The sequence below is a fragment of the Hemiscyllium ocellatum genome, chromosome 3 (assembly GCF_020745735.1).
Source record: "Hemiscyllium ocellatum isolate sHemOce1 chromosome 3, sHemOce1.pat.X.cur, whole genome shotgun sequence".
Lineage (NCBI taxonomy): Eukaryota > Metazoa > Chordata > Chondrichthyes > Orectolobiformes > Hemiscylliidae > Hemiscyllium > Hemiscyllium ocellatum.
The window spans coordinates 130,078,315-130,150,403 of record NC_083403.1 but is presented as its reverse complement, the minus strand read 5'-3'; the positions used below and the strand labels follow the sequence as shown (position 1 = coordinate 130,150,403).

Genomic DNA, 72,089 nt, shown 5'->3' with positions numbered 1-72,089 from the left:
TAGGTAATAGACTGATAATGCTATTAATTTTCTACATGATATCTTACCACAAACATTCACAGCAATTTCATCTCCTGGCAAACAGCCAATGGCCACAACAGGTTAATGTGAGTGACACTGTCAAATGTTCACAGATGCTGCCAGATCCCCTGAGTATTTTCAGCAAGTCTGCTTTATCGTTTTAGCTGAAATGTTTTCAAGCTAGCTTAACAAGCGGAATGCACAGATCAGCACTGGACAGTTAAAAAACATAACACAGACAGAAACATAAATCGCTGGAGAACCTCAGCAGGTCTGGCAACATCAATGGAGAGAAGACAGAGTTCACATTTTAAGTTCAGTGATCCTTTATCAGAACTGAATTGGACTGGTCACTGGACTTGAAATGTTAGCTGTTTTTGCTCACAGATGCTGCCAGACCTTCTGAGTATCTCCAGTAACTTTTGTTTTTGTTTCAGCATCCTTTGTTTTATTTCAGTTAAAGACAGGTATTGCGATGTCTTTTACTAGTGTGATTATTATCAAACTTGTTTTTTGATTGTGGAATGAATCAAATTGGAAAACTAATACTAATCAAACATGCAGAATAATTGATTTGTATTTCACAAACAAGGAAGGAATAAAGCATTAATAAAAAACATTCTCTAATGTATATTGTGTGACGCTTATTTTCATTCGATGACCTGTAAGGACCTTCCCTCAACACGGTGAGAATCTTAAACTCATTCTTGTGATTTTTGAGCAGTTGGTTCCACACAATGATGTCACTGCCACCTTCAATTACCATCTCAAGCTTTACAACATTACAGAATGTTTTCTCATGAACATTATTCACCAAAAAAAAGTACCATAACTTGTACTGATCAAAATATCATTTTGCCCCAGTTCAACAAATGATACTCAATTACCAATTATTTCTGAAAATATTAAGTCTCCATCAACTACATATGTTGTTTTCACTCAAGGATGTTAATTTTGACTCTGGATCAGGCTATATTACAGGTGATACTCATTCAACTGCTCAAAATATATCTTTCCAGATTCCCCATCATATTAACCCAAAGTCAAATAACCCAGAAGTGAACCAAAACTAATGAAGATAACATTCAACACTTAGTTTTTAATGGAGAAAAGCAAAAGTCTAAAGGGATATACAACATTAGGACCATTTTACCATTTACTATTTTAGTTCCCCATTCTGCAAGTTCTCCTCCAAGCCATTTTCCATCCTGATTTGGAAATATATCACTGTTCCTTCTCAGGTTTTGGGTCAAAATCCTGCAAGTTCCTCTCTAATGGCATTTTAAGACTGCAATGGTTTAAGAAGGCATCACCTTTACAAGGGCAACTAGGATGGACAATAAAAAGTGGTTCAGCCACTGATGCCCCATATCCCACAGTGCATTTGTGGATTTTTTAAAAATTATCTTCAAATTTTACAATAGCATTAAAATTTTCCTTCCAGATAAAAACTTTATCTCACCTTAAAGTGACATGAATGAATTGTTCTAAGTTACAACAGGTTGGCAACATTGATTCAGGCAAAACTTTCAGCACTGTAAAATTCACAAACCAGGGACACAAATTAAAAAGTTACAAGTAACAATATGAGCCCCATGTAACATTTTCATAGGATAATAAATACTTGTGAACAATGTTACTAAGAAAGGCCATTGAAATTAATAATGTAAACACATTCAAGAGGAAAAGAACTGTTTCTCGGGAGAAGATTGAGGGAAATGATAAGAAGGTAGATAAGAAATATTTAAAACTCAGCAACTTTCTCCTGAAAGTTACTTTGTTCATTAATTCTTTCAGAAAGTCCTGTTCATGCAATAATTGAGTTGTGAAGTTACAGATAATTACTATATATTTTTAAATTGCGTTGTCACCACTGTTGAATATAAATAACAGTACAAATTAAAAATCATTATGTTTGGTTTTGGCAATTTAACATAACAGAATGAAAATTAATATTTAAGAAAAGTTGTACTCTATTAACAAGACGGGTGGTGATTTAGTTATTTGTGGGAATCCAATATTCACACTTATATGTACATTATAGTCTGGAGGTATGAATCAGGATGAGAAATGCTCCAATTTTCATTCCATCACATGGTTGACAAGCAACCTTTTATCCTCTTATTGCCTGCTACAATCCTGTGTGGAAGGATTAATGAGTTGCTGCTCAACCTGATTGCCTGTGCTATGAACTCACCTTCCTTCATTATCAAGTCTTGTCCTGGATCATGCTTCCAACCTGGAGCTTCTGACTCAGCGGCAGAGGCACTATCTCCTGCACCACCAGACCTCCCTTAATATGAAAGGAACACAGAAGTGAGATTGCTGGCTGTTACATCACCATTGCAAAGCTCAGGATGTATAGGTTTATGTTAATGAGCTGGTGCTCACAGGAAGTGATGCTTCAATGAGGATGTAGAGTTGAAGGAATGGAGTAATGTGTCAGAAATCTCCCAGCTTCTGCAGACTGTAGATGGGTCAGTAAAGCCTGGATTCTACAGTACAAAGATATTGAATGAAATACTGGTACCACTATCAAGTAAATGCTGCTGTTATTCAGGAAATTGTTTCTAGTGACAGAACATTTGTGAACGCTTTATAGAATTCCCAATTTCATCTCTTTCATTGTGGAGAGTTTAACAAAGCAAGACAAAAATATCTTGATGGCATCCTTAGATGATTTACTGGTATCATTGACAAAAGCCTAGAAGCAAGCCTTTTCTTTATTCATTTGTGGGATGTGGACATCATTGGCTGGGCCAGAATTTATTACTGGTCACTATTTGCCATTCAGAAGGTAGGGGTGAGCTGCCTTCTTGAACTACTCCAGTCCACCTGCTGTGGCTTGACCCAAAAGCCTTTAGGGAAGGAATTCCAGGATTTTGACCCAACAACAATGAAAGAACAGTGACATATTTCCAAGTCAGGATAGTGAGTGGTTTGGAGGGGAACCTGAAGGTAATGGTGTTTCCATGTTTCTGCTGCACTTGTCCTTCTAAATGTACCTTGTAGATGATGGCTCCTTTTTGGAGTCAGGTGGTGAGTAACTGGTTGCCATATCCCAAGCCTCTGATCTGTTCACATTGCCACTGTAATTATGTTGTGAATCCAGTTGTGTTTCTAGTCAATGATAATCCCCAGGATGTTGATAATGGGGGTTTTGGTGATGGTAACACCAGTGAATGTCAAGGGGTGGTGATTAGGTTGTGCCTTATTAGAGATGGTCATTGCCTGGCATTTGTGTAATGCAAATTTTACTTATTACTTGTCACTTGTCAGCCCAAGCGTGGATATTGTCCAGATCTTGTTGCATTTGGACATGGACTGCTTCAGTCTCTGAGGTGCTGAGCATTGTGCAATCATTGACAAACATCCTCACTTCTGATTTGATGAGGGAGGGAAGGTCATTGATGAAGTAGCTGAGGGTGGTTGGGCCTAGGACACTACCCTGAGGAACTCCTAGAGAAATGTCCTGGAGCTGAGATAACTGACCTCCAACAGCCACAACCATCTTCTTATTGTCAGGTATGACTCCAACCAGCAGAGAGTTTGGCACCCAGTACCCATTGATTCCAGTTTTGCTAGGGATCCTTGATGAACTGCCAGCCTCTGCCACCTGAATGACCTTGTCCTCACCCTCAACTACTTCTCCTTTAACTCCTCTCATTTTTTTTTTCAGATCAAAGGAGCGGCCATGGGTACCCACATGGGCCCCAGTTACGCCTTTCTCTTTGTGGGGTACATGGAACATTCCTTATTCCAGTTGTATTCCAGCCCTCACCCACAACTCTTTATTTGGGATATTAGTTATCATTTGTGCTGTGTTCTTCTCTTGTCCAGAATTGGAAATAATTATCAATTTTGTTTCCAATTTCCACAATGTTCTCACCTTCACTAGTCCATCTTTGACTGCCTACGCCTTCCTTGACATCTCTGTTTGCCACATTATCCACAACAAATGCACTGACTCCCACAGTTACTTTGGCAGCACACCCTCGCACCCTGCTTCCTGTAAAGACTCTATTCCATTCTCTCAGTTCCTTCGTCTCCATCACACCTGTTCTGATAAGGCAACTTCAACAAGGGTGCCTCCAAAATGCCCATCTTCTTCCTCAATGGAGGAATTCACAGACAGAGCCTGCAGCCAGGTTGGAACCATCTCTCACAATTCAGCCCTTATCCCCTCTCTTCTCTTCCAAAATAGTAATAGGGTTGTCCTTGTCCTCACCTAACATCCCACCAGCATCCATATCCAGAGATCATTAGCCACCATTTCCATCACCTCCAGCAGAATGCCTCCACAAGACACATATTCCCCTCCCCACCTCCACCCTGGTCCACTCCTCCTTCACTCCCAACATCCCCCTCACAGCCCTACGGCATTTTACCCAGCAAGAAGGTGTAACATCTGCCCACTTACTTACTTCCTCTCCAGTATCCAGGGGCCCAAGTACACCTTCCAGTCCTTTACCTGCATTTCACACAATCTAGTCTACTGCATTCGCTGCTCACAATGTGGTCTCCTCTACAATGGGGAAACAAAATGTAGACCGGTTGGCCGCTTCACAGAATATCTGCATTCTATCTGCAAAAACGACCATGAGTTCAGGTTGTAAGCCATTTCAACACACCTGACCAACATCTCTGTCACAGTCTGGCTGCAGTGCTCCAGCAAAGGTCAACACAAGCTAGAAGCACAGCATCTCATTTTCCATTTGGGAACTCCACAGCCTTCTGGACTCAATATGGAGTCCAACAACTTTAGGGCTTGCCGTACCTTCTCCCATGTCCTTACCTGAACCCTTACACACCATGACGTGTTATCACATAGCCTGCTATTATACACAACCCATTGTTAACCACTAATAGTCACCATTATTAGCTATTCATTCTCCCAGGCAGACCATTATCCACTCCTTTGTCTGTCCAACCATTTTCCCACTCTTAGGGCTCTATCTCCACCTATTGTTTACTCCTTTCCCCACTCTCTCCACCCTATCTTCTGCATAAAAAATAATGTTTTTCCAGCTACCATTTGTTCTGAGGAAGGGTCACTGGACCAGAAAACATTAACTCTGATTTCACCCCACAGATGCTGCCAGACCAGCTGAGCTTTTCCAGCAATTTCTATTTTTGTTTCTGATTTTCAGCATCTGCAGTTCTTTCAGTTTTTACACAGACAGATGTCCCTATCTTTGCAATAGGGGGAGTGAGTGACTGTGGAGCAGGGGAAATAGAATTACATAGAAACATTTAGAAAATGTAAGAAAGACTTGCTAATCAAGATATTTTGATTAATATACACAAAGAAAATTGATAGATGAAAAAAAAACCTACAGCGAAAGAGTTCAGTTTTGATAAATTCCAAACTGGCTTAACATCAGGAAGAATATAGAACATGATTAATATCGATAAATATCCCTAAAATAATTTGGTGATCAGTGTAAAAATTAGATTGCTTTAATCAAAGCTGTTGTTCATTGGCTTTCTGCATGTCCTCTTTGTTGTAATCATGTGGAACATAAAGTCAACACTGTTCTGTGTAAGTTTAATTTAAATTTTAAAATTGAATCGAGTATATCGTTCATTCTTGTTTTTTTTGGCTTACTTGAATGAGAGTCTAACAAAACAGAATGGAGTTAACATCTGGCTGTTTTCACTTCAGTCAGAGTAAAGTTCACTCACTCTACCTGGGGAAACATTTGAGTCCCTCTGTGCTACATTAAGTGGAAGTAATTTGCTTCTACTGTAGGGTTGGAATTCACCGACTGAAAACAAAGATCATCAAGTACATGGCAAACCTTTAGAGCAAAGTTATGGCTCATCGCGTCGATTCAAGGAAAGGTTCTGTAAATGCTTCTACTCCCAGTGCAACTGAACTTTCAACAGAAAGGGCAAGGTCAAATTGAAAATGGAAATATATAGAAAAAATCAAATTCGACTTTTCGTAAAATGTGATTGAGTTACCACTGCCTTCTTTGAACATAATTTACTTGTTCATTGGTAAACCAAATGATTTAATATTTATTTTGTGACTTCAATTTGCAAAAAAGTAGGGTCGTATCACCAAATTTCAGCTTCCAAAGAGAAAGAGACAGAGAGAGAGAGAGAGAGAGTAAAACAGACACCAACAAGATAATACTTCCAAGTGTAAGAGTTTAGAGTCATGAATCACTACCTCAGCTGTCATGCAAAGTTGGAAAAGGACAATGAGGCACAGAGTTTTAAAAAAATGGAACTAGCATCCAGAGATAAAAGGAAGTTTTTAATATGACAGAGTGATATTTGCATTTCATTTTAACGTGAGGGGAAAAAAATCCAAAATGTTTTTCAAATGAATTAAAGTAACTCATTCTAAAATTCTCTATAAAGGAAGATTATTAATCTGTCAAATGGAAAGCTTCCAGTCGTGATAATTCCTTTTGATTAATCTGAAACTTATCATGAATGTTGACAGACTTGATGACTTATAAAGCAGATGAAATGAGTAAGTTTTGTTTAATTCCACTGAAGCTCAATGAAGGCCTCCATTAAATTCTACAATAACACAGTGCAGGGGTTTTAGATTCAAGTGAGTCAAATATTATTATAGATTCTTAAAATAGCTCTCACATGCTTTGAAACGATTATTAGTGTCAACAGGAAATAATTTTAAATGAGTATGAATTTTAAGAAAAATAAAGTCAATACTTTAATTCCCTTTCAGAGGGGACTTCTGAAATATTTCCCAGAAAGAAAACTTTTGAATGATGTATGCAGCAAATTCTTGAAGCAAATCTACTTAGTGACCATAGAGTAGTCAAGATTCTATGCTTAAGGAGGTTCTCCTTTCTCCTGAAAGTATCACAAATATAAAGACAATCAATATTACATGGCTTGACAGAGTTCCACATTTCAAATGCTATGAACACACACAAATTCATGCAGCCTCACTTTTAACTTGTGAATAATGTAGTACAGCCAGATCTTGAGCACATAACTTGTAAAATGTTAGTACCGTACAAGCAACCACACTGATCTCTTGGTATATTTTGCAGCGTACATATTCTAGAAAGGTCAGCAATAAAATCATGACACTACTCTGAGTGACAAATAGCAACACTCCAGGCCCTAATGACGACTCAATATAAAGATAATAATTCACTGAAGGGTCACCACTGAGGACTATCTAAAATAGTCAAACAAGTATGAAATAATACCTTGGGTCAGCAAGTTCCTAAGGTCGGCAACTTCCCACAGGAAATAGGAGGCACATTGAAGGACCCTTGAAGAGACCAGAATGGACAAAGTGAATTTCAATGCTTATATACATAGTACAGTTTTATATTATAGGTTTCACCAGAGGTTCAGTTCTCTGCTTGAGTTGGGCATTTGTTGTGATATTTGGTACTCAATGTCACATGATAAACTTGCTGTGCATTGCTTTGTATTCATTTGTTTTTGAAGCAGAGTGAGTCTGAGTTGCCCATAAAAGTTTTAATTCCCCTTTATTGATGCTGTAAAGCAGATTCCACACATAAATGTTTCAGCATTACATCACCTTACAACTAAAAAGTGCGTGCAACTGTAGAATTGGAAACTAGAATGCTGCATATGGAGAGAAAGAAAGATAGACAGATGTAAAACTATTAGTAAAACCTTCAATATTTTGCAATTCCAGTCAAACTTGAGCTGCTCAGTCATGAAATCTGTCACTTACAGTTCCCATCTTAGATACATCATTGGGGGGAGTGACAGAAATAGGACCCCAACTGCCATTTTAAAATGATAGATGGGTGGACCTGTTGATGGCCAGAATAATTTATTTTATTTAATTTGCTTTTGTGAAACCAGAAGGAAGATTGATCCTTCGAATTTTACAAAGGGTCTGCAAGTTGCTGCCAGCCTGACTTTACAAAGTCTCAACACCACGTGGCCCCTCCACCAAATTCACAATGCAATTCTATTCAATTACCTACATTGCAATCATTGGGATTACAGTGCAAGATAGCAGATGATGACATATCCCTCCCAGATCGTCTCGACGCTTTCTATGCTCACTTACAGCAGAGTTTTGGCGGAGAGGTAACACATATTCCTACAAGTCCTGATGAACCTACCCCAACAGGCACTGCATCAGAGATCAGATCAGTTTTCCTTCATGTGAATCCAAGGAAAGCAATGGGACCAAACAGGGTCCACTCAGAGCATGCGCAGATCACCTGGCAGAGGTCTTCTCAGATATCTTCAAACTCTCCCTGCAGCAGGCCCCTGTGCATGCCTGTTTCAAGAGAGCCAACATCATCCCTGTGCCTAAGAAGGCTCATGCAGTATGTCTCAATGACTACCGCCCAGTGGCCCTAACTTCGGTGGTCATGAAGTGCTTTGAAAGTCTGGTCATGGCATTAATCAACTCCAGCCTCCCCGCTACTCTTGACCCACTTCAATTTGCCTATCAGACCAACAGATCCATGTCAGATGCCATTTCACTTGCCCTTCATTCCTCTCTAGAACATCTTGATGCTAAGAACAGCTACGTAAGAATCCTACTCATTGACTACAGTTCAGCCTTCAACACCATTATCCCCTTGAGATTGATTACTAAACTTAATGATCTTGACTAAGCCCCACTCTCTGCAACTGGATCCTCTGTTTCCTGACCCACAGGCCACAATCAGTGAAGATTGGGGACAAAGTTTCATCCTCACTTACACTCAACACTAGAGCCCCCCCCCCCCAAAGTGTGCATACTGTGCCCCCTACTGTACTCACTGTATATCCATGACTGCGTCACCAAATACCAGACTAATGCCATTTACAAGTTCGCTGATGACACCATCATAGTCGGTCGAATCTCAGATGGTGATGAAACGGACTACAGAAGGGAGGTGGAAGGCCTGGAAAAATGATGCACTGAGAACAACCGAGCTCTCAATGCCGGTAAAACCAAAGAACTCATTATTGACTTTCGGCGGGATGTTACTCATGCCCCCCTACAAATTAACAGCACAGAGGTGGAACGAGTGGCAAGTGTCAAGCTCCTGGGAGTGGTCATCCACAAGAAGCTTTCTTGCACTCTTCCTGTGGATGCACTGGCTACAAAGGCCCAACAATGTCTCTTCTTCCTCAGGCCACTGAGGAAATTTGGCATGATGGCAAATACCCTTGTCAACTTTTATAGGTGCGCCATCGAGAGCATTCTGTCTGAATGTATCACTACCTGGTATGGCAACTGTACCATTCTAGATTGGAGACGGTTACAGAGAGTGGTGAACTCGGACCGGACAATCACAAAGGCAGGTCCTCCTATCTGCAAAATCCATTTACCAAGCCCACTGTCAAGGAAAGGCCGCTAGCATTCTCAAAGAGTCATCCCACCCTGGCAATGTTTTTCTACAACCTCTACCATCGGGGAGAAGGCACAGAAGCCTGAACACACACACCAGCCGGTTTCATAGCAGTTTCTACCCTACTGTTGTTAGAACACTGAATGGACTCACAAACTGTTAACATTCGCCTGTACGTGTGTTTTTGTTTTTGCCGCTGTTTGCCTATTATTCACTTACCTATGCTACTTAATTATATGATCTGCACGTACTGCTCGCAAGACAAGGCTTTTCACTGTGCCTCGGTACACTTGACAATAAATTCAATTCAGTTCAATTCAACTGGGATCTAAACATTTGATTGGGGTTGCTAACAGAAAGTTAAACCATCCAACAAGATTTTGCTGAACGTAGTGAAATATCTTTTACTCCAAGCAATTCAGTCATTTGACTAAAATGAATAAAAGTTCTAATGCTGACAGTTCAAGAGTGACTGTTAAAACACATCAGGAAGAGAGAATAATTTCCCCCTTCTAATTTGCTTAGGTGAATTCTTGTTCCAAATAACCAAACAAAATGTGAGCTTATCGTGAGAGGTTAAAATAATCTGCAATGTTTGTTTTGAAACATGACAAATCCAAACCACATATTGAATTTTAAAAATGTAACCAAGCCAATTGTTGACAATATCAATGGAAAATCATTGTTCCGATAAGCCATCTGAGCTCATGACCCTCCTGTTTTCAGGTTAATTTGGAAGCTCAAAATGAACAAGGCAATTGACATTTGACTAGTGATAAATGCATGTTATAATTATAACTTTATAAAATTTACTACATACTGGTGATGTGTAGTGAAAGCTTAGAAGCTATCATTTAATGAAGCCCTTCTTCATCAATTGAATGCTACTACATGATTTAATAATTGCTTTCATTTTGAACAGTGGAGATCAGAGATACTTACAAGTTATCCATAAAAGGTGCCCTTGTTGATGCTCCTCCTGTATGCAAGTTCCATATCAGTTGTCAATAATTACTCAAATGCAACACGTGAATTGCAATTATTTAGTCTTATTTCAATAACATCAATTTAAAGTCACCATGCAGAATCTGGACCTCATTGAGCCAGTGGAACAGTCCTTGGTTGGTCATAAGCTGCTGTACTTCATAATTCTTTTATCTCCTAAGCCCCTTTTAATTTTGTGTAAAACTGTTGGGCATTAGAGGCATAGATTTCATAATCCCGATTGCTGCAGCAGCCATTTCATTGGACCACAGCAGCTACAGAAGATCTAAAAGGTAATGGTTTCGGATGAATGGACAGGTCAGTGAGGACAGTAAAAGAAATCCAAATAGAAACAAAAAGTAGTGATGGGCAAGAAAAATATGGATCCAAAAGAAAAGTCCCATGGGAAAGTAATCAAGTGCATGGAATTTTCACAACCGTTAGATTTCTAGCAAAGTTGAGCATTTCTGAGGCACCCCCTTCAGAATCCACTCATTATACATGGGCAGGTACACTGAGTACCTCGAAAGTTAGAGAACAGATGGGTAAAAAATTTCAAATGTCTAATGAAAAGGCTCTCTTTTGGCCAACCATAAATGTCATGTACAAGTTCTTCTTATTGTTAGGCTAATACAAAAATACTTAGGGTGTGCAAATGAATATGAAGCAGAACATAATGAACTCATAGCAAACTGTGGTCCATCGCCTTAGCTTACAAGATCTGGAATTTTACACACTCCAAGAATATCTTTCATTGAGCAATTGCTTCTCTGGAAGTGTGATCCCGCAGTTACTTGACATCTGGAGTAGATGCACTATGACACTGAACGTCTTACTTCTGTATTCAAAGATGTCTATCCTAAGACATTTCCATGGTTGAGACAAAAAGTAAAGCACCACCTGTTCTCTTGTCAAATAAAAGCTAAAATATTGTCGAAGCTGGAGATCTGAAATTTAAAACAATGCTGGACAACTGAGCAGATCCAGGAGCATTCAGAGTGAAGAAACAGAGCTAATGGTTTGAGTCCAACTACTCTTCTTTAGAACTGAAGGGGTGAATGATGGTCTTTATATTGTTGACAATGGGGGAGGAGTGAGTTAAACTGCAAATGAGAGTACCCAGAGGAAAAAGGTAAAGCAAGTGTTAATGGAATTAGAGGAGGGACATACTTGTGGATGTGAGGAATGTTGGATCAGCCATGATCCTATTGAAAGGTTGAACAGCCTACTCCCGTTCTTATTTCTGATTGGTCTAATCATACTGGGTGTCAATGGTGTCAGAGTCAGAGTTGTTGAATTATACAGCATAGGAATAGACCCTTTGGTCCAACTCGTCCATGCCGACCAGATATTCCAACCTACTCTATTCCCATTAGCTAGCACTTGGCCCATATCCCTCTAAACCCAATTCATGTACCCATCTAGAAGCCTTTTAAATGCTGTAATTGGATCAGCCTCCACCATTTCCTCTAGCAGCTCATTCCATACACACGCCATCCTCTGCATGAAAAAGCTTCCTCTTATGTTTCTTTTAAATCTTTCCCCCTCACCCTAAACCTATAACCTCTAGTTCTGGACACCCCCACCCCAGGGAAAAGACTTTGTCTATTTATCCTATCCACATCCCTCATGATTTTATAAACCTCTAGAAAACCTCCGACACTCCATGACGGAAAGTAGGTCTGCTTTGATCAGAGCAAACTTACACAAGCAAGACATTCGGGAGCAGTTGGGAAGGGAGTGTAATCGAAAAGGATGATAGCATTCATACTCCCAAGTTGTTGATGTTAATTATTAGGCCTTAAAGCAGTATAGTATCTCAGTGGAAATTGAGCTGTAGTTCCTCTAGGTTGCTGGTGGTTTGTTGGCGCATTGTACCAGGTCTAGGATAAAGTGTTAGCATGAGAGCAAGATGATTAGTAAAGCAAAGCAAATGGAGCATATTTTTAAATGGACAGAGCTGTTATGTTACACACTTGGTTTCATCAATGTTGAGACAAGCACAACAAATGTGAGCTTCAGAAGTATAGTTAATACGTTTGTTGATGACATCAAAATTGGAGGTGTAGTGAACAGCGAAGAAGGTTACCTCAGCTTACAAAGGGATTTTCATCAGATGGGCCAATGGGCTGAGAAGTGACAGATGGAGTTTAATTTAGATAAATGTGAGGTGCTGCATTTTGGGAAAGCAAATCTTAGCAGGATTATACACTTAATGGTAAGGTCCTAGGGAGTTTAGCTGAACAAAGAGACCTTGGAGTGCAGGTTCATAGCTCCTTGAAAGTGGAGTCGCAGGTAGATAGGATAGTGAAGAAGGTGTTTGGTATGCTTTCCTTTATTGGTCAGAGTATTGAAGATAGGAGTGGGAGATCATGTTGCGGTTGTGCAGGACATTGGTTAGGCCACTGTTGGAATATTGCATGCAATTCTGGTCTCCTTCCTATCAGAAAGATGTTGTGAAACTTGAAAGGGTTCAGAAAGATTTACAAGGATGTTGCCAGAGTTGGAGGATTTGAGCTGTAGGGAGAGGTTGATTAGACTGGGGATGCTTTCCCTGGAGGGTCGAAGATGGAGGGGTGATCTTATAAAGGTTTATAAAATCATGAGGGGCATGGATAGGGTAAATAGACAAGGTCTTTTCCCTGGGTTAGGGGAGTCCAGAACTAGAGGGCATAGGTTTAAGGCAAGAGGGAAAAGGTATAAAAGAGCCCTAAGGGTCAACTTTTTCATGCAGAGGGTGGTGAATCTGCTGCCAGAGGAAATGGTGGAGACTGGTACAATTACAACATTTAAAAGGCATTTGGATGGGTATATGGATAGGAAGGGTTTGAAGGGATATGGGCCGGGTGCTGGCAAGTGGGACTAGATTGGGATATCTGGTCAGTATGGATGAGTTGGACAAAAAGGTCTGCTCCTGTGTTAAACAGCTCTATGACTCTAAGGTTTTAAATGTTCTCCCATCTCAAGACCATTAACAGAACAAATAATCATCTGATATCACCCCATCCAATGACATCAAGAGATCTGGCTATGAAATAAAATATAATACTTTGGCTCAACATTTTGTTGAGTCCCAGAGGTACTTAGTGAAATGGTTGTATTATTTCAGAACTCCTGGAACAACCGTACTAATCATAAATTGAGTAAATAAGTTACACTGAGTTGACCTTTCTGCTGTCAGTGCAGCCTGACAATAGTGTTATAATCACAGCTATATTGGCCATCCTTTGAACATGGCGTTCCTCTAAGCACTGGTCACACTGCCCGCCTCCACGCACCCCCTCCCCGGATCCCTCTGTCACTTCTCCATGCCTCGAACCCCACTCCACAATCCACATCCTCACTGCCTCACCCTTGAGTGGTCCTGGCCATTTTGCAAGCTGTCATTCTCCCTCCCTCATACCACAGAGTTCAACATGAAAACCATTGACCTTAAAGACAAATGCACAAAGCTGATTGGTGCACTCAGCCTTTAAGTGATTGTGACCTGTTGTCCACAACATTCCCCTGCATTATTGATTTAATTTTGAAGGGATTTTTTTAAAAAAACGTGTTAGGTTATGAGTAAATGTACAACAAATATGTACTTGTGCATTGGACTCTTGTGGTAGAAAAAGCATTGCTGACTTTATCTCTACTTTTAAACCTGCTATCAGAAATTGAAATTTCATCCTGCATGCCATATTTACTGCTCTTGTAAAATCTATAAATTCTCTGACTCCCCATGCCCAAAATGTTTCCGGTAACAGGGAACAATATAACCAAAGACCACCAAAACAAGATAATCAATTCAGGAGAAATGCTTTAATCCAAAAGGTGGCAAACATGTGACTTTTCTGCTTCAGGGAATGGTCCAAGTGGACAACACAGATTTATTCAGGAAAAGCTAAACAGTTAAATGAGGAAGAAGGAAACAAATGGCTACAGTGGTCGGTAAGTCCAGGCAGGAATGGAGCACAAACAACAGCATGGTCTAATGGAACTGAATACCTGGTTTCTGTTCCATATGTTCCATATAATCTCATATAAATATTCCTGTCACTAAGGTGCCTGAAATAGTGTGATGACTGGCTGTCCCAAACATATGCCACTTCTGCATATCACATTGTCAAACTTACATTGGTGCTATGGTAGCCATGGACTAGAATGAAATGTCTGGACCAGAAACAAAGTGAAATGTCTACTTTACTTAAAGGATCGTATGTACACGTTAAAAGCAATGGACCATCCAAAAATTTAGATTACTGCTCTCTGAATAACAGTAATATTTACCAATTTTTGATAATTATGCAATTTATTGATTACCTTGGATTTTCCAGACACATTATACACTAAGATGTTAAGATGTTAGAATGTTTATTGAATGAGTGTTGAACTTGGCACCTCCAAATGTAACAATTATTCTTTATCGTGACATGAGGAAATGCTTCTCACTTCATTCATACACCAACCCAGTTTAACCAGAGCACTTTTCAATATTGTAAGACAAATGTTTCAAAATTAAACATGAAAATTGCAATGTAGTCTACTCACAACAAGCAACAATTTGTGCTTATATAGTCTTTTCAGGGAGATTAAACATTCCAAGGCACTTCTAAGGAATGTTAACAAAATTTGATACTGAACCAACTGCTGAGATATTAGAAAACATAAGCAAATGTTTGATCAAACATGTAGGTTTTAAGGCAGGGAGTGATAATTTTTTTATCCATTTGTTGTGGTCTTCTGCAGATAGTTCAATATCTATTGTCCCTCCTTGACTGCTCTCATGAAGAAATTAGCTAGCCAAGAGTCATTGAATCTTAGAGATATACAGCAAGGAAACAGACTTTTTGGTCCAACTCTTTCATGCTGACCATTTATCTTAAATAAATCTAGTCCCATTTGCCATCATTTGGCCCATATCCCTCTAAACCCTTTCTATTCATATACCCATCCAGATACCTTTTAAATGTTGTAATTGTACTAGCGTCTACCACTTCCTCTGGCAGCTCATTCCATACATATACAACTTTCTATGTAAAAACGTTGCTCCTCAGGCCCTTTTTAAATCTTTCCCCTCTCACCTTAAACCAATGCTCTCTAGATCTGGACTCCCCCACTCTGGAGAAAAGATGTGGTCTATTTACCATATCCATGCCTCTTATAATTTTATAACCCTCTGTTAGGTCACCCTTCAGCCTCTGATACTCCAGAGAAAATAGTTCCAGTCTATTCAGCCTCTTCTTATAGCTCAAATCCTCCAACCCTGCCAACATCTTTATGGATCTTTTCTGAACCCATTCAAGTTTCACAACATCCTTCCTATAACAGGGAGACCAGAATTGCATGCAGTATTCTAATACTGGCTTAACCCATGTCCTGTACATCTTCAATATGACCTCCCAACTCCTATACTCAATACACTGACCAATAAAAGAAAGCATACTAAACATCTTCTTCACTCTCCTATCTACCAGCGACTCTACTTTCAAGGAACTCTGAACCTGTACTCCAAGGTCTCTTTGTTCAGCAGCACTTCCCAGGATTTTACCATAAAGTGTATAAGTCCTGTCCTGATTTACCTTTCCAAAATGCAGGACTTCACATTTATTTAAGTTAAACTCCATCCGCCACTCCTCGGCCCGTTGGTCCATCTGATCAAGATCCTGTTGTAATGTGAGGTAACCTTCGTTGCTGTCCACTACACCTCCAATTTTGGTGTCATCTGCACACTTACTAACCATACCTCCTATGTTCACATCCAAATCATTTATATAAATGATGAAAAGTAGTGACTGAAATGAAGAGGAATTTCTTCTCTCAGAAGGTTGAGTGTCGGTGGAACTCCTTGTCGTAGATAGCTATGGGGCAGAGTCCCTGTGTATATTTAAGGCTGAGATGGATAGATTCTGGATCAGTAGAAGAATTAAAGGTGACAGAGAAATGGCAGGAAAATGGGTCTGAGCAATACTGGATTAGCCATGATCCTATTCAATAGCAGAGCAGGCTCCAGGACCAAACAGACTACTCCTATAGAATAATTCAATACCATTATTGAATGGGGGTCCAGGTCTTATGGTCTGAAAAGCCAATATAGTATTAAAAGAAGGCTCTAAGCTGATGCACAACTGTAGAGCTATACAACAGGGTTACCTACATGGAAAAATGTATAATCCATCTGCAAATTAATGGATATATACTTAACATCTTTAAAGTTGATGAAGTGGAATATAAGTTAAACAGTTAAACTGTTTGACTCCTTTGTTGCTCATTCTCTAAGTATTTCTCAACAATATTCAATAAACTTTTCTATTATAAAATCAAAATTTAATTTCAGTCATAGAAAAGTTCAGCATTGAGTTAGGTAGAGGCTTTCTTGTTCCACAATGGAGGCAATCTACCTGCAGTGGAAATGTGGTTACACATTCTGTGACAAAAAAAAATTAAATTTTCCAGAGGAAGTGGTAATATGCTTACTCAGAATACTCTCCTCCCTCACATCTCTAAGTTACAAATGAGCAACTTCAAACCTATTAATCTAGTTTTCAAAAGGAGGAGGAGGAAATTCCAATTTCCTAAATCAGAAGACATATATTGTGAAGGCTTAATAATGATATTACTAATAATTATTTCATTAAAAACAAATCATACACCTACACTTGTTAGATGATTATATTTCTTTAGCAACTTGTGAATTAACTATACAAGTTGAAAGAAACCATCCTTCAGTTCCAAAGAAGAATCATTGAACTTCAAGTGTTAATGCTGTTTCTCTCAACAGACCTGTGGAGTTTCTCCAGCATTTTCTTCATAACAGTGGAGATCTCTTGGAGTTCAATGTTTTATTATAAAATTGGTATTGGAGGAAACACACTATTAGAAATTTGTTGTCAAAAGACATTGTTGAAAAGTATAGCCACGAGCATGCAGTTCAACCAATCATTGTAAATATGGTTTTTGTTGAGATAACTATCAAACACTAGCCTTCGAGGCTTTTAAATTGAAATAAAGATATATAATAGACAAAGATAAAAACAAAGAAACAGAATGCTGGAAATGCACAGCAGCATCTGTGAAGAAGAGAAACGATTAATGTTTCAAGTTGATCACTCTTGATCAGAAGAGAAATGTATTTTAAAAAGCATTTCACAGCCGCCAGACATCTCAAAGAGCTTCAAAGAGCATTTCTGAAGTGTAATACTTGTTTAAGTGTCATGGGGTAATGTGCTGGAAAGCAAACACATTATTTCCAGAGTTGTAATAAAAGTTAAAGTTAACAAGTACATAAACTTCCCCAAAATACATAATTTTCAAACTCAGGTTCACAGAAAGCACAGGTCAGATTTCTGTACTTAATTAGGAATACTAATTATTACAATAGTCTCGAGCTACAGGTAAACATTTCGGAACATTTGGCATAAAACTCTACTGGTTAAATCATTTGCTCCTTTATAAACTCCAATTTATGCACACACACAAAAGAAAATCATGGGAATTATGGATGGAGGGAAAACTGGGAAAGCATTCAGCTGTTTCTATTCATAGGGTCGGTTAGGATAGTTCTTGAGCTTCTTTCTCCAGATGCTTTCACTGGTTTCAAGGAGTCACAGATTGACTGCCTCACAATTACAAAAGCTCTGATTTATTAGTTGAACTCACAACGGCAGGAAGGAAGATCAAACAACTTAAAGTTGTTTCTACTCCTGACAACAGAGAGTGCTCCAGACTTAGTGAGATTAGATGGCCACCCATCATTCTGTTCATAGCCTCAAGCTATTCAGCTGAGGAACAATCAAATCATTGGCAGGCAGAAGATTGTTGTCATTGATAACTTGTCACTCGTCCACAGACCCATCAGCAACTCACTGCTGGTCGAATCTCTATTTGTACATATCCTTGGCTTCAGCTTGTCTGCACATTCTCAAACTGCTCCTGGAACCAGTTGTGTAAAACAATGCTTATAATCAGTAACTAAAACAGAAATTGCTGGAAAATCTCAGCAGGTCTGGCAGCATCTGTGGAGAGAAATCAGAGTTAGTGTTTCTGGTCCAGTGACCCTGCTTCAGAATGTTCCAATCAGAATCATACTGCTTGCTTTCAAAGAAGAAAAAAAACAAAGCAATAATCCTTCAGAAATCCTAAGTTTTTCAGAGAGTCTTAGGGTCATTTTCAAATCAGTTCTTTTTTCATTTCAGATTCCAAAACTGCAGAGAAATAAAACAAGACACTGTCATTACATACTGCGGTATGTAATTGAAAAATAGTGTGTTAGGAAATACATCAGTAAAAGTGGCTACATTTTAACAAAAAGAAAGCCAATTAAGGAAGGGAAAAGCAGCAGTTGCAAGGCGGTCAAAAATTCAAGTGAATTTTTCAGAATCTAAAAGGGAGGCATTGAATATAAAAGCATTAAAAAGAAACAATGCTCGAATTTAAGGTATCAACCTATATTGACTTCCAGTTTAAAATTCAAATCATTTCAAATCCTTCCTTGGCATTCCAAATCCAAATCATTCCTCCAAAACATCCAGTAACTCACACATCCCCAACTGTATATTACTCCATTACATATGCCAAGAACCCCAAGTTGTGAAATTCCATTTAGAAGTCAAAGTTTAATTAATCTATCTCTAAAGACCTGCATATCAGACTAAACAACCAGGCCTCTTCAGTGAGTAGTTAAGAGACAGTCATAGCCATGTGACGCTTGATTCAGACTGTGTAAGAACTATAGCTTTTGTACTTTGAAAAATAAGTGCAAAAACCTCAACCGCTTTGTTAATGATAATCAAACAGTCCTTTGGTTACCAACGGTATCTGCTTTTATTTCATGAGGTTTTTTCCAAAAATGTTCATTTAACATTTTACCCAGATTATTAGTCAGGACCTCTAATCCAGTACCATTACCACAACTCTACCATATAATGAGTAATCATTTCTAGATTTTCATAGAATCCCTACAGTGTGGAAACAAGCCCTTCAGACCAACAGGTCCACAGTGACCCTCTGAGGAGTAACCTACACAGATCCATTCCCCTACATTTACCTCTGAGTAATGCACCTAACTTACACATCCCTGAACACAATGGGCAAATTAGCACAGCCAATTCATCAAACCTATATATCTTTGGATTGTGGGAGGAAACCAGAGGAGACCTGCGCAGACATGGGGAGAATGTGCAAACTCCACACAGTCACCTGAGGCTGGAATCGAACTCTGGGTCCCTGGTATGTGATGCAACAGTGCTAACCACTGAGCCACCATGCTACTTTGTTTATGAAAAGACAGCGCAGTGAATGGACCAATTAGATTTCCATTTGCAAGATCAAGTTCAAAGTACTTGTACAGAGTTCTTGTCTGGACACTTAGGTTCTTCATATCAAATGCATGGCCATTACTTTGATTTTAGGTACAATTTAACTGGTGTCTTACAGAAATATTTACCATGAGCAGAATTTTCTTTTTATTTGAGACTAAGCGTGGAGTCAGACCAGACAGCAGGAAGGACTTCCACTTGGGGTAGGGAAGTTTCTCATGTGATTCCATTCTTTTCATCTCGTTGGTGAGTGAATTGCTGAATTTTAATGGGAGGTAAGTAGGCAGGAAGTCCAGGAGGTTCCAAGTTCCAACATCTGGATGCTATATTTGAAAGACACCTCATACGCATTCTCTCCAACTAGATAGTTGGACACATTGAATTCCCCTCAGTCACTCCCTCTCTACAACCAGAATCAACTTTCAATCCCTGCTCATCACACCCCCCGAGATGTTTCAGATGAACCAACAGACAGCCCTCATGTTTCAGTCACACCTCCCTTGGTGTTTTCAACAGGGTGGCTGTGAGGGAAATGAGCTACCTTATCCCATGGGCAGCGAAGAGCCAGCATCACCAAGGTACCAGAGATCAAGGAGGTACTAGAGATCAAGGAGGCAATGGATGTCAGTTCCAATGGGAACCAGAGGAGGAACTGAAGCCACTGCTACAAGAGGACATATGATTCTTCTATACAGCACCAGGCATAACCCCAATAGGACTTTGTGCCTCTCTCAGTCAGCATGGCAAGTTTGCCACTACACAGGACTGTCCCATACATGACTGGTGCCAGGCATCGCCACCACATGTTTCATGTGTATTCAATGCCTGTTACATCATCGTACCTGCTTGTGTTGCACTACATAGAATCCCTACTGTATGGAAGCAGATCATTTGGCCCATCGAGTTCACACCAACCCTCCAAGGAGCATCGCACCCAAGCATACCCCCTACCCTATCCCTATAACCTTGCATTTCCCATGGCTAATCCACCTAGCTTGTATATCTTTAGACAGTGGGAGGAAACCAGAGCATCTGGAAGAAAGAGACACACATAGGATAGAATATACAGACCTTACACAGACAATCCCCCAAGGGTGGAGTCGAAGCCAGGCCCCTGGCACTTTGAGGCAGCAATGCTAACCGCTGAGCCACTGTGCCGCCCATAACACCAAAAGTGGTACTGTTACTCAGCTCGGCTAGGGTTCACACTTCAAACATTTAAGCAAAAGAGCAACACAACTCAGCCTCATACACAGACCTCCAGCTCATTACCCTTTAACCACAACCAGGAGAACCTACACAACTTCAGGTTCTCACCTGGTTGACTTTCCCCATACCATGTTCTTCTTATAATTATCACACATGGACAGTCACAACTCTGGGGAGATACACCTCTATCTATACCTAACAACACAGAGTGTTGAGGAACCCTTGTGAATATCTCAGTGCTCCTTCGGCAGAGGAGGAACATGCATAACCGGTGCAAGTGTATGAAGCTCTGAGGTGGGGGGGCGGTGGGTAGGTGAAGAGGTGCCATACATATGGGTTACCTCTACCTTTAAGGAGTAGGCTGCCAAGCAGAGTGACCAGGCCTGCCCTGGAGGGGAGATTAGATTGGTCGAACCATCCAGTGAGAAATCCTCCAAGGAGTTACTACCAGCTATCCATCAAGTAGCAACATGTCAATCAAGCTGAGGGTAAGGCTGGGGTTTTATGATGTTAAAAGAATTGTCACCATCAGACCCCAGAAACAGAAGAAATGACCAGATGAGGAAGAATCCCAGTGGCCTGAGGTCTATCTTTCCCAGTCACAGACAGCACACTCCATTCAATGACATCATGATTGTCCTAATTTTTAACCTTGAATCTACATTCCTACCTCCCTGATAGGTGAAGGCTTATCTGCCTCTGTCTTAAAACTACTTGAAGACTTTGCTTCCACCATATTTGCAGGAAGAGATGACTCAAAAGAAATTCTCCTAATGTCTTAAATGGGAGGCACAGAATTCTCCCATTGGCACCCATGAGTCAGTGCTGGAGATGACACAGATGGGACGAAGGTCCAGGGCACTTGGGAGCCATGTAGAATGTAAAGAGAGTGCGATCTCCTTGCGTATTTGATACACACCTGCAGTCACAAACAAGCTGAATAAGATGAGAATGGAATTCCCTCCTGTCCAGGAATCTGGCTGAAAGATGACTGGAAGTTTTGCTGTCAATGGCTCATCGGACCAGGGAAATTCTAGACATGCCTGCAAATCGAACAGCCCTGGCCCTTTCACTGGCTGTGCCCACACAGTACACTAGAAAAACTTCACTGATTCTGGTAAAGAACTCGGTGAACACCAATGTACTTGAGGGTTGCAGATACAACACACATACCAGTATTGCCTTCAAAGGATCCAAGGAACCTCAGTGCTGAGGTGTTTTCAGTACCACTGGCAAAGAGTTGTCTCCCAAGCTGAACAATTGCAAATCTGTCTGCAGGACGATGCAGAAGTAGGAGACAGGTTCTCAAGCTATCATCCACTCATCTGCTGGAACACATTCTGTACACCTTCTCATGAACCAGTGTCATTGACATCACTGGAAAAAAAGAGATTCTCCAGAAAGGTTTTAAACAGTTAGGTGCTAAAATTAAAAAGCAGAGCCTCATGGGTATTCATTCTTGGAATAGCATCCAGCAAACTGACAATGGATAAATGAAGGCAAAAAGTTAAATGCATGAGTCAAAAATTGTGTTGGTAAAATGGGTTTCAGTTCATTGAGTATTGGTACCAGTATTGGTACTGAGGTAGAGAGAGCTATCTTAGTGGGATGGGCTTCATGTAATCCATATCAGGATCAATGTCCTAGAGAATCAAATAACTACGGCAGTAGACTGGGCTTTATTCTAGTTTGAGGAGAGTGGGTTATCAAAGAGGGGAAGCATAGATTTACAGAGCAAAAACAGTATACTGGTTGTTCTGCTGTAACACACGTTTCCTCAAAGGGAATTTGCTGTAACACAATTGAAGAACTGGGGATGCCATTTGTAAAGCGGGAACTTTTAAAATTACATCACCAACACTTTAAGCATTATTTCTTAAGTGCAATCTTTCTGTAATGCGGGGTTGCACAGAAACGCAACCATCATGTGAGAAATTGGAATGTACAGCACCATACAGGCCCTTCAGCTCTTGATGTTGTGCTGACCTTTTATCCTACTCTAAGATCAGACTAACTTACATACCCTTCATTGTACTTATCTTCCACGTGCTTATCCAAGAGTCACTTAAATGTCCCTAATGTATCTGACTCTACTACCACTCCTGGCAGTGCATTCCACACATCCATCTCTCTCTGACACTACCTCTGACATACCCCCCTAAACCTTCCTCCAATTACCTTAAAATTATGCCCTCTGTCATGGCAAAAAAGCTCTGGCTATCCACGCCTCTCAACATCTTGTACACTCTGTCAGGTCACCTCTCATCCTTCTTCACTCCGATGAAAAAAATCCAAGCTCCCTCAAATTTTCTTCATAAGAAATGCCCTCCAGTCCACGTAGCACCCTGGTTAATCTCCTCTGCAATCTCTCTAAAGCTTCTACATCCTTCCTGTAATGAGGTGACCAGAACTGAACACAACATTCTAAGTAAATGTTTCCATCTGGTTTTAAACTAGGGACCTTCCACATGTTAGGCAAATATGATAACCACTACACTACAGAAACTAAATAACTGACTGCAGTAGCAATACAGGGCAATTATTTGGAAATGATACTCAGAGTGGGAGAAAAAGGGACAGTATACACACAGAAAATAAACAATTAAGTAGGGTCATGGGATATGACGTGATTAAACAGGCAAAATGAACGGCTTTAACCTTGAATATACAATAAATGAGTTCATAGTATTAATAAACTTAATGGTGTGATTTTATCACCGTTATAGAGACATGGTGACAAAGAAAACAAAGTTAGAAACTAAATATTCAGAAGTATGTGACTATTCGTAAGGTCAGGTAGGAAAGGGTAGCTTTGTTCATACATAGAGTCATACAACACAGAAACAGACCCTTGGGCCAACCAGTCCATGCCTAACATAATCCCAGGGAGAAAGTGAGGACTGCAGATGCTGGAGATCAGAGCTGAAAATGTGTTGCTGGAAAGCGCAGCAGGTCAGGCAGCATCCAAGGAGCAGAGGAATCGACGTTTCGGGCATGAGCCCTTCTTCAGAATCATAATCCCAAACCAAAGTAGTCCCACGTGCCTGCTCCTGGCCCACATCCCTTCTAATCTTTCCCACTCATGCATCTATCCAAATGTCTTTTAAACATTGTAATTGCACCACCACTTCCTCAGGAAGTTCAACCCACAGACAAACCATCCTCTGTGTAAAAAATTTGCCTCATGTCTTTTTTAAATCTCTTTCCTTGAAAATGTGTCCCCTAGTCTTGAAATTTCCCATATTAGGCAAAAGACAACTACCATCAACTCTGCCTCTACCTCTCCATATTTTATAATCTGCAACAGGTCACCTCTCAACCTCCTGTGCTTCAGTAAAAACAGTCCCATTTCCAGCCTGTCTTTATAACTCAAACCTTCCATACTTACAATATTCTAGTTAATTCCTTCTGAACCCTCTCCAGGTTGATAATATCCTTCTTGTAACTGTGTCACCAGAATGGACACAGTGTTCCAGAAGAGGCCTCACCAACGTCCTGTACAACCTCAATAGAACATCCCAACTCCTATATTCAAAAGACTTACCGATGAGGGCAAGTATATAAAATGCCTTTTTAACCACCCTGTCTATATATGATGCTAACTTTAAAGAATTATATACCTGCACCTTAGGTCCCTCTGTTCTACAAAATTACAGCAGGCCCTACCATTAATTGTATAAACCCTACCATTGCTAGTAAGAATACATCTTGGATTAGAAGACATGGAATACGTAAGAGATATAGTGAGAAATAACAAGGAGAAGACAACACTGGGAGTAGTCCATAGTTCCCTAACAGGGGTTTTACGACAGGATAGAAAATAAATGAGGAGATTATAGAGGTTTATAAAATCATGAGGCATATAGATAAGGTGAATGGCAGGTGTTTATTTCCCCCTGAGGATGGGATTTTCAAGATTAGGGGGCATATTTTAAGGTGAGACAAGAGGGATGACTTTTTTTAAAAACACAGAGTGGTTGGTGTGTCAAATGAACTTTCTGAGGAAGTGGTGGATGCAGGTACAGTTATGATGTTTAAAAGACATTTGGATATGTTCATGAAAAGAAATATTTGGAAGGATATTAGCCACAAGCAGGCAGGTGGGAATAGTTTAATTGGGATTATGATCAGCACGGACTGGTTGGATCAATGGTCTGTTTCCATGCTATATGGAGGGCATGTAAGAAAAAGACAGTACCTTAATAATGGGTGACTAGGGCTTATGCTCGAAACGTCGAATTCTCTATTCCTGAGATGCTGACTGGCCTGCTGTGCTTTGACCAGCAACACATTTGCAGCTGTGATCTCCAGCATCTGCAGACCTCATTTTTGACTCTAATGTTCATACAGATTTGCAAAGTTAAATTGGCAGAGATAGACAAGAAGAATTCATAGAGTGTAATCAAGACTTATCCCTCGAATAACATGTTCTGGATCTAACCAGGGTCAGGATTTTTTGGAATTGGTAATGTGCAATGATATAGGTTTAATAAATGACCTGGGTAAAGGTTTCACCAAAATAGAATATCCATGATATGGTAGAGTTCACCATGGAGTTTGGGAGGGAGAAACTTGTCAGAAACACTGCACTAAATTGAAATAAGGATAATTACAAAGGAATGAATGCAAAACTGTCTGGAATGAACTGAGAGAAGAGTTTAACACCAAAGACAGTTGAGGAACAATGATAAATGGTTAATAATTCACAGCTCACAACAAAGATGTATCCTAGTGAGGAAGGGGATAAGCCAACTTTGGTTAAACAGAGAAGTTAAGGAAAGCAGTAAATTGAAAGAAAAAAAAAACAAACAATGTAGTAAAGATTAGTTATAAGCCAGATCTCCCAAAAAAAAGAGAGATGAACCAATAATAAAGAGGAAGAAAATAAAATAGTGAATAAATGCATGTCACATCAAGATGAATGACAAGAACTTCTTTAAATAGATAAGAGAGAGGCCAAAGTGAACATAGACCATGTAGAGAATGAGGTTGGGCAAATTATTAGGAGGCAGGAAATGGCAGAGGAGTTGAATAAATACTTTGATCAGCCTTTGCAGGGGAAGACACTAAAGTCTTCAAAAATTATTAAATAATCAAGAGGCAATAAATACTAACACAAGATTTAAAAAAAACTAGGAAAAATAATGGAGCTAAACATGGTAAGTCCCTGGATCTGATGTGATGGGTGCTGGATTATTAAAGTGAATAGCTACAGAGATACTGGTACTGATCTTCCAAGAATCCTTAGAATCTAGATGATTGAAAAATTGCCAATGTAACACCTTTATTCAAAAATGGAAGGAGACAACAAAACAAAAGCTAGCTAAAGACCAGTTGGGGAAATGTTGGTATCTGTTACAAAGACAGCATTTAGGAATATATATGGTCAGACTCAGCATGACTCCATAAAGGGGAAATCATATCCAAAGAAAAGTATTAGATATCTTTCAGGTAACAAACTGAATCTATTAAGAGGAATTAGTGGACATAATCTATCTGGGTTTCCAGAAGGCACTTGAAAAGTTATCACAAGTTAGGATACTTCTTAAGAACCCATCTTGTGTTAGGCTGTTGTAAGACCATAAGACATAGGAGTGATAGTAAGGCCATGCGGCCCATCGGGTACACTCCGTCATTCAATCATGGCTGATGGGCATTTCAACTCCACTTACCCACACTGTCCCCATAGCTCTTAATTCATTGAGGAATCAAGAATTTATCAATCTGATTATACATTATTAACATTGATAGAGGATTGGCAAGCTAATAGAAGATAGGGAGTAGGGATAATAGAGCAGGGAGGGTGATATTTTCACCCCTCCTGATGCTGCTGTGTGCAAGGGATGTCTTTTTTTGTGTGTTACTTTGTGCTCATTACTAAAAGAATGGAAATGATTGCTGTGCATCATCTATGTAACAGTCTGACAACATTACAAAATGTGCAGCCTACAAAATAGTTTAATTACCGGTCCTTAGCTTGCATATGAATGGGCCTCCAAGTTATATCGCACAATGCATACACTGGAAACCCTACCCGAACCACCACTGACATCATTCGGCATCATCATCATCATCATCAAGGGCAAATAAATGACAAGACACAGTTGGGAACTGATGATCACCTTTGCCTCAACTGTGCAGTTAGTTTCTCCCTTCTGTGCTGACAACTTGATCTATTGCTCAACCACTCAAGTTTTCTTCCCTTCATATTTGGATTGCATTAATTAAGTGTGTTTTCACTGAGCACTAATATGTGTCAACAGATCGGTGGCCCCTACTTTTTGCATTGTGTAGTCACAGTCAGTATTTTGTAAAACACAGCTGGGAAAAATGTTTGTGGGAAACTGCTGCCCCTTTTGTCATTTTCTCTCTTCTTCTCCTCTCTATTTCTCAGCACACTGTCTGCTCCCCCCACCACAATGTTTGATGGCCTTCTCTGTTGTGTTGTCTCTCTTAGTCCATGTGTTAGTAAGTTTTGAAAAGACATGCTGTAATACAGTGATTATATCGTGAGGTTACATGCTGAGGGTCCAAGCATCTCATACTCTACCTGGCTGAAAACTGCCTAAAGCATGGTATACTAGTGAAAGCCTGCTGCTCTGTTTTAACCTATTAACTTATTAAAAGTTTTGCTGTCTCAGGTCAACTACTCTGGAGGCAAACCAACAGAGGTGGTGGCCATTAACAAAATCACCACCAAAGTCAGGCATTTAGAACACAAATTGAAGACCAGTGTAAAACAGCTTTGGACATCAAAGCATTCAGAAGCTCAGTGGTTTCGGAGTACTGGCAGAACTGTTTGTTTAAAATTCAGCTTCATTTGATACACAAAAAAAATTCTAAAAGGAGTCCCTTTACCGAAAACCAAAGAAGGCTGAAGTTACAAGTAAAACTAAAACTAAAAAATGGAAACAGTGAGTGCTCTTTTAAACTGAAATCCAATAGCTTGCTGTATCCATTTTAACAAAAAATAGTTAAAATGGTCCCGATGGTAAAATCCAAAGCATTAAATCAGCTTTTTTTTAAAAAGAAAAAAAGAAATTAGTTTCTTACATTATGATGGCTGACCTGGATCAGTTCTGGCATTTTATTTTTCTTAATTGGAGTGAAGTAGAAAGATGGGCTCACATGCATAAACACACAGACAGAAACCTGCAACAATAAGCCTATGTTTATTAAAACAACAGTTTTAGTAAGGGGCTAAGGCCAGTACACAATAAATTAAATATGCAGCATTTCATGTGACATGGTGCACAACTGTTCAAGATCACCAGCCTTCAAGATCCTTTAAAAAACCCACCAACAGCAGTGGAGCACAGCACCCTACATGCCTCAGCATTAGTTTAATGTCCCCAAGGCATATCCTTCACCTTCAAAAATAAAGAGCTTCTCCAAAGGACAATGTAAGCAATGTCAGTATAACTCAGATGGTCTGTGCCATTGGTGATAGGCTACATAAGAAATATACATGTGATCCTGATATCAATAAACAATCAGAATTTGAATGACTACAGTGGTTGGTCAGCAGCTTATCTTGCAACTTATTACCAGAGTTTATCTTTCGGTACCAACTAAACGCACCCTTCTATGGTATGTTTCAACAGTGGAACTATACAGCAAAAAGAAGCATATTGTTCATTTTAATATTGTGAATTAACAGGCTATTTTTCTGTCACCACAAATTCCTTGTTTTAGCCCACCTTCAAGATCTGCTACAACACCTGATTTCCTACTCTTCAAGCAAGCTCCCTGGGCAAGTTTTGCCTGTGTCAGTAAAAGAGACAGGCACATTCAGACATTGTAGCCAGAGTACAGGTGTTTCTGAGCTGCTAAAGCACCTACTTGATCCACTTCACAAAAGTTCGAGACTAGTTGCTCTGCATTTGCCTCTGCCCACATAAAAAGCAATGACCAGACAGTGAACTTCAGTTATCAGAATTCAAAATGGCGTACCCAGTAGAGGAACTGAACACAACATGATTGTTAATAAGGTGACTATTATTGATACATGCCTTCTGGTCGGCAGTTCAATTTTGGCACGGCAAGTAACAGTCTGCACGAAGTCTGCAGATAAACCACAAGAAGGCGGCAAAGTAATAGCATCAGATCTTATGTAAAGTGATCATTATCACTAACTCACTACATCAAGAATGTAATTCACATTTTAAGATTTTAGCAGACAGAATGATTTCAAACTCCAAGTAAGCTTTTAACTTTGCAATATGCTTTATTTGGCTCAGGACATGAGCAGTCCAGACAACTGCAAAGTCAAGATTTTCAGGCTGGCTTCTTCATCCTAAAAAGTGGAACCCAATCAAAACGGAGATAGGGAGAAACAATTCCAGGCACTGTTCCATCCCCTTTAATGGAAATGGAGACTTGCAGGACGGAAATTTGTTCATGATTCCACATTCAGTAAAATATTCCAATTATCTAAGTGACAAAAGCATTGCAATTGCGCAGAACTGAGAGGCTTTGTTTGAGACGAGATCTCCTCAGTTCTTTGGACAGGTTATTTTACAGTGCACTGAATGTTGCTCCACTTTATTAAATTTCATTACCAAGAAGCATTCAATAATTACATTTTGGCAACTTGTTCTTTAAATGTGTACAACTTTAGATTTTGAGAAGTCTGCAACAGTGAAAACCATGGTATGTGGAAACCATATTTTTTTATATATAAAAAAGAAATACAAAAATAGAAATGGAGGAAAACATGTGGTAAACAGCAAGTGCTTGGTCAAGATATAGGAGCAACGGTAGCATTTGTTTATTTATAATGGCTACAGAGCCACAGAAAGCATACATATTGCACATGACAGGAAATCTGAGCTGATGCAAGGACACAGAAAATGTGCATGATAGGAATCAGTCATACTCCCTAAAAGGAAAGCTGTACTAAACAGTTCACTGGCACTATTTCTTGAATTTCATTCTAGTTAATCTCAACCTAAATACTGAAGATTTATATTGTCATTTGACATTGAATTGTCTGACATTAACATTAATTAGAAAATCTAACATTAAAACTAAAACAAAGCCTGTGTTACTGACAGTGAGCTTATATTTTGAGGTTGAAGAGTGTGGTCAGATCTCATCATAACCAAAAACAGCATAAGCTCACTTTAAAACTCACACCCTAGCAACTAATGTATCCAAAGCAAGCCGTGTAAACAAACCATTATCCTATAGTAAACATGCTTTCTCCTCAACGAATATAATAAGCATTTGGTCTGGATCAATGCACATTTATGCCAACAGCAAGCTTTGACAAGGTTAAAGCCTGGTAAATTCTCATTCTCATTTTCAAATCCTTCTATGACCACGCATCTCTCTCTCTTTAATTTCCTTCAGTGCCTTAACCATCTGCAATATTTGCACATAACTCATTCGGACCTCTTGAGCATCCCCCCTCAATTTTAGTTGCTCCACTACTTGGGGTGATACTTTCAGCTACCTGGGCTCCAGGTTTTACAATACTACCATCCCCTCCAAAACCTCTCCTTTCCTCCAAGCAATCAGTTAAGAGCCTACTTCTTTGACCAGCTTTTTGTCAAATCATCCAATACCATCTATGGTTCAGCATCCTTCTTCATGAAAAATGTTCTTTAAATAATTTGCAGCATTTTATTTTAAGGTGTTCCGTATAAACACAAGTTTTTGAGAGAAAAAAAACACATCTTTATATATAGATAAAAGGAATTTGACTAGCCCTAGTAAAATCAAAAATTTCTATTCAAATGACAAATCAAGCTTGTTTTGGCAAGTTGGCAGTGATACCCATAAGTTTTGACACATTAATGGTACAACACTCCATTCCAGAGTCAAATGTCATATTTTGATTCTTATGTTGGAAAAGATTAGTCCCTATAAACTTGTCCCAGTTGATTGAAATTCTGTTTGATAAATTTTGCACTGTCCAGTTTACCACTCCAGTAGGCCAGCATGTGTACTTAGATAAACATATCTAGATTGCCTCATGAAGTACACTATCATAGGAAATATTGCAGTGCTCAAAATGCAGTAGACCTATTTGAACTGAAATCAACTGAAGGGCTTTTGCCCAAAATGTAGATTTTCTACCCCTCGGATGCTGCCTGACCTGTTGTGCTTTTCCAGCACCACACTCTCAATTCCAATCTCCACCATCTGCAGTACTCACTTTAGCCCATTTGAACTGAAACCTGAAGTCCAATATTGAAGACTGGTGATTTCTGAGATCTTTTACTTTGTAAAGTTGTTGTTACTCTTAGCCCTATCAAATGATACTCATATGGATCCTAGAAGCGGATATAATGTTGAAACAGGAGCTAAACTATTCAGAAGCAGTGTCAGAGGACAATTCTTCAATTATAGAAATCTCGAACTCTTTCCTCAGCCTCTCCTTCAACCATGCCTCCCTCTCTTCTCAATAGCCACTGTAACTATGTCATCTGAAAATTTAGAGATTTATATCAATTTTTCTCAGCAACTGTATTTAGGGTATGGAACCAAAGCATAAGACCATAGGAGCAGAAATTAGGCCATTCCACCCCATCAAGTCTGCTCCGCCATTCAATCACGGGCATGTCACAGTGGCATAGTGATTAGCACTGCTGCCTCACAGCGCCAGTGTCCGGGGTTCAATTCCCACCTCAGGCACTGTCGGTGTGGAGTTTGCACATTCTCCCAGTGTCTGCGTGGGTTTCCTCTGGGTGCTCTGGTTTCCTCCCACAGTCCAAAAAAAAATGTGCAGTTTAGTTGAATGGGCCATGCTAAATTGCCCGAGGGGGTAAATGTAGGAGAATAGTCTGAGTGAGTTGCTCTTCAGAGGGTCAGTGTGGACATGTTGCGCCGAAGGCATGTTTCCACACTAAGTAATCTAATAAGTTTCCTACTTTCTCCCTGTAACCTTTGATTCCCTTGACAATCAAGAACTTATCTATCTTAGTTTTAATTATACCCAATGACCTGGCCTCCACAGCCTTCTATGGCAATGAATTCTATAGATTTACCACTCTCTGGCTGAAGAAGTTTCTCAGTATTTTTGTTCCAAAAGATATTCCCTTTACTCCAAGGCTGTGCCGTCTGGTCCTAGTCTCTCCTAACAATGGAAACATCTTCCCAACATATACTCTGTCCAGGCCATTCAGTATTTTGTATGCTTCAATTTGATCCCCCCAAATCCTTCTAAACTCCATTGAGTATAAACCCAGAGTCCTCAAACATTCCTCATAAGTTATGCTTTTCATTCCTGGGACCAGTCTCATGAATCTCCACTGAACATGCTCCAGGGTCAGTACAGTCTTCCTGAGATATGGGGCCCAAAACTGCGCACAATACTCCAAACATGCAGCAGGTAGACTGAGCCAAGATACAGATCAGGCATGATGTAGCCAAAAAGTGAAACAAGTTTAGATGTAACCTTCCATGCTTTAAAACACTGAAATCCATGGCAGATTTAACTTAAAAAAAATTCTCTTGATCTGATGATCATTTATCCCATGGCACTGCTGGACAAAGTATGGGAATACACACACTATGGATATTTTTAATATTGATGAAGTTCTACAGAACTAGAAGAAATAAATATCATCCTTTTATATTTAATTCGTCCTAGATAATTATAGACCCATTAGCTTGATGTTAATAGCAGATAAAATAGTTGAACTTAATGTTGGAGGATGCAAGAGGACATATGTAGCAATAACTTGAGCAAAAGCAAAACCGATTTAAAAAGGAAAACCAGAACTAATAATTCACAACCTGCACAAAATTAATAAATAATTGCATTCATACAAGTTTCTCTTCAATGCCTCAAACAAAAGGACAAGTGCACTAAGTAAACCAAGTTATGCACCAAGTTTGGGGTGGCACAGTGGCTCAGTGGTTAGAACAGCTGTCTCACAGCATCAGTTGATGTATGGAGTTTGCCCATTCTCCCCGTATCTGCGTGGGTTTCCTCCCATAATTCAAAGATGTGCAGGTCAGGTGAATTGACCATGCTAAATTGCTCATAGTGTTAGGCGCGTTAGTCTGGGGTAAATGCAGGGGAATGAGTCTGGCTGGATTACTCTTTGGAGGGTCAGTATGGATGAGTTGGGCCGAATGGCCTGTTTCCATACTATACGGAATCAAATCTAAACTGTGTTTGTTCATCGTGGCAGAGAACAACATTAAAAATAACAGACTCTCAACAATTTTAAGAGGTTATGCTAAGGCCCAACAATTAACCAATTAGATTACACTTGGAATGCCTTCAGTTTTGAGCATCATACCAAAGAACCAAAGGACTTCACTGGCATTTCAACAGGAAACTCAAATAGTGGTCTACAAAAAATGTCGAGGTACTGTGATAACGCGAAGGCAAGAGCGATACAAAGAAATGCAGGCAAATCAATCAAGTGGGAAAGAAAATGGCAGATAGTGTATATGCCGGAATGTGATTACTACAATGGATAGCTGGAATGGAAAAAGTAGAACAATTCTAAATGGTGAAGGAGAAGTAGATGCTTGTATTCAGAAGGATATTCATTTCTTAAAGCTCAAATCAAAGTTGACATGCAGATATAGTAAACAATAGTTAAAGGAAAATGATATTAGACTGTATTGCAAGGTGGTTGAAGTATGGGTATGCTGCAACTATATCGAGTTTTGAGGAGATCACATCTGCGTACATTGTGGAATTTTGTTTGGTACCACAGAAAGAATATACTTGCCTTTGAAGGATTATAAAAGCAAAATTCTCTGGATTGATTTTTTTTGGATTGGAGGGCAGTCCTATGGGAATAAATGTATATATTCTGCGATTTAAGAGGATGAGAGGACATCATTGATAATATGGAAGAGTTTGAAGAGGCTTGTCAAGGTAGATGCTGTAACATTATTTGGCCTGGCTGGGCAGGCTAAAACTAGGGTTCATAATGGTGACAGAGAAATGTCTTCACTCAAGACGGCTTCAAACCTTTGGAATTCACCACTTTTGGGCTATAAATGATCACACTATTCAAGACTGAGAAAATAAACTCTGGAGGAATCAAAAGATATGGGTACAAAGATTTGGGGTGGCACGGTGGCACAGTGGTTAGCACTGCTGCCTCACAGCGCCAGGGACCTGGGTTCAATTCCCGCCTCAGGCGACTGACTGTGTGGAGTTTGCACATTCTCCCCGTGTCTGCGTGGGTTTCCTCCGGGTGCTCCGGTTTCCTCCCACAGTCCAAAGATGTGCAGGTCAGGTGAATTGGCCATGCTAAATTGCCCGTAGTGTTAGGTAAGGGGTATATGTAGGAGTATGGGTGGGTTGCGCTTCGGCGGGTCGGTGTGGGCTTGTTGGGCCGAAGGGCCTGTTTCCACACTGTAAGTAATCTAATCTAAAGGGAGAGTTCAGTACTCCTCAGAATTCAGAATGAATACCCATGTGGAAATGAAAAAGTAGTAAGTGGAGAATGGTGACACAAGGAATTGGTTAATTCAGTTATATGCTTGACCAATTCCATTCCTTAAGTGTCACTGAATCAAACTCTTGAAACTCCCTCACTTTGTGGGTCAGGCTGTGCTGAATGGACTGCAGAGGTTCAAGGCACCTTATAAAGGAGAACAGGGGAACGGGCACTAAACGTGGCAGCAGTGCCCGCATCTCAGGAATGACTTAATTAAGTTAGCCAGGTGAGGCAAACAGATGCAAGAGCTCATCATTGTGTCTGCTGGGAGGGAGAAGAGTGTGAATACCAGGGTGTGGGGAAAGATCACCAGGAGTGGGGGGAAGGAAGTTGGCTCTATTCAACTGACAAGCAGCTTCTGAACCTTCATTTCATATTCTTCATTGCTGATTCAAATTAATGTTCCTATAGCAACAGTGACGATGTGCACTGTTCCTCAATTACTGAACTAGGTTAATAAGTGCCCTGCTATTGTTCATTGGGAGAGAACAAAATTACATCAGTCCCTTTGTTCATCGCAAAAAGAACTGATGCCCAATACCGAACTCAGCTGGGAAATTTGAGACTGTCAGAATCTGAAAAACCAACGCATGACTCCTTGGTATTTTCAAAGCCCTTCCCTTTAACAAGGGGATATACGAAACACTGTTGTAAGCGTGAGACCGTCCAACATTTAAAATAACACTGGTCCATATGCCAAATTGGATTTTTGCCTGGAATGTCCCAGCTCAAAATGTATCAAACAGCAATTTCAAAAATGCGGAGGTTCAACATGCATGGCATTACCTTCCAGCAAACCAGTCACTGATTGATAGTTAATGTAGCTATGTCAGCAATTTACTTGGCGAGGGACAGTAGTTATCTACGATCTCAAACATCACTGATCATGGAGAGAACAACTCCTCGGAACAACTGAAAGCCAATTTAGTTATTTAACGTCACACTGAGAAACATGATACAAGCTGGAGAGACAACTGCACTCAATGCTACTGGTTACCACCCTATCAATTTGTTAGGCTAATCCTTCCCATCACATTCCGTTCAGAGTGCGGCCCTCCTGATGAAGGGCTTATACCTGAAATGTCGATTCTCCTGCTCCTCAGATGCTGCCCGAATGGCTGTGCTTTTCCAGCACCACAGTCTTGACTCTGATCTCTAGCATCTGCAGTCCTCACTTTCTCCTATCACACTTAGTTCAGGTTGGTCGTACACAGAGTGCACTGTATTTTGTAAAGAAATACACGTGCTGTGTAAACCACAGTCGTGCACGCTACTAAGCCAAACATTACTGAGGCTGTACATCATCTATAAAGCCAAATTTCTGCTCATCTTCACAAAAGGCACACATGCTGCAATGGGTGTGTTTAATTTGGAGATCTTGCTGGTTTTGAACAAAATATATATTGTTGAATTAGAGGTTCCATGATCTGGAATGCATAGATTTTTAGTCTGAACACTGATGACAATGAAGTTAAAAATGGTTATTGTGAAAACCCAAAAAAAGGCACAAAGACCTACCCACATCAGTATGTGATTGTTAAGCTGAAAGAGCTACACACCACTCACTAATGCACTTTAAAAATAAGTTTCGGAACTCTAAAAAACAAAATTTTGTTTTTAAATAAGCAGGGAGATCACTGGATTGCCATCTCACATAAATGACATGTCTAGCAATTTCTTTTTAGAATCATAAAATACTACTGGCAGGTTCCGTTAAGGCCAACTTCAGTGCTAAGTTAAAAATCACACAACACCAGATTATAGTCCAACAGGTTTATTTGGAAGCACTAGCTTTTGGAGCGGATATACTCCACAACCATTTGATGAAGGAGCAGCGTTCCGAAAGCTAGTGCTTCCAAATAAACCTGTTGTACTATACCCTGGTGTTGTATGAGTTTTAACTTTGTCCACCCCAGTCCAACACCAGCACCTCCAAATCATAACTTCAGTACGACATTTTTTCAATTTTAAATTCAGAGGAACATTGATTATCTAGCATTCGATTTTCTGAATTTCAAATTATCCAAATAAGATCACAAGGTCCCGATGTTAAGATAAACTGTGTTATCCCACATTCAATTATCTGAACATTCGATTATCCAAACAAAATACTCCCCATCCATGTCTTTCGGATAATTGAGGTTCCTTTGTAAACGGTGGCTGTGCCTTAAATTTTATTCCCTACTTTCAGCACCGGGAAAGAATTTTCCTAAAATGCACCAAAGTCACACAGATGCCCTTGTGACCGGTGGTGTAAATCAGTTTTCCAGCAGCTGGTGGTGAAAACAGAGCAAAGCAATACAGTGGAGGGATCAATACTCATTCCTGCAGCAACGTTCCAGAACCAGGTCAGACTGGTGAGATGGCAGTGCGGATTCCCACAACCTCCCACCTCCTTTGCCTTAAAAGCAACCAAGCATTAGATAATGATTTGGATACATCCAGTTCATTAAAAGTGGCAATTATGGGGTTCATATAGAGATTTTCTAATGCCAAAGTTAGGAAATTGATAGGATTTTTAATTTATGTTCACATAATGTGGAAGTGCCAGTTTTGGATTGGAGTGGACAAGATCAGAAGTCACATGACACCAGATTACAGTCGTACAAGCTTATTTAAAATCGCAAGCTTTCGGAGCACTGAAATAGTCATTGGACTACAACCTAGTGTCATGTGATTTCTGACCTACATACACAAACTATATCCTACCGGATTGATAATTTGATTCATAAACCTTGATCTTCCACAACCTTAAGACACAGATATTAACATGGGCATTCAACGGTTTTCCAATAGTCTGAATGTACTACTTCAATCAGGGTTGGTTCTCATCAAAAGTCACAATAGAGGAACAAAACTGTGGATATTTTATGTTTTATGACAGTTAAATACTTCACCTCCCAGCAACAAGCAGGTGCTGATGCTGGTTTGACCAGGAGTGCTAAGTTTCAGAATTCAAAAAGAAACAAATTTCATAAGGAAGACATCTCAAATACATTTTATGCAAAGAGTATATTAGGATAATACATAGATTGTATAGCGAAGCTTAAAAGGTGACTTCAAAAGGAGTAACAGATATAAGCAATTGATCAAACTGGAGAAACACCGTTTTGGAGCAGTTGAATAAGACAAAATGTAAAAGAAACAACATTGACACAGTTGGTATAATGCAAGATCTGGGTCTACTTGAAATTTACAAAGGCTCACTTAAATGGTGTATTTCATAACCAGTGGACATCCCAAAGCAATTTACAACCAACCAAGTACTTCTGAAATACAAGCACTATTGTAGTTCTAAAGTAGTGCCAATGGACTCAAAACATTAACTGTTTTCTCTCTATCGATGCTGCCAGGCCTGCTGAGATCCTCAAGCAATTTCTGTTTTTGTGTCACCACTGGAGCATGCCAGTCTGCTCACAGCATTCTGACACAAATCTCTGCATGAATGAACTGGTACAGATCAACAAATGTTTAAAAAAATTGAAATTCTTTATAAGTCCCCAAAGTAACACCACAAATATTGGATGGCCATATGCATGCTGTCTTTGCCCAAATTTGCCACTGTTTCTTCAGAAAGAAATATTTAATGCCAAATTGTCTTAATATCTCACCCCAACCCTCCCAAAAACAGAGTTGGAATCATTCAAATTGGTTCCACGTTTTAGTCATAACAGAATAAAATCATGTGTATGATAGTTTAGAAAAAAAAAGCATCAGTTAGTTGTGCAATTCACAATTTATTTACTGAAGGAGAAGATCAGGACAAAACATCAAACCAAATACAATACAAACACCAGAGGCAGTAAAACCCACCATGCAGTCTCCTCTGTTCCCCTTCCACTTTACACTGAAACAAAAAGACGAGTAGTCCCTCTCAACACAGCACCATCCACAGAGTGAATAGGAATTCACTCCCTTTTTTAATCGTGATTTTTTTGAGAAATTTTAAATTAAAACTTGGCAAATCAGCTGCAGCTTTCCCCACATCCCTACCCCACCCACCCCATGAGAACTTTAACTAACCATCCTCTTTGTGTTCTGAATTGGCATATACAAGCTCTCCTGAAACGCAGGCAATAGCATCCATAAGCCAAATAGGTCAAGTAGCTGTACGTACATGCAACAGACTATAAAAGCACAAATTCAAGTTAACAGATACGTACTACAGAGTCCACATATACCTACCCAAGAACATGACCATTTCACAGAACTGGTACAGGCAGTAATCAAACAATCAAGGTACTGGAGACAACACAGGGAAAAAAAAAGGTATGCAAGGTAAGAAATTTCTAATATATAGCAATTTGAAAGCAGAAAAAGTAATTTGATAAGTTAAAATTAAAAAGTACAACTTATTCAGGGTTTGAGATACATACTGCACACAGATTTGTCTGTGCTCAATCATTTTACAAATAGAATCCATAAAATGTGCTTGCATGGAATAGAATTTGTCATTAAAAAGTCATATTTATACTTTATTTAATCAAGGGCAATAAAACCAGTCAATTACTAAACAATTAATCAAATTATTTTGCTGAACCATACAACCAAGTTTAATCTGAATGCCTAATGCCTCCACAACTAATTCAAAAGGAAGTTGTGCAAATGAACAACTAATGCTTCATGCATGCAGTCAAACTGCACCAGGTTCATTACAAAAGGGAGCCTACAAAACAAGTAGATTCAAAACAATGGCAGATATTCGTGGTCAGTCAGTCCAGGCACCATAAATATTTTCAGACACTGGCTAGGGTGCCTGGTGGAAGCAGAACCTTCAAAAGTATGAAGGAAATAAAAATTAGGAACAATTGCCATTTGTTCCTGTTATTTTTCCAGGCCATTTACTTTTAATGCAAAAGTATACTTTATTTTTTAGAAAACTGCATTGTCAGGAACAGACTGAATATTCCAGGACTTCATTTCAGAATTAACCTGTATAGCACTAAGCCATAAAACAGAACTAACCATTTTGTCATTCACTTGTGTGCTAACTCAAAGCTTATTTATATTGCAATATGACGGATTTGAGAGTGCTTATTATTTGCACAACTATTCCTTTTAATTCTTACACATATAAGAAGTCCTGTGTTTGTTTGTAACAGGGCAAGGTAGGCAAGTAGTCTGAGGGCGGCACAGTGGCACAGTGGTTAGCACTGCTGTCTCACAGCACCTGAGACCCGGGTTCAATTCCTGACTCAGGCGACTGACTGTGTGGAGTTTGCATGTTCTCCCCGTGTCTGCGTGGGTTTCCTCCGGGTGCTCCGGTTTCCTCCCACAGTCCAAAGATGTGCGGGTCAGGTGAGTTGGCCATGCTAAAATTGCCCGTAGTGTTAGGTAAAGGGTAAATGTAGGGGTATGGGTGGGTGGTGGGTCGGTGTGGACTTGTTGGGCCGAAGGGCCTGTTTCCACACTGTAATGGTGTAATGTAATCTAGTCTAATTAAATATACAATCTCACAAATCTCACAAATATTGCAAACAATGCAACAGATCACAGAGCTGAAAGTAGCTAGATGTATTCACAAAGTCTTTCTTTCAAGAACAAGGAGCTACTACTTCATACTTATAACACTGACAATATATTTCAAACCATTTCAGCAAGAATGCGGGCACTTTTCAAAGAAAAAAAAGGAATAATTTAATTGGTTTCAAGAAGATTAGGTTAAAAAAAAAATCTGGGATATGATCGTTCAACTTAACTGCCATCCATTTACACCACCAAGCTGCAACAGAGATAGGACCGATGACCAGTGGAAAAAAAAGGTAAAATACAAAATACATCTTAACACTGTTTTAGAATACTGAAGTCCAAAATAAACAAACTACCAAATCTGTAAAGATTGTACTATTGGTAATATTGGGTAATACACATTTTCTCTGCATTAATACAATGGTTCCAGTAGATATATTTCAAACCCTGAATGTTTGCCAATAAGGACTTCCCTTCCAGCGAAATTACATGACATTTCATTTCAATAGCTCCTGCCAATCAGCACTGAAGTACTGTACACACAACAGATGAGTTATTCCCTCTTAGGGAACAGAGCACTAAAAATGCTCTGCTTCTGACAATATTAAGTTTATTCAGAAAGAAAAAAAATACACAAGATAATGAAAGTAGCTACATATAAACACAAGCATTTCCTTTAGCACCCGCATTTTATGTCGGTGTGTGTGCACCTAATTCTTTTTTAATGAAACACATTGAATAAAATGTTTAAACATCAGAAACAAATTTAGGAGACTCTTATAGGAGGATTGTACGTTCCCTGAATAATGAGAGAAGGAAAATAATTAACAGTGCGATGCCAATGTGTTACATTGTGTCGAGGCTAATTAAAGTTTCTATTTGTGATTTGTAACCATCATAAAATGAGTGATGAACTGCACAATTATGCATGTGTGCAGTATTCAGCCCTCTCTGTGGCTCCATGAGATGAGAAGCTGCAACATTTTACACTGCCTTTTCCTCCCAAATCAATCTAACTTGATAGCAGAACCACCCAATTTGTTGTGCTACATGTCAACCCTGAAATATCTCACTCTTCTCAGTCATTTTAAGTCACTGTACATCTGCACCATTTTTGCTTCCAAGCTAGGTCGATTCGAGGTACCATTTATCAGTTCTGGAAGGATTCTACGTGGTGGGTACCAGCTGTTAGTATCTTCTCAACAACACTCAAACTGTGAGCAAACTCAGTTGAAAAAGGGGTCCAAGTCAACATCCATATTCACATCAGGTACCAACTGATCAGCTGCTTCTTTTTCGTTAGCACCATATCCGGAACTAGAAGCTGCAAAATCAGAGGCAAACCAGGGATGGTCCAAGATTTCCCGGGATGTCAGCCTCTCCAAAGGCTCACGACGCAAAATGCTACGGATAAGGCATTTAGCCCGTGGGGAAAGAGTTTCTGGAATGTTAAACTGGCCACGTCGAATCTTGCTGAAGAGTGAACTTGGTTCCACATCATGAAACGGATACCGTCCAACCAGCATCGTGTATAGCATTACACCAAGACTCCAAACATCAGCTGCCTTACCAGAGTAGCTGCCATTGGTGTTAAGGATCTCGGGGCTCACATACGCTGGACATCCATGCTTGTCAGAGAGTGCATCAACTTCGCCATTCAAGATATAAGCATCCTCCAAACTTTCCAACTTCACTTGCGTCCTACAAAAGAAAAGCATCACATCTTGTCAAGCAAATGACTTGAAATTCAAAGAAACAAAGCATTCCAAAAATTATAAATGACTTTAACATCTATCTGGAACTTTCACATGGTGTAACAAATGGGTGTACATGTAAACCTTGAATATGGCAGACTTGACATTTCTGCATTTCACATTAACACAGCTACTGTTAGATATTATCCAATTTACAGTCGACTAGATATGCACAGCGTTAAGAAAGTGAAAGAATCAAATACCAATACTACTGTCTTAAGAGCAAGGAACATTCATTATTACAGTAACAAGAACTGAAATCTCTCCATCCCATTTTAAAAGCTATGGGCTTAACAGCAGGACTTTTAACCAGAAAAGCCATGAAATGGAAATTCAATGACTATAACATTTCTTCTGGATCCTGATACGTCCAATCCCAAATTTGAAAATAGGTCATAGACTTCCTCCTGCCATCCACCACAAAATCCAGGCTCAGGAATAGAAAAGGAGGACATGGATCAAATATGTTTTTCCAGTGCTTGCAATATACCACACAATTGTGCAGAGTTATACAGGCAGGCATTGCGGGTCAGCCTCTCTCATTTCAAAGCACAGCTTTTGACAAAATCCCATACTGAAGAAAAAATGTAATAAGCAGGCAATCAATTCGGAAGAGACATTATTTTAACTGGATTAATACAGAATCCCCCATTGTATTACAACTCCAGCTCAAATGTTAATAAGCACAAAACTTGGTATCTGGTTTTCCATGAAAGCCAAAAAGTCAAATCAAGAATCTAGCTTGATGATTTGAATTTCTCTACTCGTGATGTGAATTTGAGCTAAATTTAGTGGATGCCAGAGTTTCAATGTTTGCATATGACAAGGTTTGTTGTCTTTACTCATGGAATTATATTGATGTTTCAGTTTATAATTCAATACTTCCTGCATTTTTGCCCCTTTAACCGTGTAAAGTTCAAATAACTTTAGCAGTACGTTGTGCATTCCTGATTCCATTCAGTTGCTGTATTAAAAGATTTGGGTCATATCACAATTTTTGTCAATTACTGCACTTTAAACTGATTCTTTCTGCCAGGAAAAGAGAGGACTGCAGATGCTGGAGATCAGAGCCAAGTGGGGTGCTGGAAAAGCACAGCAGGTGATGAAGGGCTCATGCCTGAAATGTTGATTCTCCAACTTCTCGGATGCTGCCTGACTTGCTGTGCTTTTCCAACATCCCGATCTCAACAGGGATTCCTTTTGCCGACAGGGATAGTTTCTTCCTATTTACTCTCTTCAGACCCCTCATGATTTTGAATACATCTGTCGCTGTCATGTCAACCTGATCTTCAGTGATGATTTTTCCAATATATTTGAAATTCCTCATCCCGAAGGCTATTATCATGAGTCTGTTCTCCAATCTCTCTAATGCCTTCATATCCTTTCTAACATGTGGTGCCCAAAACTCCAGTTGAGGCCAAAATGTTGATTTATCTTGATTTAACAGTTTCTTTGCTTTTGTACTATGCCCCTAATGATAAAACTAATATACAATATGCTTTATCAACAGCTCTCAGTCTGTCCTGCCACCTTTAATTGATTTCTGCAAAAATACATCCAGGTAATTTTGCTCCTGGATCTCCATTTCAAAATAAAGGGTATAATTATATTGTGTTGTTCATATCAAAGTTAATCACTTCACCTTCTATTAAAAAAATGAAAGTTCCACAACGTCTGCTCTGGTGTATGCTAAGCCCACACAAAATTTGCTCAGAACCTTTGAAGAACAGCATTTAAATATTCAAAGTAATGTTTCATGCATTTTGCACTGCCATCTTAGTTTGTTTCCATAGTGATACTGTGCATGAGATTATGGATGAAATTCAATGCACCAGCTGTCACAGAATAAGCTCTTTGATATATCAATTCCTAGGATATTACAGGGTGGACATATTCGGTTGTCACTCTCGTGTGCCCAATTTACACAAATCAACAATGAAGTATAGAAGAAATGGGAGAAATGTACTAAAAATAACAATGCAATGAAGAGTTAAAAAAAGTAATACAATATAGCATTTATACTGTAGACAATATTTCTAACAATGAAACAGCTTGTTGAACCAGAGTATATGAACAAAACAGACGCTGTTTGGGGAGCAAATTACAGCAGCAATCTACTCTGAATGGGGCAGACTCCCACATCAATGACAGCTCTCTGCAAGTTCAAAGAGTATTACAAATAAACAAAGCATTATTCAATCAAATAATTCAAAACACCACAACGCAATAAATATAAAAATTGCAATTGCACAACTTGGAGAGGAATGTGGCAATTTATTTTGTTATCTGAACAGTCTCCTCCTTGTTGCGACACTTCATTTGGATAGCATTAATGCTCAGTTAGTGCCTTGGTTAAATGCACACTCAGCTCTTGCAAAGCCTTGGACTAGTGGGAGGAAGTCTTAATGAACTCTGCCTCAGGTTAAACATTTTTAACTGTTAAAAATGTTGCTATTTTATAAAATTATACGTGTTTAATCACAGCTTCAGTCTTTCAGAGGTCTGATCATAAATGTGGAATACAGCTACATGCATAGGCAAAAACTTTTCATACACAGAAGTCCAAACTCTGGTCTCCACCAGATTAACTCAAAAATTCACATCACCAAGCTAGATCTTCTGTTAAGAAAAAAGGACAAAGTAACGGCCTGGGATCAATATTCAGGGCTCACTGTTGGGGAAAACAGTGTGTATGTGGAATCAGGATTAAGGTTATTGCAATATCCCTCATTGACTCCATCATTTAAACCCATGCAGAAACAGCACCTTGCTCAAGTGACTGAAGTCCCAAAGCACCAGAGACCGTAAATTAAAATAAGTCACCACACCCAAAGGTTGAAGGGGAAACAATGTAAATTAGGAAACTGGTCACTTACAGAGTAGTATTGAAGTCCTGGTAACAAAGAGATAGAACAACTATTCAGGAGACAAACAAATTGTGCAAAATGATGCATTAACTGTTGAAGAAGTAAATCTACTCTCAAAACTTTCAAGTACTTAAAGCCCATTACTTCTGCTCAAAATGTGGTTGGCTGAGGGACCCATCACCCCTCCAGCACATACAAAGAATCCTTAAATTATCATGCTGAAGCAGCTCAGAAAATTCTACAAACCAAATCATACCAGCTAATGGGGCAATTAAGAAAAGAAGATGTATAATTAGTATACACATATTTGGAGTAATGGTAGGAAGTTTATTGAAGCTTTGAAATCCAGCTTTCAAAGAGCTGTTGCAGTCAGCAGGGATTAGGAATTGTAATTTAGAAAATGGTTTTAATACCCACAATATTTATCCTTTGTTGTTAATTTCAAGGTTAACACTGAATTTCTAGAACATGACTTCAGTTTGCAGCAATGCAACTAGGGAAGGTGACACCTACAGCTAAGTAATTATGCCAGAATTTGGAGACATCTGCTGCTGACACATCTTATCCATCCCAAGACTAGGCAGAGGTAGGTGGGATCACATCATAAGCATACCATGAATAGGCACTACAACATCCAGACAACCACCTGCTCCTGGCTACCAGAAATTCAGCATCATCTACACTGTTGTTGCCAGGCAACACAATTCAGGATGTGTCAAATAATCAAAGTAGTCCCAGGTGCATGGTACCCTAAGTGAATTAACAAATAGCGCATTATTTCCACATATTTATCACATACCTAGTGACAGACTAATTTACAATTAGTCACAACTTAATGCTCAGAAAGCACCATTGTCAACCTATATTGCATGATATAGTTTTGAATATTTTACTTTGGTTCACACTGTGACTGTTGTTAATCCCATACTTCATTCATAAAATATTAATAAGTATACTTTTTCTAGATATTGACGCTACATATAATAAAGTACATGATATAAAGTTTGCTAGAAATAAATTCTTCATTCATTCAGGAACATTTCTCGATGCTCTGCTTAGAAAGATTTCCACACTCATTTTAACCAGTTACGTGCAGTGGCTAGATTTTCCAAAAAGAATTCTGAAACTTTTGGTCAGCCAACGTATGTAAAGATTATCCCATGGCACTCTTTAAAAATTACAGAAAAAATAATTATAATGGGACAATTAATACAAGCTTACAGAAATATATAACCTTGGATATGTGAATTACTAAAGTAATAAGGACTGTACTGTGACCAGAGCAAGGAACATTTTTGAACTGAGAGCCAATTATCCAGATTCACATTTCCACTGCTGGAAAATTAAGTTTTACATATAACTGTCACTTATGTTTTTATTTAAATACATAGAATTCGTGCAAGAATTCCTGTGCCTGGCGAGTTAAGTAATTTGAAACCTTTTTCTGCAATTTTCATTCCAATGGAAGAGAACTTTTTACATCAGTGGTATCATCGATACATATTTCACTTCCAACACTAGAGATTCCACAAGCTAATTTAAAGTCTCAAGTGACCTCCCACAAAGCATTAACTGAAATCATGACTAATTTGTTATGCAAGCAAATAATTAGTTAATATGTTGCACACAAAGTAAATTATCGGTTCACAACAGAATCAGATCTGAAGCTCAGGGTGATACTTAAAATGTAGGAACACACCCCTTTGAACCAAACCAAATAAAGAGCCCGTGAACAGTAAGGACTGCCACCAATTCAAATTTCCCACTCAAGTGAGATATCAGCAAATACTAGAACACTTGTGCTGACATTAGCCTGCCATGTATGTTACTTGTCATAAATATGTTCTTGAGTGTCCATGTAGAGAGTAGGAGTTGTTGAAGATTAACAAAATTTAGGTTTTCCAATATTAGGTGACAAGTTTTTTTAAACAGGAATTTTCAACTTACCAATGACAAAGATTAGTACGAAATGAAAACACCATTCCAAAAAGGCACATTCTTTTAAAAAAAAGTAGCTTGCTATCAAACTTGGATATTTTAAAAAGCTACATTGTAACTTTTCTGGTTTAACAACATGATTACTTTAAAACCTGTTGGATGGGCTTTTGACTCAACTTAAAACCTTTATTGGCTGCAGCAGTTAAAGTAACTATAAAGAGGCAACTTCCCCTTCCACAATCACAGTCTGAGTCACTCTGCTCTTCTGTTTTCCTCATCTTGTCCAGACCCAGATGGCTGTGGACAAGGGGTAGGCAGCACCTGCCAGTCTACAAGGTCTTCCATGTGTACAAGAAGTGTTTGATCCTCTGGTAACACAGTGAGAGTGCTTTCATTGTGTGATTCAATTCTGCATTAGCTGGGCTCCATTTTTAAAACAAAGTGAACCTTTGTTTGATGATACTGGGAGCAAACCAGTGTTACCTTATTTATGAATTAGGCCAACGATAATCTATCTGCAGCTTCTGCTCAGGCAGCCTTCAACAGAAAAGGTGGAGAAGGCAATGACTTTTGCAAAGCAAAAAGCAAAATAAACCTCTTCAGATTGTTGCTAAACAGCTGTGTAGGTAGCAGAAAGGAAACTACGTGTTTGTAAATGCCTTCCCATTGCTGTGTGAATGAGACCACAGAGCAAGCCGCCGGAAACACGCTTCTGTCGCCATAGAGAGTTGGGGAATCTGTCACCAGGGTAAGCCTCACCTCACCCAGCCCACATCTCAAAGAGCTGAATACAATGCTGCAGTTTCTGAGTTAGCAGCTGCACACACTGTCCGCCTTAGCAGCGAGCTGCAGGCTGTAAGCTGATGAACCACGACGTGTAGGAGCGGTTTTAAGAGCGCACACAAGCCAGATTATCCCCATACCGATCTTATCGAGGCAAATTTGAAAAGAAAGCATGCAAATTGCAACATAAGACGTATCCGTCGAAATTACGATTCCACTGTGTATTACAAACGAGCGGCTGTCTCTGCGGCTTTGTGAGGAATGAGCATTGAGAGTGATTTTGCACTGTGCATCCATGAACCGGTGCACATGCAAGTGCTGAAATGTGCAATGGAGGCATTCCGCTCTTTATTTGCAATCCACGGAGACCTTCCCAGCTAAAGTGCACTGCCCTTCCCATCTACTAGCATTCACTGCAGTTACACCGACGCTCATTTTCAGCAATATATTTAGCAAGCTCACCCAAGCTCTACCGAGTGGCTCCACATTTGTAACAATTCATGGGAGTTGCAGCTAACTCCCAACCCTACTTGGCCGGGCTACAGATTGCTTAAAGTCGCCTTTCGTTTACATAAGGACGACAGCGGACATATGTTCAATTAAACTATTTTCTTTTCAAAGTGAGTGGATATTTAGCCCAGCTTCGGGAATCAAATCTAGAATCGAATTCACTCGCACTTCAGAAGCACGTTGGTCGTTTTGTTTTTCGCACCAAATCCGTGAATCCTTCCGTTACTGTACTTTACAAGGTTGTGACCTCGGGTTCAGTGCGTGGGAAGGACACAGAAACTTGTAACACAGCAGCCCTTCCATGTCAATACCGTCTGATGGTCCCTAACCTGATCAACACGCTCAACGCCAGGGAGCAGAGAGATGAAACTACAGATTTCTTTCACATGGGGGAGCTGGTCTAATAAATAGTCCGATATCATTATTGCCTATTTACCTCTTCACCCTCTCCCCAACACCATCCCAGAGGAAAACAAATAATCTAACATTTAATTAAACAAATTTCAATCGAACGAGTGCAATGTAATGAGAGCAACTCGGAGGACAAAAAGGCTTGAGTGAACTTTTAAAATAAGTTGTAAGATACTAGGTAATGGGAGAGACTTCAGACTCCGAAGCCTCGATCTAAACAGAAACCAACAGCGGAACAACTGGTTACCTTATTTACCAGTTCATATAACGTCATTGACAAAACAGATCACCAGAGTGTAGCAGTGTAAACGAAAAATGCATAATGTTATTTCGTGCAGAGCTGATTGCAGTCCTGTATCACTATGTCAAAACCTCTTATGTTTTATTTGATGGACCCGTTGCCAAACCTACCGTTCCTCGTCTTTAAATACGAATTTCCTTAGTTTGAGATCTCGCAGGACCACACCATTGTCATGGCAGTGCGCTACAGCAGAGGTTATCTGGCGGAACAGTCTGGCTGCTTCGTCCTCCCTGAGCCTTTTGCAAGTGCGTACAAATGAATGCATATCCCCATGACTCTTCTCAAAGAAAACATACGATCGCTGCTCCCCCAGCAAAATCTCTGTTATCTGGTTGATGCTTTCGTGGGCAGACAGATAAAAATAAGCTGCTAATGTTTCTTGATATCGGCTAACGTCGAATACCTGTGGAGACAAAAAGAGTGAAATCTGACATCTTTTCCTACTACTCCAATAAGCAGCAATATGGGTTAAGACTTCAGGGACCCAATATATTCACTGCCTTGCATTAAACCACAGATGCTGTGGCTAAAAAAAAATCGAATACAATGGCCCATTAATTTCTAATCCTTATGGCTCAGCTTAAAAGTTTCAGTAAATATCCCCTTCTAAAGGGGATTACCAAATGAACTTCATAAAGCTCTAGAAATTTACTAAACTTCAATGGGTTCGATTGCTTAAGTTTTTTTTAAACTTTAACGTCTCGTTAACAAAAGACTGTACTTTCAATTCATTTGTCTCTAGGGTATTGTATGTTACACTGTGTGCACACGTCATTGATTCTGAATCGAATGCTGTTTCGCTGGTTAAACTATGGATAATGGTGTGTGTGTGTGTGTGTGTGTGTATTTTTTTTACCTTACAAACGAGTTCCTCGCCGCTATGCAAATGCACTGCCCCAAGCACGTGGTCACCCTCCAAAGGCTCCAACAATAGATACTGTCCGATTTGAGAAATGCAATGAGAAGAGTTCGGAGTTTCAGGTGGGCTGGGTGAGCCGAGGTTCGGGCTGAAACTTTGGCTGCAGTCACTAGTCCTCACACAAGACAATTCTTCATATTCGTGATGACTCTTATGTCTCGACCGTCCATACCTTACAATGCTGATTGGACTGGATCGCTGTATGTTCATGTGGCTGTAAATAGTGGTCCTGTTAAACAAAAGGGTTTTACTGACAAGCGTCCACGTTTGTTGACAGTAGTTTAAAAAGGATTTAAAAATGAACTCCACAAACTGTAGAAGCGTCTCTTTTGCACTTTGGTCGAGACTTGTAGGTCCAGCTCTTCTTTTTTTTGCGTGTTCCTCCAGCAGCAGTAAAATGAGTTCTTTATTTTAAAACGAGCACCATTTGTAGGAATAATGCAGACTGTGTGTTTATTGCTACAGCTTTTGTCTTTTGCATAGATGATTCGGGTGGGTCATACAAATGCAGCTGTTATAGAGAGCGAGCAGCCCAATGCAATCAGAGCCCTGATTTTTGTCGAAGTGGGAAATGGAGCGCCAGTTCACAATGCGTTTTGTTCCTGTGGTTACAGAAGGGTATGCGCCGCAACGAGTGAATGACTGAGAGAGAGAGTGGCCGAGGCGTTTACATACACAAGCCAACCAGGTGACGATCGACTCAGGGGAACCCACTCAGTTCCTCAGCCTCCGACTCTAGATGGCGTCCGATTCCCTCTGTAGCTGTCTTTCTCTCTTTGCAGCTGAAACAAAATAGCCTCAAACTATCATCAAACAAGAGTACGGCATTCACCCTCTCGTCATCTGCTTTGCAACGTCCAAGTACAACTTTCAAGGAGATTTATTTTGCACGTACGCACTCATGAGAGAGAAAGAGAGAGAAAAAAAGTCTTTGGCTGGCGAGTGCTTTCCAATACTGGCAAGCACCGATGAGATGTGCGTATATAATTTTAAAAATATAACAGTCAAGGACAAAAGAGATCAATGGTATCGTGTTCCCACCGAACAGTCTTAATGCCCCCAAGCACAGCGATGAAACTGATAAACTCCAGATGCCTTTGCAACTGCACAGTTGCGGAGATGACGACCTTGGGATGCAGAACGTTGCTTTGTTTTTGGAATTTTTTTTTGTTTTGCAAATCAAAATGTCCCGGAAAGAAAAATATCTGCAAATTTCTTTTGCACTAGATAAAGGGATGCCCGATAGAACGGGGCCGATCCCTTTCAGCAACAGCCGACATAAGACATGATTTCTTTTTCCTCTTCCTTTCCGCTGCCTGTCTATTACTTACGTGGCTGCAATCTGAGTAATGTCAGCAGCGGCGGCGGCAGTACCAACAGCACCACTAACTCCCATTCAATGCAATCGCTGACTGCGGTCCACTGCGCCTTACACTAACCCTGATAAGTCAATGGCCCGCTTCCCGGATCCCCCTGGCTGTCAATCATCCGGGAGCCCGCAGCCCATTGGTCAGCCGGGCTGTCAATCAAGGCCCTTGCGTCACCGCTGCCGATCAGGTTAGTCCCTCTTCACTTGGGAAAGTAGGTGATATCCCTCCGCGCCCTGTGTGTGTGTAGAGAGAGCGCTTCAAACCTCTCCAAGACCACGGCTCTTACCGCAGCACGGGGATCATGCACTTCCAGAGTGCTGATGCAAAGCAAGGTTGCTCCTCCCGTGCTTTTGATTTTGCAATGTCGGGGCTCTGAGGGAGGAGGAGAATGGGGGCACTACTTTCTTTCCACTCTGGTATTCAATGAAGCGGCGGAGGGTGGCGGAGGGTTGGGTGAGCCGGCTCGCAACCTGATCTCCAGCAGCTGCGTCTCTTTATTCATAGTTATACATAGAGGAGGTGAATGCTGAGGGCAACCTTGCGCAATACACTGAGGAATGCAGGCAGCAGGAAGAAAGCCACAGGCAACAGCATTCTTTTCTGCTGGATCTCTTCCCCTCCTTGCCATAGTCATGCAGTTGCAGTATACGTCCCGTGGATGTTTTAAGAGTTCCATACTGTAAATCTCCCACCCCCCTCCAACATCACCCATCGTACAGCTTATTAAAAGTAATGCGTGCATTTTAACAAAAAACAAGACCACAAGCATGCACTGCCGAGGCTCAGTGTGTACCATCTACAAGATGCACTGCAGAAATTCACCAAAGATCCTCAGACATCATCTTCCAAACCCACAACCACTTCCATCTAGAAGGACAAAGGCAGCAGATCCTAGGACCACCAGCCTTCTTCATGTTCCCTTCCAAGCCACTCACCATCCTAACTTGGAAATATATCACCATTCTTTCACTGATGTTAGGTCAAAGTCCTGGAATCCCCTCCCAAATACAACCTTCAGCAGGTAGACTGCAGTGGTTCTAGAATGCAACTCGACATCACCTTCTCAAGGGCAACTAGGGGTGGGCAATAAATGCTGGCCAGCCAGTGACACCCAAGTCTTACAAATTAAGGAACAAAACAAACCGAAGAATCATTGATACTGGACATCAAGAACAAAAAAAGAAATTGCTGGTGAAACGCACGGCATCTGAGGAGAGAAAGTAGAGCTTTGGATTCAGTGACCCTTCTCATGAACAGAAGAACAAATGTGAATTTTGATGTTTAGTCATGAATTGCTGCCACCAATTATATATCTAACATTGGACTCAAAGGTGTCAAGCATCAATGTTTAGATGAATTATTTAGTGTATTGAGTGTTGTGCCCTTCCTAAAATAAGAGGTAATATATGATGACCTCTGTGTATTGCTTCCTCAAATTTATGCATAGTTTGTTGATGTTTCTTCTGGCCTCTTTTTCATATATGTTGAGATTTGCCAGGAATGTTGTATTTCCCAATCTCTTTATTGCAATATCACTGGAGTATCTACTTAAAACCTACCCATCCAGTCAAAGATTCCACTCCTCATGAAATTACATCTGCCATATGTCAGCCTGTTTCATCAGCCTCAGCCCCCTTGAAATCTATCGTAGAGTTATTTTTAACCATTCGAGAAGAGGTCCTTTAGCCAACATGTCTGCAATGATAATTGATTTCAGTCCCATTTTTAAGCGGTTGACCTGTGACCTTGCATGTAATGACATTTCCAATGTTCATCTAAATAGTTCTTAATTGTCTTGAGGGCTCCTGCCTCTACTACCCTTTTAGTCAGTGAGTTCCATAAACACACAACCCTCTCGTTGTGAAAAAAAATTGCTCGAATCTCCTCTAAAGCTCATGCTTCTTGCAAAAATTGTGGCAACTGTTTTTTGACCCTCGTACTAAAGGAAATCTTATGCCCCTCAAGACCTCAATCAGGTCCTCCTCAACCTTCTCTAAGGAAAACATCCCCAAACTATGTAGCCCCTCTGCGTAGCTAAATTGCTCCAACCCATGCAGCATGCTGGTAAATGTCCTTTGACCCTCTCTAGAGCAATCACATGCTGCCTATAGTGTGGAAACCAGACTCACACGTGTCTGATGCCTCACTAACAGCTCCAGCATAATCTCATTGATCTTGTATTCACAGTCCTCCTCATAGTTCACAATACCTCCAAGTTTGTGTAGTCTACAAATTTTGAAATGATGCTTTGCATCTCCAGACGTATGTCATTAGATCAAAGAAAACACTACTTCTAAAACATTATCTTCAGGAATCCCCACCAAACACTCCTGTGTTCCCTGTCACTCAGCCAATTCCAATCATATTTCTCAAATACATGCAAGTTAAGTGTACTCTGAAATGTTCCAGTAAACCACTCAGTTCTATCAAACCATTTCAGAAAAATCAAATACAAATTGGTCAGCAACAGCTGGTCAAAGCTCCTTTGACAGTACCTTCTAAACCTCTGACCTTTAACACTTAGGAGGATAAGAGCAGCAAGTTCCCCTCTAAGCATTGCTTCATTATCACTGGGTAATAGTCATAGAGCTCCCTCACTTATAGCGCTTCGAATGTATTGATATCAAAAGGACTGCAAAAGGAAATTCACCTTCTCACATGAAGTTAGGAATGGGGAGTAAGTGCTGTCCTAGCACCAGCAATGCCCACATCTATGAACTAATATAATAAACACACACATTCTTTGGGTAAATTTAACCGAACCCACTCAGCAGGAAAAAGATGACATTGGGCCATTTCAGAAAATTACAGAATTGTTATAGTGCAGAAGGACACCATTTGTCTGGTTTGCCTGTTTTATATGCCTACTGTGTTTATTTTGAAGTATAATCCAAAGGAAAATAAAATAAGGCTGGCTGGATTAAGTTGAAATTGCCCCCAGTAACTTTTTGAATTGAAAGTTTAAGTTTAGGCTAGCACGGTAGCTCAGTGGTTAGCACTGCTGCCTCACAGTGCTAGGGCCCCGGGTTTGATTCCAGCCTCAGGCAACTGTCTGCGTGGAGTTTGCACATTCTCCCCGTGTCTGTGTGGGTTACCTCTGGGTACTCCAGTTTCCTCTCACAGTTCAAAGATGTGCAGGTTAGGTGAATTGGTCATGCTAAATTGCCCATAATGTTCAGGGACGGAAGCATTAGTTAGGAGTAAATATCGGGCAAAGGGGATTGGATCTGGGTAGGTTGCTCTTCGGAGAGTCGGTGTGGATTTGTTGGGCCGAATGGCCAGTTTCCACACTGGAGAGATTCTATGATTCTTGCTGCTCAGCTACCAGCTTAACAATGCATAATCACTCTTTATCTACCAGTCATCTCAGTTCCACGAAGGTTGAGGTCAAACCAGATTGTTTTCCCTCTTCAATTCTGCACTGTTTACATAAAAACAATCTGATAAGTTTGCTCCCCTTTTTGAGGTCTCTATTAAAATCTCTCTTCTTTTCTGAGACAACGTGAGAAAAAATATTACCATCTAATAGGTAATCCTTCACTTTCACATATATTTTCTTTCTAAAATGTTTCTTATCTAGATTCTTTATGCTGCTGCAGTCTCTCCTTTTATTCTTGTAATCTTAAAAATGGCACCTTATAACCACACCGTGTATAAACCAAGAATCGTTACATCATCTTCAACTTCGGATCAAATTTTCCATCACATTCAGAATCAGAAATCTCCAAATGTCACTTATTCCTTCCAGGTTCTTACACTTTCCAGAAATTTAAAATGGAGATTTGGTGGTCATTAGTAATTATTTCCTGATTTACCATACCCTCTCAGCATTTTTTAAACCCTGATGGCTTTCAATCCTGCACTTAACAACCAAAAGTGTTATTTTTGTACTTTTGGCAAATGTTGTAAGTTTATTGGACAGCTTTTTTGACTTCCAATATTTATTGTTTAAAATAAATAATATGGTACTTTTAAAGCACCTGTGATTATACTAAAGGGCTTATTTAATCACTTTCTGTGGAAAGTGCATGTGTCTCGCATTTTGTAGTGGTTATAATGAGGTCAGCCAGGTGAACAATACAGAATATGAGTTCCCTGATTAGACAAGATTAACAACCTCAATCAGGGAGCTCTGGCTAACAATACAAACAGGAGTTTCAGAGGTTCTGCTCACTCTGAGAGTTGGCTCCGAGAGAGCTGGATCAGTGTTAAAGACTGTCCACATCTAAATAAAGAGGGACTTAGTGACAGGATACCAGACTCTGTTAAGTTATATCACATTCCTTGTTTTCCTAAATATTTCTCACAAATCGACTGAAGGGTATTTTGAAGTACTCAGCAACAGATAACAGAACTTGATTCCCTCATTTCCTTTGAGCTTGCTTACAAGTGTACTTGTTCAAAACTACCTGATAAGAACAGTGTTTCAGTTTTACTTTCTTTTTTGACTTATTCATGGGCTAGGGCTGGACCAATGTTTTTATTGCCCATGCCTAGTTGCCCTTGAGAAACTATTAGTGAGCTGCCTTTTTGAATTACTGCAGTCCATGAGCTGTAGCTGAATCTACAATGCCACCAGGTAGGGTGTTCCAAGATTCTGACCCAGTGACACTGCAAGAGCAGTGATACATTTTGAAGTCAGGGCGATGAGTAGCTTGGGGTGAATTTAGAAGTGCTGAAAATGTGTTGCTGGAAAAGCGCAGTAGGTCAGGCAGCATCCAAGGAGCAGGAGAATCAATGTTTCTGGCATGAGCTCTTGTTCAGGAATCCTGAAGAAGGGCGTATGCCCGAAACATTGATTCTCCTGCTCCTTGGATGCTGCCTGACCTGCTACGCTTTTCCAGCAACATATTTTCAGCTCTGATCTCCAGCATCTGCAGTCCTCACTTGAATTCAGAAGTGGTAGTGTTCCCATGTATCTGCTGTCCTAGTCCTAGATGGAATGGCTCATGTGTTTGGAAAGTGCTGCTTAAGGTCTTTAGTGAATTTCTGCAGTGCATCTTGTAGATTTCACACACTGGTGTTAAAGAACATTGGTGATGGAGTGAGTAAATGTGTGCCACCACATTCCACAATCAAGTAGACTGCTATTTCCTCAATGTTGTCACACATCTTGAGTGTTGTTGGAGCTACACACATCCAGGCAAGTGGGGAATATCCCATCATAGTCCTGACTTGTGCCTTTTAAATGGTGTACAGGCTTTGGAGACTGAGGAAGAGCATTAGCTTGCCACAAGATTCCTAGCCTCAGACTTGGTCTTGTAGCCATGGTAATTATATGGTTAGTTTAGTTTAATTTCTGGCCAATGGTAACATCCAGGATATTGATAGTGGGGAATTCATTGGTAGTGATCCCATTGAATAGCAAGTGGGTGGCTATATTCTCTCCATATGTGGGGACAGCTTGATGATCAATCACAAGATCTTGCTTTTATCCAGTTTCAACTCAGTCATCCATTGCTGGACCTCACTTTCCAAGCTTTGACTTGCATGTGTGAGTTGCTGTCTCTTGTTGAACTGGCTAAAAAGGGGACCTTGAGAAAATTGCACATTCAAAGAACAGAACATCGGGACATGTGATGCTGGAGAAGGGTGGAGTGGGTCAGTTGGATACAATGCAAGACCAATGAAAACCTTATCAGTATGGTGGAGGAAGAAAGATAGATAGATAGTGAACAGCATCAATGAAAGGTTGGAGTAGCGTAAACCTCAGACATGAAAACATGCTGAAGTAGCTGATTGAAGTATAGTTAGACGATATACATCAAGAAAGGAAATGGTGAACTTTTAGTTGAAATTAGGAGGCTGTTGTGAGCAACAGAAGCGAAAAGCACAAGGCTGCAAGGTGGAGAGGACTGAGGAGAAATACTGTCTTTAGACAGTTCTCTACCATATACTATGATAAGGGTTTATTGTATGTCAGCATCTTATGTCAATTTGGATTGGAAGCAGAGGCAATATGGATTTTGGTTTCAAATCTATGAAGATTATTTGCTTCTTGAAAGGTCAGAAGGTCATATGGAACAGTGCGATAAAGGCATAATTTCCAAGCAAGCATGTGGTTGACGTTAAACACCTATGGAGTTAATTGCTGAATGTTTACAGAATTGTGTTCAATGACAACAGAAAGACCAGATGGTTAGAGGCCAGAATCACATTTCAGGTCAGAAGAATTGTTTCATAACAAAAGGAAAGTAGGTTAGTTTACAAAAAAATCTCTCAGCTGCAAGTTTTTAGTTGGTTGAAATCTCCAGGTTGTAAAAAATTTGAATAAGCCAGATGTAAAAAAAATGTATAAGGTTGTGAAAAGATGTACAGGCTATCAGGACTGGAAAGAATTCTCTAGGCCTCAATAGCCTGCAAGAAATAACCAGCAAGAAATCAAAACTGGAAGGAGATAATTGAATAAGAAATCTTAAAGGTAAAATTGGAGTAATACTTCAGTGGAATTGATTATCTCGTAAACTATATTGTTAGGGAAAGGACTGAATATTTGTTTTGATGTTTTAGTTAAGATATTTCTAAATTGTCATATATATAGTTTTTATGTTTGTATAATAAACTTGTGTTCATTTATTAAAAGAAAATTAATTGCTACATATGAATACATTTAGTGACTAACCACAGTAACCAAACTGCATGAATTAAACTTATGATCTGTAAAGTTTGATTTTACTCTGGCACATGATTTGTCCAGTGTTACTATCAGCTGGGATCAAAACAATGGCAGGTACAGGATACTGATTGTGGATGATCAGCCATGATCATAATGAATGGTAGTGCTGGCTCGAAGGGCCAAATCTGAAAAATGTGTTGCTGGAAAAGCTCAGGAGGTCAGGCAGCATCCAAGGAGCAGGAGAATCGACGTTTCGGGCATAAGCCCTTCTTCAGGAATCCTGATTCTCCTGAAACGTCGATTCTCTTGCTCCTTGGATGCTGCCTGACCTGCTGCGCTTTTCCAGCAACACATTTTTCAGCTCTGATCTCCAGCATCTGCAGTCCTCACTTTCTCCTTGAAGGACCGAATGGCCTACTCCTGAACCTGTTGTCTAAAGTCGGAATGCTTTCTGTGCTCTCCTATTGGTCCAATATTATTTACCAGTTGGTATAATAACCATTCATTGGAAGAAAGAATCATGGAGTGATTGCAGATGGGTGTATGAAAACGACACAAACAGATGAGTATGACATTCCATGGCAATAGATCTTGGACAGGAGTGGCCATAAGCAGCAGCAGTAACACTGTAACCGGTTGGTCATGCCATCAACTCACAAAGACTTTAAATGTGGAGATTTTCAAAATGTTAATGTTTTGATTGGCGTTTGTTGAACAAGCATTCTGATACCTATTCTGTGAAGTTTTCTTGGTTCTCTTCCTTTATATGTCAGATTCTTGTCTCAGAGTCTGCTCCCTTATTTTGCTCATATCTCAGGTAGGAAGGAAATAATCTGTGTATACCATGAACACTTCTACTAAAGCCACAGAGTGGACTTTACTGATATATGTGGCAGGAATTGCAATGTCGAGTACTCCAGTTGATTTATCATATCAATAGTATGTGCACATTATTTTAAAAACACAATCCCAATATCAATACAACTTTTTCTTCACTTCTTTCTTTGGCAGTCCCTCAGGATTGAGGCTAATGTGATTCTGCTCTAGGGTGGGAGAGTATGGGGTTGAGCTCTGCCATGACTGAATAATGGATCCACAGACACTGCCACAGATGGGGCAGATGGTGTTTGAGGCAGCTGGATGGGAATCTTTGGATTTTGTACGCTCTTGCTGCTAGATGCACTTGGCCTACATGTGCTCTACTCAGTGACACTTCAAGTGGTTGATGCCTTCACAGATGCTTCGCCTTCAGTTAAATTGTGTTCAACAGCAAGCGATTCCCATGCATCCTGTCTCAGGCAATGGTCATGCACAGCCAGCTGCGATGGTAATTCTCATTCCTGACACCAGCTATTGGTGTGACATCTCATTTTCAAACATTTTAGCCAGATAATTGCACTACAGAAAAATAGTATATTATGGTGTAGAAAACAGTTGTGATTTTAAAGCTCTACTCCAAATTCTGCAATAGTAAGCAATCACGAGGAGGGTAGAGAAGATGCCCCAAAGGACATTCTGAAACCTTCCTTCATCAAATCCCCACCAGCATGTCAGAATTACTGAATACAACAAACGGTGTACAAAATGTGAAACAATAAACATTGCAGAAACAACACAAGTGTGTGAAAAAACACAAGTATGATTGTTAAACAGAAATTAACGTGAGCTGACTTGCAACCTTGGAACACATGTACATTATTCTTTTACAAATGAACTTCTATTTCCTTTCATGCATTGTGCATCACTTTTAGAACTCAAAAGCAAAATGAACCAATTCATATTTTGGTTGGTAAGAATATGGGGTAGAAGTTGGACAGAGACAGGAAACAATTACTTCCTCCATCTGGGTTAATTTCAAACCCATATCATGGAGCCCTGTGCTTCACCTAAACTTCTCTGATGTGACATTTATAAGCAATCAGCTAAGTATTTGACACTTGTTTTTGTAAACCTTGTTATTTTCTTCCTCTTTCAACAAATAAGGTCTTTTTTAAGTTGTTAATTGAAGCTATTAAAACTAATTTGTACAGAACAGTGATGAACCTGTACCAATAGTGACTAAAGTTATCTATTGTTCTTAAAAGAATCTCACACCGGAGATAAAAATGAAAGTCAAATCCTTTGATGAGAATGAAATAAGAATATCAATGTAATTAAATAGACGCACAGGATATAAACTATTGTGAAATGGATCGATCTTGCTTGCATTTTAATTTTCCATTAAAATCACAACTGATTGCTTTCTATAGCAAAATATAATATTTTTGTACCAAGCAATTGTCATACTCAAAAGTGTTTCAGTATAAGATGTCACATAAATATAAGGGCCTTTACCTTAACATGCCCAGCACTATATTGCCTGACACAAAATAAGTCTGATAAATAGGATGTATTATTTTAAATCATGCTGCATGAAAGATTTGCTAATCCTTCCAAAAACAGTGATGGAAAATAATCATGGTTTGTGGTCAACCAACATGATGACTTTAATTCATTTCAACTCTGTTCAAAATAGGAAACAAGATATGACAGCAAGGGAATGAATGACTTCTTAGATAATCTACCTTTTAATGGTAAAATTTATATTGATTGTACTTTATGTTCTGCAAGAGGCAATATGCCAACATGTATTCCATAGGAGGGTCGGTAGAAGTACCTCTATTTCCTACTTTCTCACCAAACATCATTCAGATACCCTGTAACCTTTGTATTGGACAATTTCTTTCTATACAAGTCTCTTTTGTGTATTTTGGAGTCTTCTACACTGAGTCATTTGCCAGTAATTCATGTGCTGAGCTCATAAAAGTACTTAATCTATTTCACATCATATATTTCAGTCAGAAACATTTGCTTATAATAATTATTTAAATGTCACATCTTCACCATATAGTTTGTATTAAATATATTTGTTTGTGATGAGTTATGTCTTAATGTTTTCTCCTTTGCAGATATCGGTTGTTGCAAAAATTATGATAGAATGTATTTTATTGATTGATTCATCTTTGCATCCTATTCTTTTAAAATGGAAGGTTTCTGCAAAGTGCTGATCTAGATATTAAACACTTGATTGTGTTCTTTCTCATGACTGTTCATTGTGAGGTCATGGGAATGTTGAATCATTACCATTATCTATGCAGTAATCTCCAGAAGCTTTATCTATTTGCCAAAAACAAATGAAGGGCATTTCCAACTATCACAAAGTACTTGATCATTTCTTTAGCTGCCATGTAACAATTTAGGGAGTGCCTCAAAGCAATATTGATTAAATAATTTATTCTGAAGTCTTTTTCTTCTTAAGTATTTTTAAAACACTGATATTCACGTTGTGATTGAAGTTCTAGGGCTATGTATTATGTACCATATTCTTTGGCATGCCTCAAGGTTGAAAGCAACTGTTTTTCCTCTACATTAACAGTTCAGTTGTAGCTCTGATGCTGGAACGTGACAAAACGAGTAGCAAACTCATATTAGAGGGACAATGGCAATCCTTGACTGATTTTAATATAAATGCTTGCCAACCTCCTAACCAAAATGATGGGCAAGTCAGGGTGAAGTATTCATTGAAAATTGAACATCAGGAGGCCACTAGTCATGACTGGAGATTAACTCCTGGCTCAAGGTGAATGCTTCGGGATTGACAAGGGGATGAAATCTGGGGCAGGGTTTCTTGGTGGAACTCTTGATCTTGGTCCACAAGGAGACCAGTAAATTGAAAATTCATTTAGCTGGGATGTCTCTGACCCCACTGCTGTACCTTAATGATTTTGCCTTGTAGGGAAGACGTCACTTTTCTCCCTTTTTCTCCTTGCTGTTAAAATGACAGATGTAGCGCCAATGATGTAATCAATTCCTAACATTTGCACCTGTCTTCTAGTCGGTCAACTCAAGGTAGAGAAGTTCCTGTTCTATGTACCTGCTCTACTTCCTTGTTCCTGCTGGCAGTGAGAGTAACCATTGTCTGTGATGTTAATGACAGGAGATTCTAATTCAGTCACAAGGAGTGAAAAATAATAATTAGTTTTGTCAGCATCTGAAGGCATCCTATTTGTATCATAATTTGATAATTTACTGATGACATGCACCCTAGCAGATCAGTGCAAACTCAACATGTATGAAGTAGCACCTTGTATAAATCTAGTATAATGATAGATAGTATTTACTGAAATGCAAATCTAATTGTGTCTGCTCATAATTGCTACCATCTGGGCAGCAAGGAGTGCAGCTGGGAGAAATGCAAAAGCAGCAGTGGGCAATGAGGAGGGGGATCATATGAAGAAATACAACAGCATAAGCAGCAGCAAGTACCAGTGATCCTGGCTCTAGAGTTCTCATTGTTCAGCTCAGCTTAAAGCTCTTCATTTGCACAGTCCACCCATCCCTGGTCCATCAACAACCCCAAATCCCTTACTACTACAAACTTTACTATTGCAATCCTACTGCCTTCCTTCGAACTGCTTGTAACATCTTGTGCACACTTTGCCACAAATATAAATGCCAATGCCAAAACCAGAACAAAAACAAATTTATTCAACAACTCAATTCCCTCTGCATCTAACATCTAAGAGAGGGCGTGAAGAGTATCTCTTTTAAAGTCCTTTGGTGTCTGTCTTGGGTGCCTACTGCAGTGCTCCGATGACATTTTATGTGCAGTGGTACAGGTTGGGAGCTGAAAGGCTGCTAAGATTCCACCAAGAGTGCTATCACTGTCCATGGTATACGGAGAGAAGTGATAGCTTTTTTACAGAACAAAATCTGCTCCTCAATTGCTGCTGATTATAGCTTCTTAGTGTTTACTGTCACAGTTGATCCCAGCTTGCTATGTGCTAGAAACTGGGGCAAAGAGAGATTAGGTGGGAGGAAATGACATAATTCTGTGAGGAAACCAGGCGCTTCTCTTGTGGACCTACGTCCACATACCCAAGATTGCAATAATCTGCTGCAGATGCTATTTTCAATTAGTCTCTGGGACCTCAAAAACATTGACCATTCATAGTCGGGTTTCAAGGCCATCACTTCTAACTGAGGTATCAGTAGAAAAAGCCCTGCAATTTTCTGATGCTCCAGAAATGCTGATAACTACAGTCACACTGGTAAGTTCATTTTGCAACAGAGGCAAAACCCTTTCAATGACATGACTAGTATCATCTTAGCCATCTTGATTATGACGTTATTGACATTTAAACCGTACACTAGTTCACTGACAATTTCGGCTAATTGTTATAAGCAAAATACTATAACATACTGATTACATTACATGGCAAGTCATCTAGGCATTTTTGTTCAACTTATTCAGACATGTCATGATTGCTCTGGATCTTGTGGAACTTAAACCATCTTCTAGTCCAGAGGTATTGACACTGCCTCTGAGCCACAACAGCCAAACAAAGAGTGGTGAAATGAATAGTACTAACCTAGATACCGAGTATAGGGGCAAGACTAATGGTCTAGAGATATGAGCTCAAAGGCCACTGCAGTAGTTGTGAAACTTAAGTTTATTTACTAAACAACATCAGTAGTAGTGACCATGATATTAATAGGTTATGATACAAGTCCATTTTATTCTGGGGTCCTATTGGGAGGAAATCTGTCTTCCATACCCACTCTAGTCTTTTTGTAACTCCAAATCCACCGTGATAAAGCTGACTCTTAACTGCCCTCTAAACCGACCTAACAAATCACCATCATCTTCTCAAGAACAATTAAGATTGGGCAATAAACATAACTCACATTTTATGAATGCATATAAACAGTCTAATTCACTGCTGGTGATCTTGGCACTGTAACCCAACATGAGTCATCAATTGCAGAGGATGGGAGAAAAATGTAGGAATAATTCATCAGTTGCATTGATATTTTGAACCATAACTTTTTTTTACAGAAAAATAAGCTGCATTAACAGTTTGACATATATTTGAATCAAATTAATGGGCTATAATTCTCATTGATTGTAAATTACAAAGTTTGACATTAAACAAATTTGCATTGAAAATTATTTCAAGTATTTTTTAAAAAAAAAACATTAATTTATGTGCCATTGGAATCATTTGGAAACTAAGTTTACTTGTTTTATTTTTAGTATTCTAAATTAAATGCAAAATACATGTCGAAATGGTCAAGACAGTGACCGATGCCATGGTGTAAGGTCCCACCAGTTTACTTTGTTTCCCAATGATGAGCTCAGTGCTGTAGACGGAGCAATAAAATTAAGGAACATAGCTGGCTTCCACTCGATAAACTTTCAGGTGATCTGTGGCCCTTCCTGCAGATGTGTGCCCGATACCACGGCAGCTGCTGTCACACCTATATCCCAGAGCATACTCTTTTACGGAGTGCATTTGAGAATCCAGGAGTCTTTTAAAGGCTGTTAACTGGGAGACAAAAGATACCCAGTGTGACCATAGCTGATTGTACATCTCCTGACCAATGCAAAGGGCTGATATAAGCCTCCCATGCCTTGAGCATGCAACAGGGTGGCTGAAGATGCAGTTTGCATTTTTAACTCCTCTAAGGTAAGCTTCCCATCAGCCTGGACGGAGTGTGCTGTGTCATCCTCATAGACTGTGTTCTGAACATTTAGAAAAGGGGATGGGGCGATTTCCTGAATAGTGAGAAATGACGGGGGGACAGAATTGGATGTGTTCTTCTGAGGAGGAAGATGAGGACATGGGGGACAAGGAAGCTAACATTGTCCAGGGCAGAGTTCAGCCACGTGGAGTGCCGCAAGCCAGGCAGAAACTCATTGATACCCATTTTCAAAGGGCAAAAGGTGGATGCAGCAGATAACTGTGGACAATAAAAAACAAAATTCATTGCTCATGATACTGAAACCTGATTTGCTCTGTTGGGGTGACCTTTCCTTTTCTGTGTGAGTAAAAGCTCATAATTGGAATTGTCAGATTGCTTCTATGGATATGATGCTCCCTTACAGGACAAGGGCTGACTATGGGTGTCCAGTGGGCATTGGGGACAGGGTCATGCTGACCTGATGGATGGGATGTAGCTACGGGCCAGGTAAAGTGTGTGACATGGTAGTTAACCTGTGACTAAGGTGAGAGAGCGGGGGTTGCTCATGCAAAAAGAGTCTGGATTAGTAGTGCTGGTAGAGCACAGCAGTTCAGGCAGCATCCAAGGAGCAGTGAAATCGACGTTTTGGGCAAAAGCCCTTCATCAGGGATAAAGGCAGAGAGCCTGAAGCATGGAGAGATAAGCTAGAGGAGGGTGGGGGTGGGGAGAAAGTAGCATAGAGTACAATAGGTGAGTGGGGGAGGGGATGAAGGTGATAGGTCAGGGAGGAGAGGGTGGAGTGGTTAGGTGGAAAAGGAGATAGGCAGGTGTCAGATGCGATGGTTATATGCCAGGAGCAAAGTGGCTTCATAGCTGCTGTACAAAGAGAGTGAATGTCGATTGCCAATACTTGTCCAGGGGCACAGTGGTCTTTCCAAGTTAGCCCAGGGAGTGCCCCACATTCAGCAGTTGTTCTGGGATTGGCTCATGGCAAGGAGGGGCAGGAATCAGATGTAAAGATGCCATCAACCTATGGTGGATAGTTAATGCGGCAAGTTTCCTAAGATATGGTGAGAGAACTCAGAAGCACCACAACAAAAGCCTCCAAAAAAAATCTAAATACAACTTGAACTTATCCAAAAATGTACAAGATTCAGCCACTGTGTTGTTTGTTTGAGTGTCTTTGTGTTCTGGAGCTTTGTCACAAAAGCTGAGTCTATAAACTATGAGTTCTTCATGAGTTATTATTTAATACTGGGCTTTTTAGCAACTGGAGTCACAGAGTCACGCAGCATGGGAATAGATCCTTCGGTCCAACTTGTTCATGCTGACCAAAATCCCAAACTAAACTAATCCCACCTGCCAGCTCCTGGTCCATATCCCTCTAAACCTTTCCATTCATGTACCTATCCAAATGTCTATTATATGTTGCAACTGTATCTGCATCTACTACTTCCTCTGGTAGTTGCTTCCTCATACGAATCACCCTCTGCGTGAAAAGGTTACCCCTCAAGTCCCTTCTGAATTGTTCTCCTCACCCCTCGTTGTGAACCCCCCTACATCAAGGAAAAGACCTTTGCCATTCAACTTATCTATACCCCTCATGATTTTCTAAACTCTAAGCTCACTCCTCAAACTCCTGGGAAAATGTTCCAGCCTTTTCAGGATCTCCTTATAACACAAAGCCTCCTGTCCCAGTAAAGTCCTGGTGAATCTATTTCCGGACCTTCTCCAATTTAACAATATCCTGTCTATTGTAGGGTGACCAGAGCTGTGCACAGTACTCCAGAAGTGGTCTCCCCAGCATCCTGTACAACTTCATCATGATGTTCCAACTCCTATACTAAAAGTTCTGAGCAATGAAGGCAAGCGTGCTAAACACCCCCTCATCCATCCTGCTTACCTGTGATGCAACTTTCAAAAGAACTATGCAGTTGAACCTCTCTTTGATAGAACTCCGAAAAGTTAATTGAAACAAACCTGTAATATTTTTACTTTCAGAGGAAAAATCCATATGTGTGCTTATGCATTATGGCTACACTGTTAGCTTGATTATGTAACATCAGTATCTTAGATTAGATTGATAAAGTAATTTCAGTTCTAAGACACATTGTCTTATTTTCATTTGATATGTATCTACAGTTGGCAAACTAATCATCTTTAGCATTTTCATTGACTGAGTCAAAAACCACTGTAACAAACAGCAACTCTTAGAAATGAATACACCGGTCAGACCAGATTTCCAATTTGGAGTATGTAAGATAACTTTGAAACAGTATGTCATCTTTGATTTTTCTTGGTGATTCCTCTGTGTGGAAATAAGGTTACATCTTTGCTTATAACCACATTCAAATTGAGCATCATTTTATTGGCTACTTTTGTTCCAATTTTATCCCCTTAACTTTCCCTTCTCCCTTGACTCACATTAGGATTTTGTTCGAATGATGTCAGCAGCTGTACAAAAATATGCCAGTGTGTGCATTGGTTGATCAATTTATCATTGTCACATGTACCAAGATACAGTGAAAAGAGTTATTTTGAAGGCTGTATGAGCACATTGTGCCATACAAAGTGCACCAGGGTAGCAAAACAGAGTGCAGGATACAGTGTTATAGCTGCAAGAGAAAACAATCAGAATTAATATTTGTAAGGTCTGTTCAAAGTCTGATAACAGTGGGGAAGAAGCTGTTTTTGAATCTGTTTATATGCGTATTCAAACTTTTAAATCTATGGCCTGACAGAAAAGGCAGAAGAGAGTCTGACTGGGGTGAGGGGTGTCTTATCATGTTGTTGCATTCCCAAGGTATTGGGAAGTATAGATGGGTGGAAGGTTGGTTTGTGTGATGGACTGGGCTGCGTTCGCAACTCTGTAGTTTTTTGCAGTCTCGGGAAGAGCAGTTGCCGTTCCACGCTGTGATGCATCCAAGCAGGATGCTTTCCATGGTGCACCTAAAAAAATTGGTAGAGTCTGTGCGGACATGTTGAACTACATTAGCCTCCTAAGAAAGTGGAGGCATTGTTGTGCTTTCTTGACCATTGTGTTGATGTGGGAAGTCCAAGACAAATTATTGGTGATCATCACTCCCAGGAACTGGATACTCTCTACCATCTCCACCTCAGCACCATTCATACAGGCATGGACATGCCTCCACTCTGCTTCCTGAAGTCAATGACCTGATCCTTCATTTGGCAGACATTGATGGAGAGATTGTTGATGTTACACCATGCTAATAAGCACTCAATCTCTTTCCTGTATTCTGTCTCATTGTTGTTTGAGAGCCAAGGTCAGCAAACTTGTAAATGGAATTGGAGTGAAATTTGGCCACACAGAGGGTGAGTGTATAAGAAGTATAGTAGGGAGCTGAGTACACAGTCTTGCGGGGCACCGCTGTTAAGGATTATAGTGGACAAAGTGTTGTCAGCCATTCTTACTGATTGTGGTCTATGAGTCAGGAAGTTGAGGACCAAATTACAGAAGGTGGAGGCAAGGCCCAGGTCTTGGAGTTTAGAGATGATTTGGAATTATTAATTACAGTTCTGCTTAGCCTGACGTAGGTATCCTTGGCATCTCAATGCTACAGGGATGAGGGTAGCGCCAGGGAGATGGTGTCTGTTGTGGACCTGTTGCACCAGTAGGTCAATTACAAAGTATCAAGGCAATTTGGTCAGCTGGAGTTAATGTGAGCCATGACTAACCATAGAGCTCAGAGCCACTGGGTAGTAGCCATTAAGGAACACTGTAAGATTTTTCTTTGGCCCTAGGATGATGATGGTCTTCTTGAGGCAAATGAGGCATTCAGATTGTAGTAAGGAGAGGAGTCTGATCAATAATGACCATATTTCCATATAGTGTGCCTTTCGCACGGTGGAGAACAAAGGTAAAAATAAATCAATAATCTATCTTTGTGTATTACTCATGTTCATTCAGTTGTCTCCTGAGTACTTGGTGTGTGCAAGTCTGGACAATGCCATGTCAAAAGACTTTGTAACAATATGTCACATGAGATTCATTCTGCTTTCAGCTAATCTCACATGAATGCTACCTAGTAACTGCTGCTAGAAAGCACAATCAGGAGTGGGAACTTGGCTTAATATTTTTTCCCATTCCCTCAGCCAGGGACAGAAAAACCACATGAATCTCCTTTAACATCACTGTGGCTGGAGCCAATAATTCCAGTACTGATTGTTGATCACACTCTAACATATGACACAAGTTTCTTCGCAAACTATGGAAGGAACACTTGCATGGTTAATAGATTGAAATACAGTAGTCACAAGTACTGAAACTTGTCATTTACGTGGGAGTGATGACAGTTAATTCAAAGCAGATGGAACTGGCTATTTTTAAGGCCAAGTGGTAAAATAATGGGTGATAAATTATAGACTCTTTTCAAATGTGGTCAGTAATGATCACTTTTCCATATGCAGTGTTACTTTCACATGGAGAAAAACTGAAGTAAAAATAAAATCAATGCATCTTTGTGTTACTCCTGTTCATTCAGTTGTCTCCTTAGTACTTGCACTCTACATAAATGTTGAATGAGCCTGTTCATTTGACAGGAAATAGTAAAATAATATATTAAAAACTGCTTTGTTTGAGCTAGGCTTGATTTGAATGTTAAATGCACTGGAAAACCTTATTCCCTGAGAAGAAACAACTGTGAATTTTGAAACAAAATCAAAGGTTCATGCAACTACTGTATTTATATCATTAAATGTATAGAGAATCATTATATTTTACACATAAACCAAATCATTACCAGCAAAACTGCTCAGTTAATCAGAAAAATATTTTTTCTGGAGAATCAAAATGATCAGTTGATCAGCAGTGGGCCTCAAAAGGGACTTTTATCACATAATACTGGAACTAATCATGAATTGAATTGGCCTTAGGAAACACAAAATGTGTAGACAGGCTCAGCTACTGCTAAAGAAATGTTATTTACGGATGTATAATGGTCAAAGAATTAGGTTCTTGTTTCTGCAAAATAACATGAAAGGGAACCTCACAGTTAAAACCATCCTCCTTATGTTTTAAAAAAATGAATTATATTTGTATTCTTTCATAATAAATGTAGCAACAGCTATTTTTTCCTCAGTTCTTTGTTATAGTCTGCCGTCCTCTACTTTCAATTGGAAATGTTGAAGAAGCAATTCCCAGAACTGATGAATACTTTTATTAAGACAAGATGTCTTCCTTCATATGTAAAAACAGTAGCGGCATGGAACACAGCCACACAGATCAAGAAGGTGCCAAGTTCAATCACTGTTTTCCAGAGGGTAGCAACAAGGTGCTAAAATTAACTTCACTATCCTTAGCCTTGAAAAGGAACTGAGCCAGTTGTCTAAAACTGCTAAGTGTCTACCCTCTGCTGTTAGGCCACATTTCGAGTATTGTGTGCAGTTCTGGTCACTATACTGTAGGAAGGAGGTAGAGGCTTTGGTATAAAAGATGTTTTCCGGGATGTTTCCTGGATTGGTGTATATCAGTGATAAGAACACTTGATGGTAGGGTCCTGGGGAGTGTTGCTGAACAAAGAGACCTTGGAGTGCAGGTTCATAGATCCTTGAAAGTAGAGTCACAAGAAGACAGGATAGTGAAGGTGGTGTTTGGTATGCTTTCCTTTATTGGTCAATACATTGGGAACAGGAGTGCTGATTTCACGTTGCAGCTGTACAGGACATTGGTTAATCCACTACTGGAACACTGCATTGAATTCTGGTCTCCGGGCTCTCAGAAAGACATGGTGAAACTTGAAAGGGTGCAGAAAAAATTTACAATGATGTTGCCAGACTTGAAGGGCTTGAGCTACAGGGAGAGGCTGAATAGCCTGGGGCTATTTTTCCTGGAGGCTGAGGGGTGACCTTATAGAGGTTTATAAAATCACGAGGAGCCGGGATAGGGTAAAGCCAAGATCTTTTCCCCAGGTTAGGGGAGTCTCAATTAGAGGGCATAGGTTCAAGGTGACAGGGGAAAGATTTAAAAGGGACCAAGGAGGCAATGTTTTCATGCAGAGGGTGATGCATATATGGAATGAGCTGCCAGAGGAAATGGTGGAGGCTGATACAATTACAACATTTAAAAGGCATTTGGATGGTTACACAAATAAAGAGAGTTGGAGGGATATGAGCCAAATGTTGGCAAATAAGACTGGATTAGTTTAGGATATCTGGTCAGTATGGACAAGTTGGACTGACTGGTTGGTTTTCATGCTGTACATCACTATGACTCTAGACAAACTTGGATTATTTTCACTGGCAGAGACAAGCTGAGCTGAAGGGCTTGTTTCTCTATATTCGGTGTCGAGATAAGCAGCATCTTGCTGGAGATGAAGTGGCTGAAAACAAAAGACTCAGATCAAAAGAAACTAGCTTAGAAGTTGCTGAAAGCAAAGTGCATCAAGCAAACATTTGAAATTATCATGAATAAGGCTTATCTACACTTCAAAATTGTTGCCATCTCCATTTAATGCTAGGATTATAAACAATATAGAGCAATAACAGTAATCTCAGTGTTCTATTTAACCCAAACTGAGACACACTCAATCTTACACAGCCTTTTTGCAATCTGTAATTTTTCTGTTTGTGACTCCTCCTCAAGCCATTGGCCATTGAACTCAACTGCGTTTGTGTTATTATCTCTCACTCTTCTGAGATGTGTTTTGATCTTGGTAGAGACCAATAAGTTCAAAAAGAAATCCATGATTTCAGTTTCTTATGAATAGAATGAAGCCATAAAATTCAATGTTTTAAAACAGTATAAGCTTTACTTTCCAAAAGAGAAAGAAAGCATGCACTAAATTTTACCTTAAATATTGATCCAAACTCTAAAACCAGAATGAATTCAAGTGAACATGAATTAGTCAGCAAATTGTGGTTGATTATAAACTACAAACTAATCCATAAATGGCAGCAGCAACTACGAGAGATCTTATGATTTAAGTCAGGAGTTCTTTAAGCATAGGTTATTCATCTCAGTTGCAAGGTCCATCCAAATCCTGCCTGCTTCATAAAGTATTTCAACCTTTCTCCTCCTAGGAGAGAGTTTGATCCCCAGCTAACTACAGTACACTGCAAACCTGAGTTTCACATCTGAGGTGTACAAATGTAGACTCTCTTGAATCCTGCCTATGATAGTCAACATGGTATTGATTAGTCAACAGTATCTTCAAGCAACACAAAGAGCTGGGACAGCTATATCTTTGCATTTCTCAGCTTCTGGATACTGCCTTGTCTTCTTCAGCCTCCCTGATGAGACCCAGCATCATTGACATTTGAGGCCTGATGGATCAGAGTTCTTTTATAGAGTTCCCACCAATTTTAGTTTCTTATTTCACATTTACTCTTGATTCACTTAGCAAATGATTGAAAAAGAAACCAATTCTGTTCTCCTATACAAATAGGATCCATTTTGAAAATAGAAGCTTAGATCAGATCTTCCATCACACAGGCATTGTAAATTACAGAGCATTCAACTTTTTTTCTACTTTAGTTCATATTGCACCAAGGCCTCCTCACCCGTCTTTTCTATGTGTTGGTCCTGCAACACCTCCAATTCTTTACTTATACTCAATTCCATTTAGGTCTAATTTCTTCAAATCTCTGTAGCTTTTCGAATCCTTCAAATAGAATGGCTCAGTTCCCCACTACCTAATGCCTCCAGCTTCAAGCTGTCTGTTTGACTGATTCTAACCTTTAGCATGTACTCACCCCATCACACATCTGTTTATACTTCTGTGAAACCTGAAAGCTATATAGTTACTGTTGATAGAATTCAGCTGTAACAGACTTGGATATGCTGCACTAGACAGTGTCTGAGTATTCCAGGTTGAGCAGCCGTCTAATTTATGATGGAACACGAGGCTGGACCTAACATTAGGAATTAGGATTCTTTTCACTGTGCTTCAATTAGCCCTGATAAATAGCTCCCTTATGGATGGAGGAACAAATTACTGCAGATGTTGGAAATCACAGTGGGCCAGGTGGCATCCACGGAGAGTGAGAGAGCAAGCTAACATTTTGAGTTTTGGTGCGCTTACACACACAAAAAAACACTTTTAAATGTTCTACATTGTTAATCAATGCAGTTTGCTGGTTAATTTCCAACAATAACCCTGATGATCCCTAGACATTAGCTTTATCACTTCATACTTCAGCCCTCTATAAGTGACTCTTAAACACAATGAATTTCTAAGCATGTGAAACAAGTAACTCATTAAAACATAATCCCTGCAGCTCATTTCAGTCCAGTGACTATTGCTGTAAAATTGCTTGTTGGGGACATACTTGGGCTTTCCAATTGTGATCTTTGTCATTAAATGGCTATTGATTGTTCAAACTCAGCGCCCGTGAAAGGTGGTTACTTTGGTGAGGTTCTGGAAGTTTTGCTG

At 39.8% G+C, this 72,089-nt stretch overlaps 1 protein-coding gene across 1 annotated transcript; it reads right to left on the bottom strand.

Moving 5' to 3' along the window:
* Positions 1-37,974: 37,974 nt before the first annotated feature.
* On the bottom strand, positions 37,975-50,626 carry trib2 (tribbles pseudokinase 2). Its single transcript, XM_060853506.1, has 3 exons — positions 49,147-50,626; positions 48,401-48,693; positions 37,975-41,427 (listed from the first exon to the last, which is right to left on the bottom strand). Exons 1-3 carry the CDS (start codon positions 49,417-49,419, stop codon positions 40,953-40,955), a joined length of 1,041 nt encoding a protein of 346 aa, XP_060709489.1. The 5' UTR covers positions 49,420-50,626; the 3' UTR covers positions 37,975-40,952.
* Between the last annotated feature and the right edge of the window lie 21,463 nt (positions 50,627-72,089).

What these genes read in the sequence shown, in the direction of transcription:
- trib2 (XM_060853506.1), bottom strand. Translation starts at nt 49,419, where the DNA reads ATGAACATACAGCGATCCAGTCCAATCAGCATTGTAAGGTATGGACGG. An exon ending in GCGAGGAACTCGTTTGTAAG is followed by an intron (nt 48,694 to 49,146) that starts GTAAAAAAAATA and finishes TTGTCTCCACAG; the next exon opens with GTATTCGACGTTAGCCGATA. An exon ending in GTATTTAAAGACGAGGAACG is followed by an intron (nt 41,428 to 48,400) that starts GTAGGTTTGGCA and finishes TTTCTTTTGTAG; the next exon opens with GACGCAAGTGAAGTTGGAAA.